Consider the following 71,927-nt stretch of genomic DNA (forward strand, 5'->3'; position numbering starts at 1 on the left):
GCCTAACCCTGTGCTCTGGTTAACCAGAAATTGCAGCACAGAATCGAATTGCAAAGTCAAACAAAAAGCGTAAATAATTATTCAACAAGAAAACAAGTTTCCGTGACGTGATTGGCTTCGCGTGGTCGCAATTCCCAAGTTCACCAAAATGTTGCCGAACTGGGACCAGTGAACAGGTTGGTACAAATTGCACTAGCTTTGGTGGTGGTGAAAAATTGCGCAGGTTTTTGGAACTTTACAGATCCGGCGCTGGGGAGGTGGGGGGGAGAAAGGGAAGTTGTACATGTTCCGCTTTGCAAAGTTTTTGTGTGCTGGCAAAAACCGCAATCATAAAGCTGGCGAAAAAATCAAGGTTCAGGTTTGTGTCATGCCTGTGGGCATGACACAAACCAGGGTGTTGATAACAGCGGAATGTGTTTCCTTAGCATTAGCGACTAGCTCTGAGTTGCAGACTTAGGCAACTACAAGAGATGTCAATTTGCCAAAACTCCTCGTGACACGAACGATAGACTTCTGCCAAACGTAGCGCATTCTTTATTAAGAGACAGCTGATGATTGCACTAAAAATTAAACAGAAACATATGTCGCAGATGTAATTTTTATAGAAGTGCTCCTACTGAAGTGTGGGAAGTTTAACATTGGCTTCATTAAGTGCTTTAAAGGTTTTTCATGTACTCTCATGAGGGGACTTATGCTTCCTACTTTTCGTGTGGTTTGTTCATTTAGCTTCAACGAACCTCTCATCCGGTACTTGCCTGATTCCACAGATCGCGTCTCTTAGAGAAGGGAACTTTTCCCGTCAAATTTGCCTTATTCAGGAAAGCAAACGAAGTGCTCAATGGCTAGACCCCTTCTACCTCCTTTTTAAATAGCCGTTCGTAGTTATGAATGTTGGTTTAATTGTACCAACAACATGGGCAAGTAATTGTTTCGTGAACCCAAAGCTGTGTATTTTTAGCATTTACATGCTTCAAGGTACACAATTTTGTAATAAATAAATAATTTACGAAAAGTTATTAGTGATTTTGAAAGCCATCAAAATATTCACTAAGTAGGCCCTGAGTTCTTAATACTAAAGAGTGCCCGTACCGGAAGAGGTAAGTGGCATCCAAGTCATAGTATCCGGAGACTTCCCTGAAGACGAAAGTAGTCATGATACTCGGACAAAATGTGTATTGTCGACGTAGATAAGGAGTTTGGGGCTACTGGGATGGGTCTAAGGCCAGGCCGCAAGACGGACGTACAATGGGGAAGACCTTCAGTGGACCGTTACCGAAACCGATAGGTAAACAAACAATTAAAGCATTGCACAAATATCTTGACACTGGAGAATATTTTGATGCGTCGAGAATCTGGTGCTTCGAATTTTTCAGCTGGAATTTACTTTATTTTATGCCATTTTAACATTGTAGTGCAAGTAGATGAAATGATCCTTTCGCTATTAGGCTTGAAATTTAAGCTGATCAATCACAATACGCCGAATCTCAACCATTACAGATAGAAATTATCTATGTAATTTCATCCTCCCGTGCCCACATCTCCCATTTGACATCGAATTACACGAAGCCACACCACCAGCTCTGCCCAATTTTAGCCTCTAAGGTGGCACAAAAAGTATTTGTCATTAGTCATGGAAAAAATGATGATCTCGTAGTGCAAGGATTAAATTACTCACGATTATTTGACCTACTGGCCCTAGAGGAGGCTTTTTTAAAGGCGCCTAATTACCCAGGTCTCTGCTGCAGTTTGAGGGAAGGTCATGTAATCCTAATGCCGAATAGGGAGGCGGCTCTTAAAGGAAAGAAACGTCCATTTGAAGGAGGAGAGTGGTATGGTGTTTGTCTGTCTAATTCAGTTGTCTAACCTCACGTCCCTGACTGTTTTAAGGAAATAATGAAGTCTGTTTTGTAATGCCCTAGTTGTTTCTTTAAATCTATGCCCCCTCCATTGTACCTTATCGGGAGACCTGGCCTCTGGCCCTTACCAGTAGCCCTCCGAGCCTTGTGTACTTTGGCAATGCATATTATGCCTTCCTTCGTCTTCAATCTTTCTGATTCTGAATAAATCCAATTTGTTACACTGTTAAAGTTTAGGTGGTTAACCATTCTTGAAACCGATTCTATCAGTATCACATGCTACAATTTTCCCAATCGTGTTCGGAGTCATCATTGTGTGACATGTGTTTCGTACCTGATTATAATAACCACTTCCACTAAAGTGCATCCAAAACAGAGGGGTCAGGATTAAAACAACAAATCTTAATGCAGAATTCTCTTGGTTTGGATATATTTGTATTCACTTAAGTTTTAGAGCAGCAGTTGAAACAGGTAAAACTAATCGGTATTGGAATAGAACAGGACACCAACTAGCTGACTGTGGTGTCCAAATTCCCTTGACACCCTGGTAACACTAGTGTTAGGCGCTAATGTTATGGAGAGAGATTTAATGAGCACAAACATATTTTGTGCTTTTGTGGGAAAAATAACTTATTGTAATTGATAGGGGAATAATGATGGCATAAGAGTGCGATAACCAATCCATTGAAGCAGTTAAAAGGCGGATAAATGAGTGAGAAGTTTCAGAATCATAAATAACAGACTGAAAAGGATCTCTTTGAGTATTGCCAGTCACTACCAGTTACTTTTGCCTGTTTTCATTAAAGCCAGCATAAGCCACTCGTAAAGTGGATAATGCACTCTGATACATGTGTCCTCGTCCCATAGTAGACCTGGTACGATCGTACTCTAATATTTGAGAGGCCTGGAATAAAATTTTACTTGAGACAGCACCGATCTCTGAGAACCGCACTCTTCCTTATTACAATCGCTTCTTCACAAATGTATTAAAAATAAAGTTTGCTTTATTCAATTTGTTACTATTGTGTTGCACAGGCTTTGCCAGTTACGTAGATTGATTGGCGCTGCAATCAACTCCAGTGTTAAGCCATGCGCTTATTTACGGTTAGAGCCTCCCATCTGTCAAAACGAAAGACTTTAACACAGATATGGCCCAGGGAAGGGAATGGAAGCATCACATCGCTGAGGTCACATCACCACATTTGCCACGACATGACAACTTTTCGCTGAAACAATTCACTACTTCCCCACAGATAAGTGGAACCGAAACGTAATTCAAAATTTTAATTCTTTATTGGTTTTGCCTCCTCTATGCCCTTCAGCTGTCCTCTTCGTCAATCTCCTCTTCTTACGGTGATGATGGCGGCAAGTGAGATGATAATCGACAGAAAGAAATGTAGTGAATAGAAGGTGGAAGTGAAGAATGAAGGCGAGAGGGAAGAGAGGGAGAGGAAAACACAAGAAAGGAAAACTATTCATGGACTGACTGATGGGAAATGAGATGTGTGTGTGTGTACGTGTATGGCCGGACTTTAAGTTAATTAGGTAATAAATACAGGTAGTGAGAAAGCGCGCACACAGGGACGTACAGTAAAATCTGCAATCGGACGAGTGGGTGGGGTAATAATCTGTACAAAAGACGCCGTAGATCTAGGGTCAGGGGAGGCGAGGTGTCGCGCTGTCAGGTTTGTAATTTGTGGACGAAGGTGTTGGATTGTTTACTACCATAATGTTTTAGCGCTGGCCATTCAACGCTCTGTACTAAACTGGAGCTCCCTCAGCAAATTTGCCGTTCTCCTTACCTCGGCTGTTGTTTCCATATTGCTGAAGCGGAGGCTCTTCTATTACATTTCTACAAAAACGTGGGTAACTGAGTTTGGGAGCTATAGTATGCTTTCGATACAGATTAAATTAACTTTTCTTGCTAGAAAGTATATAAAATTACACAATAAGCCATGTAGGTGTTGAGGCTGCTTACACGTATCTCTTGTTCTGATGCGTCCTGCTAGTTCTCTCCTCTCTATTCTTCTTCTCCGGGTAGAGACGACATTTATAAATAATGATGAAGACAATGAAAGCCACAACGAGCGCACCGACCACCGTGCCCCCAATGATCACCTCGGTTCTCATTGCGCTACTCCTCGCCCTACCGTCTTCCGCCTGGTGTCCACTAGATGGCCCGAGGTCAGCTGGGCTACTGTCACTGCCACTTCCGCTCTTATCGCCGCCGTCCTCGCTGGTGCTGCTTGAGGCCTTTAATGAGTCCTCACCGCCTCCCTGCTTCATATCCGGTTCTCCCTCTGGGCAGAGGTCCTTATCCGTAAGCTCGGACAACTGCTTTCCGGCGAGGTTTGGTGGGCTCGCACACTTCAGCCTTTGCAGCTCACTGAAACCCAACACACACGGTTAAGTAGCTCTTAGTGAAAAATAGCGGTATAGCAAAGGTCTGATGCTTAATATAATGCCAAAGTAGTGAGACTTCAATGCCGCGCGGGGCTCTAAGTAAATAGCAGCGCTTAAAATCACAGAGGACGGTGTTATGCAACAGTACTGATTATAAGATCGGAAAAGAACTTCCAGCCAGAGACCTTGATGATTGCAAGCAGCGCATTCAGTTAGATGAATGTTTTCTAGTAAATTATTGTGCATTTGTAAGTTCTCAACTTATATAATTTAATCCAAAACTACACAAAAGCACACACAAGTATCTCGAGGTAAAACCGCATCTTTCTCATAGTGCTCCACTGAGACGATGATAACGATGATTACGTGGAGGTGGCGTTAATTTAATTTATCAAAATATATACCGGAGTTTGAACTTTAACCAATTTTTTTCTTCTCATAAATTCAAGGTTTCTCACACAAACGGAGAGGTTGCAATCAAAACATCATGATGCCAGAAATATGGAAATGGAAGTCGGCAAAATCTGTGCGATCTTAGTCGGTGGATCAATTTATCAATCATACTACCAGTTGGCGGTGAATGGAATTTTAAATTTATTTGACAGCAAGTTTGGATCAAAATCGCAAAAATTTGAGAGCGCGTGATGGATTGATCCCTCTGATTAATTGTTTTGATTTGTGGATAGGATTTGGAGTGCGCCCCTAGAGCAACCACCAAATTAATGTGATCTGCGTAGTAGACTTGTGATCTTGGCATAATCCTGAGGTCAATAATGCCTTCGTAAGTTGACGGATTGTGATGGCAGTACAGATGGGGGTGTTGTTAAATGCTAATCTGTGCGAGTTTTGTGGCTCCGCTGCATGATGCAAACGACTGGTGCAAAAGTCCCCATTTTTATAGGCGTCGAACAAGGCTGCTTCTTCGTTTTGGTGTTTGTCACACCATGTTGATGTATACAAGTATCGCAACCCGCATTTTGACGCGATTACTAGGTTCACAATGCCATCCTCTGTCATACTAGTCAGGCATGTAATGCCCTTAGTTCCCATTGAAGTGGTTCGGTTTTGCTTCAGTGCAACATCGTAACTTGGATTTTGGCATTTTGCTGCATTAGTCTATTTTTGAAATCGTAGTCAGGCTCACATGCGGCGGAGTCGTCAAGCCACTTCTAAGCCGTGCTTCTTCAAAATTAACAAAATGCTAAACGCTGTAAGGGGGGCGACATCATCGAGGTATGTGCAGTCTAAATTACTAGGTAATGCTTTGTAGTGGCCTCGGAATGAGGGAGAAGGTTAGGTCAGTTAAATTAGAATGAAGATCTTTTTATTGACGTACAGCTCCATCCAAGTGAGTATCCGTGCTGTGACTTGCGCACTGTTTAAATTGATTTTCAACGCATTTATTACCCAAACAAGCATTTGTGTTTGTACAACTACTCTCACTTTCCAAATGTCAATATGCAGATAGACAGGGACTAGCTGTGAATACAAAAACGGAAATGGTTCTTTATCTTTTCACTACTCTAGTAGTTGTTTTGTCATCTGCCGAAGGTAGCACGCCCTATGATAGCGCGGTTAACGCCCAAAATCGTCGTAGAGATTTGCAATACCACTGGGTCTCTATTTACACACTTCTCCGCATTGTAGCCATTACACTCAAGCGTAATCCGTGACTCACCGGCCAAGTTAGGCAACGCCTTCAACATGTCAACTGTTGACGTTCCTGGACTATGGGAACAAAATCGCCTTTCAATGGGCACCTGCATTGAAGCATTTGACGTGATTGAAAAAGTACAGAAAACCACATTTATCAAAAGTGGACAACTCTGGTGATGGACATGACTGCATTCAAATTGCTTGGAAGGGTTGGCAGCATGCTTCCTTAGGGGTACGGGTTGATGACATGAAACTGTACTGGTTTGGGCTTAATTGAAATCATATCGAACGGGTAAAAAAGCATTAAAGTATAAAATTCCACCACCGTCAGGGCCACCAGCAGAATCGCGGTGTGGAGCAAGGTCACCTCGACATTTCATGCGCATGCGAACGCATCTCAGTGAGATCGCTCGTCCTCTCTCGCATAATCGTGACCTCAGGGGACAGTCAAACATAAACACACACCCAGACAGAGATCGCACAATACTGAGAGAAACCGAACGAGAGAGTGAGAGAGAGAGGGTGGATGCGAAACGTGTACGAAGACGAGATAAATGAAGTATGGATAACACTGTTGATGCTAGGGTTAAAAGTGCAGTTGGTAACAGTTAGACATAGAGAGAAATCTCCTGCCTTGTCAAATACCTGGGGTTATCTGCGGGTAAGAAGTAGGCGGTAATTGCGAATGCTCACACATCGAATAAAGAAACCGCCCAATTTAGGTCGATTTATGAGTCGTGAAAATACTCAACGCATTTAACGCCCGTAGGTGTCTTTTGAGGTAGGCATTTCCCCTTGCGTACTTTTTACAGCTTAACTGAGAGGCTAGTTCCCATTGCTTAGCACTGCCCAATCACGAGTGCTTTAGCGCCTGACTCCATTTTTGGGTCTAAAACAGCACCAAAAAGGCGATGAAAATGTCCTTGTTAAGAAAAAAATACAAAAAATAGACGAATTATGACAAACTGGACTTGTAGTCATATTTGAAGCGTTACAAATACATCTAGTTGTTAAATAATATGTATTGGGCATCCACGCCTCTGGGTTACCAACTGCTGTGAATTCGTCAAGGAACGTGCAATTCAAAGTGCCAAAAGGCCGACATTAAAGTGTTGTTTTCGTTTCACCAATGAAGGGAAGTTGGCAAAAATGTTAACAGGAAACACTTTAGTTATTTCCAAAAGCAAATAGTTAAGTGAGACCTTGGTGCCAGTTGATAGCGAGTAGCCATTGGTTTATTCATATTCGTGAGTAAAAGCGATTGGTAGAAGCAGGCGATCACAAAACCCCCTACTTTTTTACCAAATAGAGAAAATTTAATAGCAAAATGAAGAAGGTGACTATACCGATTACTAAAAAGACGTGTATTATAGCCTTGTTAGCAAGTCTAGGCACTTAGAAAATAGAAGGGAAGTAGTGCGCTGAAAAGTGGCGGAAGAGTTGCCATTACGGTTCGAGTGGTTAGTTCTCCTGCATTAGCAGAGGCTTTGACTTTATTTTACGAAATGGGCAAAAGACGTGGGAAGATGTGACACAGACTTTGAAAATTACCTCATAGCATTGGGAGTCCTCGAATTACTATAGGAATAAATCAGATATGAAAGATTTTTTGGAGCTATGACAAGTGAAACGCAGTGATAAATCAGTAACTAGCAGTTTGTTTGCGATATCTCTATTTTTATTTGGATCCCACATTTGTAAATACGTGAACAAAGAGTATAAATGCGCCTGCATTAGAGCTAAAAAAGATATGCAAGTTGACTCGATTTATTGATATGTGAGACACAACTGGAGTCATTTCCTTTCTTCCCTTCGTGAAATAACTGCCAACTTTTACCTATCTTGGTTCTAATTTCGCAAGCTATTAGGCAACGGACATGTTCTGGAAATTGTCAAAACACTTCCTCATCTCATACTAATGTTAGTGTTTAGGAGACGTGAAACATGAGCGCTTACGGAGCGTAGTATCCAAAGTCTCCTTGCTTCCTCTTAAAACCGCAATTGGGATAAGCTATTTATTTTGAAATGAAGATTTCTACTTTTAACGAGCTACAAAACTATTTGGTCATATACTTACTTTGATGAGATTGCAAGATATGAATGCGGAATCTGGAAAACCCACTTCCTTATGAAAGCAACTGCATTTCAACAGCAGATTTTAAAAACTAGAGTAGATTTTGTCAAGTAGCTTCAAATTAGGATGAATCCGAAACCTCGTAGCTTTATTAAATGCGTATATATATGGAAGTGACAGACAAAAGCAGACTCACTTTTCCACAACACCTGGGTGTAGGTGTTTCAGTTTCACCATTGAGCAATCGCAATTCCAGTCGTTGTCATTAATTTTCAGACGCCTGGAATCGCTCTCCGTCAACCATTTGGCCAATGCCTCCCATGGCAACTGGAGGAGATGGCACTTCTTTATTTCCAGCGAGCGCAGCCGGGGTAGGAGTTTCTCAAAATCTGCCGGAGTTCCAACTATCTTGGTGCTCATCAATCCCAGATCTGTTAGGTACTCCATTTCCGTAAGATCAGCGATGTTGACCGTAAGACCGTTGGCTACCACCAGGTAGTTCAAAGACTTCTCCAATCCCTGAAGCATGTTTTTGTCCACCACTGCTGAGCCTTGGACATTCCTTAGTGTCAAACGCTTCAGTTTATTCTTTCCCCCGACTTTGGCGAAGTAGCCAGTCTCCACCTTGTCAATGAAGGATCGCTGAACCTCAATCTTCTGAATTCCACTGCTGGCTAATTGTGGCTCCTCCAGAGAGAGCCATGTCCCCTCCGGCAGTTGGGACATTACTAGGGTCTGGATCTCTGGACTTTGCAGATCCTCTCCATGAGGTACCTCTTCCCTGCAAATAAGGATTAACTGATGAAGGAAACAGCCTTTCTTGGGCATGCCTTGGGCACTGCCCGTGTGAGAAAAGATAATCGAAAGGATGAAAAGACTGAGAAGGAGCTTCATGAGATTTGGAGGTTGAAGCGAAGGAAGTTATGATGTGTGTGTGTGTATGTGGAGATAACGGCGAAACGGTAGTAGAGGGAGCCTGACGGATGAATGCCTGATCGAGATACAGGTGAGTGTGTGTGTATGTGTGTGCGTAAACGTTGGGATGTTTTGAGTGTGGCGAGTTGAAGCAAAGTGAAACTGACTCACCGCAGCAGTTGCCGCAGCAACAGCCAATGCATGGAGCCCAGCCTCGTAATTGGTTGCGCAATGCCGTTTACGCAAGCACGCGCGCATGCACGCACGCACTCGAGCTAGCGCGCACGCACGCCAAGTAGCACGCACGAGGTCGTGCACCAGGCAATGCATTCCAAAAGCAACGGCATTGTCTCCCCTTCTAAAAACCGCCGGCTGAGCACCCGTCCACCAATTGTGTGAGTGGCATCAATGACGCATGAAACCCCATTTCTGTTTAGTGAAAGGACAAGATATTTCGATATTTGCAACATTGGAAAAAACAACGGCCAAAATAGTCTTTTTTGGCAATATTTTATTTAACTCAATTAGCTTTATTTAATTCAACATGTGACTAACTCAGGCAGGTATTTGGATTAAGTGTACAACGGTTGAGTGAAACCTAAAATACTTGTTTAGTTAAATTGCCGTTGATTTAAAAAGTTTGCCGGTTTGAAGGGGACTTTAATGTTGACATAACACTCCAAAGGTCAATTTTAAGTAATTTTTTCACTTTGGGACCTGCAGTACCTCCAGCACGCTATAAAAAGGAAAGCATAAAATAGCAACCCTCACCATTTGGTGTTTGCGGAGTGTTTTGACAAGTGAATTTTCTAGTCTGCCGTCGTACCTCAAACTGCAATGACAGAGGAACAGATCGAACTCCTCGAGCAAAACTTCGGCCTGCATACACTCGACCCTTAGAGCTGGGAGGAGAGTCCACTGTTCAAGAGGACGCTGACTTCCATTAACTTTTTGGACCAATTTAACAGCTGTTCAAGAACCAAAAAATGTAATTCTCCCACAAATAAAAGTAATTGTCATTCCTTTCGCCAATTTCCACCAAACTCATTCATGTATGCCAGAATTTGGTGCAACCAATTTTCCTCAATTGATGAATATTGCATGTCACACATTTGCGACGCTGGAATCAAGTATGAAAATGGTGGCATCACATGTTACGCTGATGCCAAAGTTGTTAGTATTGCGTAAATATAGAAGCAAAATTCACTACTCAATAATTTATTAGAAATAGAAAAGTTAACGGTGGACTGTGTCACCTTAGCTAATTGGACTGCTTAAAGCCTGCATCGTTGATCTTTGACTGAATCCGCGCAACACTTGAGCCAACTTCTATTTGCTCTGCTGCAGTCTTACGTAATGACGACATTTTGCGGAAGTTCCTTGCAGCAAACCAATGACGTCTGATTCAAGCACAACTTGAGCACCCATTGCTGCAGCATTCATCCAATTGGTTGCTAGTCGTTACAGCCGAAAATGACCCCCAAATCTTCTTGACGCCAGTTTCATTTAACATCAGCACACAATGTCTTGGGTCCAATTTTAAACTCGGTTTTATGCATCAAAACGGCTATTTTTAGCAGTAGCACTTTATTTGTTTGGTGACGGTCCACTTAAGGGCTCCGCCATTGCACCCTTGCTGGGCAGCCCAGCCCTCGGATCATGCCAGTATACTCCAAGCCCCTCTGTACATCGACAATACGTATTCTACCCTAGTAATATGCTTTTCTTTGTCTTCAGAGGAGTCTTGAGACGCTGTAGTAGTGTTTCTAAGATTGCAATCCCTCTAGAAAATTCCAAGCAGGATCACTTGAACACAATGGAGTTAATGAGCTTTTCCAGAACTAGCAGCACTTGTAATTTACGCTTCAAGAAATCCGCATCAAGCATGTATTCACCAGCATTTCAAACTACAAAAAGTGCCGGTTTTTTAGTCCTCTTCTCGCAGCTAATAATTCCTATCTAACCGAATGTGACCTTGGCCCTTATGCAATGACTTTACCAAGTCATGGGGTGGGTGATAACCTATTTGGCCGAGGATATTGGCGGTGCAGTTGCTCCGTCCGTCCCAAATTACCGCTCCGCGCGCATTGCTGATGTCTAAGGGTCTAATTCCATTTGGACAACTACTTGGCGTCTATTTGCACAGATCGGGTTGATTGCGTAGGAGGGAGAACGTTGACCCCGATTGACGTTGAGGATTTATTACGGTAATAAGCTAATTAACATTATACCCACCTACCGCCACTACTTAGGCAGTAACATCATGCACATCCTGCCACCTTTGAGCATAACGATCTGTGATTTGGTAGGCAATGCTCGACGTAAAGTCGGGTACACGCACAACTTAAGATCGGGATGCCTTTAAATCCACTGAAAGCACCCGCCTTCCTGTTTTGTTTCAGACATCCTGCGATGCACCCTAACAACTGTTTAAAAAGAGCCCACATTAACAGAGCAAGCTCACACCTTGGGGTATTTCACAAGCACAGTACACTCTGAAAAGTAGGGGAAAATGCAGCAGACCATTAAATGTTTACGTTGATCGCACTCACCACGTCCGTAGAATTAGCAACTGTTTGATGGATAACGCTCAAATAACGTCAAGGCAACAAATCGTAACATTAAGTCGAGCTAGATGACAGATCTTAAGGCTGGCGCATTCTTTCAGATTTACACACGAGCGCTAGACACGCAACATCGTGACCTCAAGGGAGAATGATCATACTTTGGAGTACCTTCGAGGAAAAAAATTCACGAGAATTAGTAACTATTGGGAAGTCCCAGGAGCTGAGATTTGAAACTTCCTGCGCAAGAACTCCTCCTTTGCAGGAGTTCAAACACCAATGGCGTAGGAATTTTATACCGTAGAATGAGGACAGTCGATGACCCTCAGACCAAATAGTTTTGATCGCATTGCCATTCATGTAATTTGAGTAGCAATAACACTTTGTGCTTTAAAGTCCTACACCAAAACACCACATGAGCCACTAAGACTCTTCAAAGGCAAACTACATCCGCCCAAGCTAATCTTCCGCCATTGTACAACTATTCCAGAAATTTAAGGGCAAAATATCACAAGCTTAAACATGGATAATAAAAAATACAAGATTAGTCAGAAGTCAACATCCCAACCCTCATTATTTCCCACATCATCAACTTTAGCTTCATCTGGGCTCTTGGAAGAGTCCTCGAAGTTATCATTGACCGCTTTCGACTGATCAGCATCTACAGCTTGAACTTCCGAAGGTTCTGGGTGAACGGAACTCGACTCAAGGATAATGCGAGGTGTCGAAGCCACAGTACCCCCCACCGCCAACTGCTTCTCCTGGCGATCTACAACGGTTCGTGAGAAATAGGCAGTCTTTGATTGGGATATGTATGCGTTGCTGAAGGGAGGAGCAGATGGAATATTAGTGGTTGGTAAGTCTTCCTTTTCGCAATAAGTGTTCCCTGGTAAAGCACTGTCAGACCTGAATCGCCGAAGGTCATGGTGTTCTTGTGTCACATTAACCGAGATATCTGCATCTTCGGCCCAGGTGGTTTCATCCTCACCCAAATCGGCATTGTTTGCTGGTTTTGCCGAAAGAGGCGACTGCCCTTCTTCAAGAAGTTTCTCAGCAGAAGTACCAGCGTTAATAGCTTGTTCTTCAAAAAGAGGTTCGTTTCCTTCAACCCTTTCCACCTCTGTCTTCCACTCATTTGAGGAAGTAGGTGTTTGAGCTTTGATTTCTTCTTCTAAACCTTCAGAATCAATTTTTTTGGTCGGTGGCGAATTTCCATACAAATCCCAATCGCGGGGTTCGTTCGCGGACACATTGGCATCAATTTCCGATGATCTAGCAGTCTCCAGCTCACCTTCGGCATTTCGTTGAATCAAATTAGAATCTGGTTCGACCGGCTTGTCATCTGTATGAAGATTTGGCTTTTCTTCATCATTAATATTGGTATCCGCATCTCCACCCCATGCATTGTCACCTTCACTCCAGTCAGCATTAAATGAAGCCAATTTCTCAGGACTGGTTTCAGATCTACCAGTCTCATCCAAATCAGTTGCTCTGGTAGTATGAGATGCAATAGTACCGGAAGGTAGGAGCACTTCAGTATCAGGATTAGTTGGTGTTCCATCAGGATTTGCCACATCAGATGACTCTTCTTTACTATTATTAGCAGGAGAATCAGTTTTAGCCATACTCTGTACATCAATTTCGAGATTTTGAAGACTGGCAAAATCGGAAGGATCTGTATCTGCTTCCCACCCACCTTTCCAATTCGCAAATTCATCCCCAACAGTACCGACAGCCTCAACCTTTTGGTCCACAATTGCCGACTCTCCGAGATCTCCAATCCCGGCGACATCGACATTTTCATTCACTGACAATTTGGCATTAACTTCAAACCCCGAATCAGCAGACAACTCTTTTCCATTATTATCTTCAATCAACCTAGACTGCGGTGAAGTGTCTAGATCGGATGAATAAAGAGCAATTGGTCTTCCCACATCACGGGCACCGATGTTTACAGCTTCAACCAGTTCTTCTCCGGAGCCTTTGTTTACTGCCTGTTCTACAACAGGCGACTGCATGTCGGTCGCTACTGTTCCATCCATTTCCCTTTCCTCAGGTTTATTCACAATAGAGTCATCAATGTTCGTAAGAACTTTGTCATCTTTGTTTATGGCAAATTCTTCTTCCAAATACTCAGCTTTCTGGTTGTTGACATCGACGGGTTCAGCGTTTCTGCTATCACTCGCTTCTCCCCCCACATCTCCGTCAATCCAATTAGCAAGCCCATTGTCAGCATCTGGACGTCCTAGTGTGGAAGTAGGACAGCTCGTCACCATCGCTGGAACAGAAATCTCTGCTGACGCGCTCAGCTCACCAGCATCATCACCGCCTAGATCGCTTAATGAGATGGAATCGTCTTTACTAGCACTTTCTTCTTTAACGGAGAGTACGGTGGTGACTTCTTGATTTGAAAAGTTGGTTTGATCGCTTGTAGGGAATAAGAACTCATGATTCGCCTGAATATCTATATCTTGTTCATTGGAAGCCGCTGAAACACACACCTTTTTGTTCGTCGTTGAATGGCCAATTAAGTTTCCGTCATCGCCATCATTTTTTTCATCATTCCAGTCAGCAGGTTCGTTGAGAGTTTCCGAAACTCTTGACACAGAAGTAGGACAGGTCGTTATCATCGGTGGAACAGAGACCGTTGCTGGTGTCTTTAATTCATTAGCATTATCATCTAAAACGGAAAGAATGCTAGAGTTATTGTCGTCGTTTTCTGACTTTTTGACAGAGGGCGGACTGATAAGCTCGTGACTTGGGGAGATGCCGTTATCCTTCATGGAAGGCTGGGGTTCCCGATTATCCAGAATATCAAAACCCTGCTGCAACCCCCCAAAAACACCTTCCTTTTCCGTTGGTGGATCAGTTAAACCTAATTTGGGCTGCTCCAAAAATGCACCTTTTAAAGAAGGGCTTTTAGGAACACTAGGTAGGCCCTCGCCCTTGCTGTCGGTTGGGAAAGAATCCCCCTCTTCGACGAATGAAGGAGTCTTTTGAACACTCAAAAAGTGTTTATCACCAGGAATGTCATTAGGTAACGTCAGTTCCAATTTAACCATGCTAGCTTCAGAAGAATTTGCGGCTGAATTATGAGACGTTGAGCTTGACTGCACACACTTTTTTCCGTCCTCCATGCTTGGTTGATTTTTCCTCAGAAGAGAATAGGGGTGATAGGGTTGGAGGGCTGTATCGTTGTCAGATTGATCACCTATTTCTAACAAAGTACTATAGTGATTATTAAATCGGTTTTCGGCTGTGGTATTACCGTCTATTGTCATGGTTTCTGCAGATCTATAAGCATCCAAGCTAAGTCTATCAATGCTCTCAATTTCTGCACGCGTTTCGACATCTTGTTGCCCTGATTCCTCAATTGCAGTAGATGCTACTTTTGAAGATAAAACAGCTGCAGATTCCTCATTTACTTCCTTCCCTTCCTTATCTTCCTGTGAATCTTTGACAGTAGCCTTGGTAACTGGAGGTACAGTCAATTCCGGTGCGGTAAAATTCTTCATCCTTGGCTCGTGAGTTGACAGAGAAACAGGACTTTTAGGAGGTGCTTCCACGTCGTCATGCGAGACTTCCTCTTGATTCGGTTCAGTCATTTGACAAGGAGCGGCTTCCTCCCTAGCTTCTTCATGAGGCCAAATTCCCAAGTGACTGTTCCATCCTTCAACTTCAGTTGGTAGCAGAGTTGACGAAACTGCCTCTGGTTTGGATTTCTGCATTGATGCCAAATGTGCGTCTGTGCCACGGATGGTACATTTCTCCGTAGAAGACAGTGAAGGTTCAACTAATTCCAGAGCAGAGGAATCGAGACGAGCAGTCTTTAAATCCTCTGGAACAACAGAAGGCCCATCGTTTTCAGGATGAGATGAAGCAACTTCCCAACCAACCTCATTCTTGGCTAAAATAGAAGGATTAGGTTTCTCCAAAACTTCACTCTCGTTTTTTTCCACTTCAAAGACAGGAGCAAATCCAGCCGAATGAGCAGCGATAGCTTTTGATTCGAATTCCACTTCCTCCTTTTGCAGAAGACTTAATTCAAGAGAATGCGGTGCTCCCTTAGCGATGGATAAATCGTTGGATTCTTCAGTCAAAGATGCAAGAGCCTTCGGCTCCCCATGTTGAAATTGTGAGGGTTGACGTTTTTCGAGAGCCGTAGTCAGAAGAGACGCGTGTGCATCTGAAGTAGGTCTCACTTCATCAGTGTCTGGGATAACTGACTGCTTGACGGTGTCACCTGCTCGCAGTGGACCGGTACTCAGCTGCCCCCATACCACGAAAATAGGCGCACAGACCCGTCGGGCGAGGAGAGAGACAGTTTGAGAAGTAGAAGGGACCTCCTCTTCGCCCTCCAGACGCAGCTGCCAGAGATGTGCTACCGCATCGCCTCCGAAGATATATTCCAGCAGACAGGAGAGAAGGTGGGGTACGGCCACATGGGCGAATACCGAGGCAAGATTAGAACTCTGTGCGCGTGCAGCTGCGCTGTCCAATTGGCGCGATCTGTGCGCTGCTACGATCGCCTCGGCTGCGCCGCTCAGTATTCGAATGCTTGCTGATAGCACTCTGAGTGTTGAAATGAATAAAATAAGTTAGTTCTGGGCTTGGGGTTTCGGTCAGTTGGAGTCTACGCTAAAAAAATAATGCCAATAGAATCCTAGAATGAACTTGTAGAGGAAGGGAATATATATAGCCAGTCGAAGCTCGGTAAATAAGCAATGCGTTACTAAGCTCTATTTATCGCAAAGAATGAATAATTCGTAGCTTCCAAAGGCATAGTGATATTTTACAAATACGATTAGGTCCTGGGAAAAAAGTGCCACCTATTTGCGTTGCAGAGAACGAAGATCTCGAGAGAGTTTTACAAAATCGACAGAAAAAACAGCAAGTTAAATAGTTCACAACAGTTTAGCTAACATAAGAGTGGGAAGAGATACTCCAGTCGTCTCCACCCTCAAAAATAGTAAAAGATTAGAAATAGGTAGGTAGTAACAGCTGTGATAGTACGCTATGAGTAAGCCCAGTTACCGAGGGAAGATTCTCCAGGACAAGGATTACAGTCGACCGAGAATGTTCTTAGGTTTCAGTTTGAGGCTTCAGCTATTCAGAGCCCAAAGATAAATTAGTACAGCAGTAAAGCCTCGAGAAGATACAACGCTCAAATGCCTACAATGAAACTATCGCTTTGTATTTGAAACGAATCGTGCTGTTCGTTTTGACGGTAACAAAGCAAAGCACGGAGGCGATTTATGAATGGTCTTAAGTATTGAAAACAAGGCCACAAACTTCTCAACGGAAGGGATTGCAGTTTGCAAATATCGCAAACTAGCACTTCTTCAAGATTAAAAATGAAATGTGAAGAAGCTCTAGTTGCCATAAGGAATAAGCGTTTCGCGATTTATTTAAAGGCCAAATTAATAAATAGCAGTAGATTACGAATAACTTCAAGTAGTAAGGAAAAAATTACAAAATACAGCCGTTTTAGCTACAGGACATGAGATTTGCAATGGGGCATGCCAGTAGTCGCAATGCATTCAAACAATGAACTATAAAAAAGAGAATTCCCTAGCGATTGCAACGGCTGAAGTTCACCAAATCCAGCCATCCTCAATAAGAGACCTAATTGTACTAATACAGAATAAAAAACAAAGAAAGGTGTTCAATTAATCACATTCAAGGCTGACATACCCATCCCTGAGTCCAACGGAACAGCAAATACAGAGGCCATTAAAGGCAGTAAGCAGGCGATTACAAAAGAAAGCGATTGGAGGGTGAAGCGCGATAGCCATGGGAGCCGAGAACTCATCAGGACTTGTGCTTTCTGGTTGATTAGTCATAAAGGGCAGTTCTGATAACTCCCAAGGCCATAGTTCCAACGTGGCACTCAATTCTATCAGTGCATTTGTCAGTAGAGCCTAGCAGACACACATGCCTGAGTAAAAACGCAAACTCACCTCAAAGTAATTCAAAGTCGCACGAGAAAAAATTGCTCCTAAGTGAGCTCGAAAATCGCAACCAATTCGAGCAAACGACCGACCAAAATAGAGTGCCTGAGTCATGACTGAGTGGATCTGTTGGAAGGTTGTAGGTGCATCCACGCTATCAAGGGTAATCGAGTCATTGGCCATGGCTAGCCTAATCCTGTCACTAATCTCAGAGGGTGTGAAGTGAGGAAGGCTGAGGAGAGTGTTGAGATCTCCGTTCAAGCCATCCAGAAAGATACCAACCTGATGCACAAGCCAAGAGTGGAAAAGACTCGCCTCGGTGGAGGGACCGAGATAATCAATACCGTTTGTTGCTAGGCCCCGTAGTGTCAGAGCAGTTTCGTCTATGTGGAGTGGAGAGATATCCGCAAGGACTGGTTGTTGATGTGGATCAGTCAATTTAGACGAGTAGGCCTCTTCATCAGCGAACACGGCACTAAAGGGAAAGCTTGCTTAGAACTAAGCTATTTCAAAGCCATTTGACGCAAATAGAACGACCAAATCTCACCGATACTGCGTGATACTGTCGAAAAGCTGAACTCGAGTTACTTCAATTCGCCTCATGGCTCGAATAAAGGCCCTGTATTCAGCTTGCTGATGCCCAGAAATGTGTGCCGATTTGGTTGCTGAAGAGGAATCAAAACTGGACAAACCTATCGGTTTTGTGAGGGCAAATTCCAGCTGATCTTTTATGCAAATAGCTCGTGCTTGAAGGAAATTCAAGCGTAATTCCTGTTCAGTAAAAGCTTCGAACTGTCGCAAGTATATAACCACCTGGAGTATATAAAGCCGAATATGATAAAGCAGTTCTTATAGACGCTTTTACCTTCAGGCAGACGGGCAGTGTAACTGGTTCTCTGAGCTGTTTGCAAAGCTGACTGAAAAGTTGACCACTTATCTCTTGAGCCTGAAGACCCACCATCCGAACTATGGGCACTGTCCGACCGTATTTTTTCGTCATGCGCTTGGTATGGCTTAAGATATTGAGGGCATCCTGACAATAGCCGTTTCGAATGCAAGTATCCATGAGTTGTGGTAGCTCCAGAAAATCTAAAATCTGATGAAAAGCAACGACATAGGTAGGAAACACAAAAGGTGGTACCAACTTGGGTGTATTTCTGAACGAACTTAGCAGAGACGCGAAAAGCAGAAGCATTTTTTCCGATGTTATCGAAAATAGTTTGAGCAGCACTGGAAACACCAGCAATACTTGCAAGTAAATTCACATTCGATTCAGATATGGACAAGAACTCTCGGTGAACATCACGACTTGTGTTTGCATTAGCAAGAAAAATCGGGTAGTTTTCGACAGCAAGCTGTTCCGTTTTGTATCTGATACTGTCTTCTTCCATTTGAATACGCTTTGGGGTGGCAGCTAATTCGTCAAGACGAAGGTGTGAAAGTTTGCTAATACAATCCGCAAACTGAGGGTCTGCAGAAACAGAACTCTCCACCTCCGAAGATAGCAAGAGCATTTGAATAAGTTTCTCAACCTCGACTTTTGCATCAAAGTTTGATAAATCAGTCACAGAGTCCTCACCCATTGTCTAAAACGGCAATTAATAAGGTAAAGGAAAGACCATGTTTCCCGTACTAAACAAGAACAAAGGGTCTTCTTGGTAAGAATTTATATTTGGGATAGATTTAGCGGGAAAATAAAAGATAGCAAGCCATCGAAAAACAAGACAGAGAGACTAAAATATGCAATCGGATTCCAATAACGGCCGATTTGTACAAGATGCCCCAAAATCCTTTATTTTCTGAGAATAGCCAGTTTCGCAGTCTCGTCACCCTTTTCATGTACGCACAAGTACATACTAACAGCAATCCAATGGTCAGTACTCCATCCAAACTATACGCACTGACCATTAGAAGATACTACTTCCCAACGCGGAGGCGACCCAAAGCACACCAACTTATGCTTCGCGCTGTATCTGCAGCATCTGAAATAATTGCATTACTGCTTTATAGCCTTATAATTTACACCACTCAGAAATTTTAGGTTAAGCGAAATAAGAAGTCTAGGATTGCGTAACACCGTAGGATTAAAAACAGGGGATTTTCAGAAAGCATTCAAATTTGCGTGTCAGTGTTTTGGAAGGATAATACATCTAACTTCCAAAAAATTTGTGTATAAATACATTTTAAAAAGTTTTAGGAATTTTGCAGTCATTGCCATTTTTGTTCTGGCAATTTCATTTATTACTCCCAGGAATAACCCATCATTGCTCATAACGGCAACCTTTTGAATGATTGTTTTGTTGTCTTAACTGAGAACCGAGCACATTTTTTTTGTATGTTTTGGTTATGCTTATCTACAAATGCTAAAGGTATTATTGATTTCTGGGTGAAGTATTTGCCGGTTTCTTTGCGCTATTTTTACGATGTCTGTCACTAAACGGGTTTTATTTTCATTAAGTATTTTTAAGACAAATTTACTGACTATCCACTTTAATGCACTGATCTGTTTCCTGTACACCCACTGAAGACAGTTTCGGAATGCCAGTCGCTTTCCTCTCCATCGTCAAAAACTATTTGAATATTTATTTTAAACTCGTGTGCAACTGGAGATTTTACGTGTAAAACTTATCCACAATCTTCACTTTTCCTAGTGGTAGACCTCACTGCGTTATCTCAATTTTCTTGTATGTTGCCCGATTGGGTTATCCCATCCCATCGCTTAAGTTTTGAGTGATTATGTTTTTATTTTGTAAAAATTTATCAAAGTCAAAAATGCATAATCTTTAGTAAGTCATACTGACATATATGACAGGCATTTAAAAGAAATTTAACAAAATCCACAAAAACATGGTTGAGATTGCGTTCACAAAATCTACAAAGAATCACGCGTTGAGTAAGAGCTCCCACTTGTTACGCAGTTTTACTCCAAATGCACATAGCTCGGTGTACACGGAGACAAATGAAGGACAATTTCCCAATTTTGATGTGCTGCCTCATCTCTTCCTTGACTGTACAAAAACACGACACGTTCATATCTCACTCTCGTTGATTTCGTCAGGATCCTCTGAATCCACTAAATTGATTGTAAAACCCAGAGGTGAGGGGCCCGGTTTTCGAGGGTGTCCGTCTCGATCTTCACAGTCCTCCGGAAAGTCCCTTAACTCTTCGTTCCTCTCGCCAACAGTATCGACATCATTGAAATCGTCGTCACCAACATCACAATAGAGCCGTGCTCGAAGGTCGTTAACGGCTGCGGCGAGGCCCGCGAGAGCCTCAGGCACCCGTGCTGACAAATCGTTGAAGTCATTATCTTCTAGACCCTCCTGACGATCCACTGTGCTGTTAACGAACTTAGAGAAGATGCTTATGGCGTTCTCCACCTGGTTCAGCAGTATTACGTGGCTAAAGGATGAGAAGTAAGTTAGATTTTATGGACGCTTCTGGGCTTCTGTGTCTCTGTAATTTTATTTTCTGTTTTGAGCATTGATATGCAGATTTATTTATAAGTAGAGTTTGATTTAAAATAAGGTTTGATTTTGCAGGTTATAAAAGGTATGCTTCGGTGGTGGTACGCTGCAAATGTGTCTTGTCATCATTAGTAATAACCTGTGCGTTTGTCATGTAAGCCTCTCCAATTCAGTCACTGTTATTCAATACGCCAGACAACTGTGAGAGTGTGGGTACCACTTTAGAAACGTGAACTAAGTTATTCGTCAACTACAGCGTAGAAACCGAACCCACGGTTACCTCACACCACCTGAGGGCTTTCTGGGCGGCGCAATGGAAACTGGGACTTTTAACCACTCACTGGCAAATCATTTTAATGGTGAAAACGCTTCGAAGATGACCGGCTTTTCGTCAATGACGGCCCCTGCCTTAAATGATTTGCTGGTAGTGCATGGACAGCCGTAATTTCAGTGGACATAAAACGCATTGACCTTTTGATCTCTGGCAACAGATGCCTAACCAATCGCTGTGGGGAGACAACGCAACCACACATGAAAGCAAACATTTGCAATTCCAAGAAGTTAGTGCACGCTGAATACCAGGCCTGCGTTCCGCTTTTGCTCAGTACGAGGGGAGTCGAACACTGCGATGAGTTGAATGAACTTCAAGGTAAGATAGATAAAGATTTTCAAAATGAGCATCAGAATCGTAAGGATTCACCAATGATACTAAAAAATCTCCTGATGTTGAGGCTTTCCAGCTTTAAACATAAGATTGGACTATGCACGTACATCTATCAGGTGAATGTATGGGGCAAGAACTTTATTTTAACTCATTTAAATTCTTCCTCATTTGATCTCTATGTTACTTGAGGGTAATTGGTAGGTAGTGATTGTGGCACTCCAATGTGTTGTTTCCACATCTCGTCTTCAAAGTCATTCCACTACCGTCTTGAGTGAAAAAAGAAAATTTGGTACATTTAATGAAATTTCCTTCAAATCCATTTAACAAACATCTTGAGGGGCATATCTAGGAGTATTAGTGGTGCAGAATTATGTAGTCCTAACAATGACCTTCACAATGCTAGCTTGGGCTAGTTCTTGCAATACCATGGGTGGATTAGTTGGTAACCTTAGTGTTCAACTCTACGTTAGCTCAACTTTAACACGCATTGTTTTCCACTGAAAGAGGAGCATAAAATTTTCTTTGACTAGTCATGATTGTGTAAGAGGATATCCCCTCCGGATCTGTGATTTTGGCTTTTGGAATTAACTTGTGGTCTAGGAAAGAATGCCTGGATGATTAGATATGTAGTCAAACAGTATCTGCTAGTAAACAAACTAGTAATGATGCTTTGGAAGTTTCGGGATGCGGAAAATGATGCAGAAAATACTTAAGCTCAATGAATATAGTAGAAGAATAACCTATGCGTACACTTCGTAGTTAGGTCAAGACATTGCACTTTTATGCGGTTAATTCCGAATAGATCCCTTCTCATGCAGTTCAGTAACAAAAATGTTGCTGAAAACCTGTCAAGTTTTATTACAAATAAAAGATAACATCTCGAAACTAGCCTTTGAGGTTTATTCTAATACGTTAGTTTTGGGTGTTTATGATTTGCGTGCGAATTTAAATAATCAGCCTGATAAGAACACTGGAGGTTAGGGTAATTTGAAAAGTTATCTACGAAGTCAAACACACCAAATCCAATGAGGTGGTTAAATCACTTTTCTCACTACATTCGTCTACGTGAATATGTAATAAGAAAAATCAAAATGAAGTGCTTCAGATTTTGTGGTCAAACCTTAGAACGAAGTGACTTACATTAAAAAGTGGTAGCAGCACAAAGATGCAGAAATAAAAGACCGCATTCGATTTGGTTGAAATTTTGACAGTTGCATACTTATACCAGGGCAATCTCTGGCATAGTACGCATATAAGGACACATGAACACTCGTTGTTATCAAACAGCTTGGTCAGGCTTAAGTATAGCCATGCACACTCTTGTATTCCTGTGCTATGACATTTGCAAGTCTAAACAAAAGAAACAACCTCAAGTTTTCACTAACATTACGGGGATACACGCAGCTAGGTAGTGCACGGTCCATACCCGTATTCTAAGGTAAATAGTTTTGGAAGCATTGTTGCTTCGCTAAAACTTAGAGCCTAAAAAGTTGTGTGCATAAGATAAATGTAAAGAGTGTTCTTGCCTATCACGAATTATTTTCTGAGCTTTGGCTAGTCTAGCGGCCGCAGATCCCAAGTCCTTTCCACGATCCGTGTTTGACACGGTAGTAGCGCAAAGCCGATTTAGCTGCGAATGCAGACTCTTCAGATGAAGCCTTCGAATAAAAAAAGTGGTTGAAGTTGCTCATTTAGATTATGTCTCTATCATCGACACATTACCTTTTGACTTATGCTTTACAAAGACCTATCATACAGAGTCATGTCAAGCCCAAACATCGGTCAAACTTCTACTTCAATTGAAATAATTCGTCTTAGGCAAGAGGCCAGAAAGCCGCCCCACTCACTCTGATTCAACTGTATAGGCGTCGTAATAGTCTCGATGGAACCAATTCTGATTGATATCTTGCAGAAGACGTTGTTTCTCTTCTTCATACTCCCGTCGCAGAGCTGAGATCACATTGGCGTAGTCTTCGATATCTTGATCAGCCCCCTGTGAAACTCTCGCAGCCTCTTTATTTTGAGCTCTCTCGTAGAAGGCACGTCGGCTTTGCAGAAGGTGGTCCGACAGGCCTTTCAACTCGTTCAGGGCATCGTTTACGTCAGGAGACAAAGCTGACTGCTTTCTGGGTTGGAAATAAAGAGGGTACAAGTCAGACCAAATTGATGATAATCGGGTAGATACAGTTTGATGCACGAGGCTCTACTTATGCCACCTGGGCTACTAGTCCCCTATCCCTTTTTATGTTCTGTTGAACTGAAGGTAAACATAAACTACACACAGCGATATTTCCGGTCTCCAAAGCTTCGTTCTCTACGCCGGTAGCACGGAGTCCCACTCTCATTATCTGTGCTATTGTTCTTCTACTCATTCATTGTATGCATAATGAAGTTACTCCCAGCCTCCTGTCTTGTAGAATCTTCGGAAGTTACTTGGGGGCTGTATTGGTGACTATTGACTAGCGTAAGCCTGCCATGTGGTAAAATGTCAATGCGTTCTAATAATAACCACCTCATGGATAATGATGGTGACGGCGCTAGGCTAACTCTTGAATGTAAAGTGTGAAAAGTCTAATTACCTCGGTGATATCAAAGGGAAACAGGGTTATAAAATGCATGCTGACATCGCTACTGAGTGATAGTTGCATTCTTGCTGTACTGCAAGCTCTATATTATTCGGATCACCCGGGCTTTCTCGAAAAAGGGGTTTCAAACATTATTTCCAACGCACAGAAAGGACAAGGCATTAGCGTGGCTTGGGGCTACTTGTCGATATGATCTACGTTTAGAAAGTAAATTGTGCAATAAATAGAGATAAAGGTGAACAACTTGAACCGCTCTGCGAAAGCAGATATGCTGCCGCCATCCTCTAAATCCCTAAATTATAAGATGTTTTGACAAGTGACGTGGGGACTAAAGGAGAAACATTTGATCCCAGAGCGCCTATTATACAGCAAAAATGTCAATATTTCTTAACGATTACAGCCTTTAATAACTAAACCGCGTAATATTTTGCAATAAAACCCCAAGCAGATGATGATAGACTTTTCAGTGGTGATGAAATTTTTGGAACCTTTAAGGCAGTACATAACTGTAAAAGTAAAGTCGAGTAAAGGAGAGTGTATAGAGTGTTATTCACTAGTGCTTTCATTCGCTTTACATTCAATGCCTTTATTGGTGTTGCGGAGTTCGCTCCTTGCTGGGTACTTCAACGGTCTTCTATCTATTCTGTAGGTTAGTAATAAAGCTGCTTTCTGATGCTTGTGTCCCATTCCCGCCTAGAGAGTAACTCAAGATGTGAACTTGCCATAAACTAATTGCGCCTTTAGTAGCTAGACTGAATTAAAAATACGTAAGGTTAATTAATTACTCCTGTAGACGACCATGAAGCGTTCATTAAAATTAGAATGTCGATCGGAGACGCAATGGAGCCCTTAGCTGAGACTCGACCTTTACGCTGGAGGCATCGAGTTCTCCACACGCAGCCCATATCCGTGGAAAATCTACTTCTAGACCTGGAGGATAACTGTGGCACATATTGACTCGAACCTTTAATGATCATTGAACGGCATCGATAAGGAACCTCGCCTCAAAAGTGATCTCTCCCACTGAGCACGCATGCACGGAAAGGGATTGAAATCAAGTTCAAAGCACACTTTTACATGATTTTAGGACTTTGAAATGAAAATCGTCAACTTTCACTAGACTGTACCGAAGTCACCTTTTTCAGCGCTACGCTTCAGGAGTAGAAGCGGCTTTGAGTGGGCTAATGCAAACATTGGATCAATCGACTGCTACGCAAATGGGGTAACTTTTCAATTCGCAATTCTGGTGTATGAGTGCAGCCAAAAAAGCAACATTTGGACACATTTACAAACAAACGAAGAGATGGGTGTAATCCTTTTGGCAAAGCTAATCACAGTGTACAGAATGGTTTGACGAGGCGCATTGATCATACCTGTGCGTGTATAAGCGCCTGCCTGTGTGTGTGTGATGTGTAGTAAAAAAGCTACTAAGCACCTAAAATCTTTCCAAGTGGTGTGCACAGCTCGAGTGTATTGAAAGTGATTGTGCCAAAACATACGCTAGTCGAATTCGCGATCCCTTAAGCAGTAGCCTGTAAGGAGAGATAAAGGGAACCCCAAGCAGCCTTATTGCTTCCCTCTTTTGCTTCAAAAACAAAAAAACGGGATTTGCGTCAGGGCTGTCATGTAAATCGGTGACACTGGAGACGTGAGATCCCCTATGTCAACGCAAGTTACGCACTAGCCAATCAAACATCAATCAAGTTGATTTAAAGGTCCGGTAGTTAAGTTGAGTCGATTAGGAATGTGCATTTAGGCCACAAAGTCCTTGTCCAGCAGTAAATGGAAAAGTGTGAGGTCATTGCGAAAGGGTCAGAGCTAAGTGAATGAGGCATAAGATCGTGTGCCAACGTGTTCATTTTGAAAGGGGGGATAAAAACTCCCTTTAGGCAAACAGTTGCGATTAATATTACGAGCCCTAAGGCTTAGGTTCATGCAGGAAGCGACTGATAAGTGCAATTAAGTGTCTCAGTTTGATTTCTCAGAATCAAACAGCACCTATTGCTAACATGACACAGAGATTAGTCAGGCCTCATGCATATTCCTTGATTAAATAGAAAATTAGTTAACGGATTGTAACTGTACATTCGCATATTCTTCTTTTTTAAATAAAGGGAGTATTTTATGAGGTGTATTATGCAATCTTTTTGGAGGTCAGTGACTTTCTTTGAGAAAAAGAGTGGTTTTCCATCGATTGTCATTCCAACCAAAACATAGGGGACTCACGAGTTACCCAATCGAGCTGTCTGTTAGCCTAAACAGAATGCCTTTGGCTAGGGGGCATGATCACATCAAAGTGGAATTTAGACTGGGCATCTTGAAGACACCGAATACGATGGAATAAGGGCATTATAGAAACCAATAATGTGAGCAAATTTCACTACTTTAAGCTAATTAACCAGCAGATCATTCAAAACTGTCAAACAAGGACTTTTTAGTTTGGGAAGACCTTGTGGAATGTTGCGACACTCAGGTGAGTATTTGGACAAGTGATGGCATTGTGTCATTTGCATTCCAAAAAACTTACTGGAATGCACGGTCATTCAAGTCGTCATGTGCAAAGGCAGAGCGCCTCTCATCCGGGATCAACTAAAAGGTCATTTGATGACCTCATTAGAGGTGGGGCAAATAAATGTGCTTCAACCGGGGATCAGAGTGTACTTACTATGTCGTCTGGACGCTGCACTTTGCTGGAGAATAATCTGAAAATCATAAGCCAATGAGAAGATAATTTTCTTCTTCATGGTGCAACTACTTAAGGATGATGATACTCCTGAATCCCTACAAGAATTTAGTGCATAGCTTCAGCATACTTCATCACTTGACCAATCACTATCGTTGAACTCCTTCCTTCGTTCAAAATCTATGCCTACAAATTAGCAGTACTTCCTGCTTCAACTTGAAGCAAGGCTTGAAATGAGGGGGGGGGGGTATGGCCTTGACAAAACGAATAATCGACCGTACGAGGCCCTCAATCCCCCGGGATCCATCAACATATTTGGTGGCGTGGCTCCTCTTCCATCTCTATGGCCTTTTAGTCTTTTAGGGATTAATAATACATGTTATCATTGCTTTAATGGATGATTTAAAATGCCAAGTAGTAAATTGAAGCGATTTTGATGGACCCTGTTCATTATTTGTAGACTTCCATTCGAAATGACCGCTGGTATATTCAAGTACTGATAGTGAAAAAATGGCCTTACAAATGAAGGTCAGCATTACTCACTTATCCGAGTTGGCATTTCGTGAATCCACTGTCTCGGGGAGAATGACCTCCAAGGCCCCCTTACCATACTCCCGCATAAGCAGTTCAAAGAACACCGACTCGAACTCTACTCCTAGTTGAAGGTAGGAATCACTGAAAAAAGGAAAACACTTCAAGTTAGTACCTCCCCTATTTATTCAGTGATCATTTTGACATCAAATTACACCTAGCTCTGTATATTTTGGTAAATCTCTTGCGCCAAATATGGCGTTCTGATATCACTATATTGCCATACAACATCTACATGGAATTACCCAAAAAATCCGCTTATTATGGGTGACATTGAGACCCAAAAGCGTAATCAAGGCCGCGGATTACATGAAGATGGTCCCACAATCTTGACGCAGAATTTCACATAAAATTTCAATTGAATTTAAGAATTTAATTAATTTTGGGGTTTCAATACGATTCCAGTTAGAGATCACGGCATTAATTGGGGAGTAAAACAGCAGTCCTCGAATGACAAGTTGAAGGCTTCCAAGGCGTTCACGCGGACCAGATGGGCCAAAATGAAAATAGCATGTATGTGTGCGGTCTAGCCGATGCAGTTAAAGTAAGATTTTAAAACCTTCTTAGGGAAGCATCTGCACTCTAGGTTCTAGCAGTTTCCTGTTTGCCTTCTCATCTCGTCGCTTTATCGCGTTTGGATTAGAAATGCATTTCCTTACTTGGTACACAGAAGTTGACAAGGCAAAATATATTCGTAAGAGGCTGAAACTAAAGTGCAAAGCTTAACACTGATTGGCTTAGAGCTCCAAATACGTGCTATCATGGGAGCTGTTGAATGAGACGCATTTGTGAAGAAAAGGAATGAAAAGGTGGGATTACACCAATTGGCGGTGGAAAGTCATGCGGAATCGTGCGAAATTTTGGCAGTTTTCCTACGTCTACGAACTCCCGTCACATCGTCATAAATCTCACTGCACGATTCACACGATTTCACTTCTCCGGATTTATAATAGATTTTATTTTGTTTGCATACAGGAGTAAATGGAGAATTACTTGTAAAATCAATTCTAGCAGTCCATATAATTGGGAAACAAATGTTTACTGTTAATCTACTTACTTCGGGGAAGGGTATTCATACTTCTCATGACAGATAGAGCGACTGAGAGTAGTCGAAAGAGCCTCTAGCACATCCTGAACCTGAGTATCATGCAAATTCCCGTTCGTCAATGATGGATCCATTAGCTTCTCATGGTTCTTGATTATCTTAACTCCTGAATCTGATAGCCGATGGAGCATGAGACAAGTAGCGATGTAGCCGGGAAGCATCCACTTTAGATCCTGCTTCTCAGGAATGGCATTAAACCAATCCATGGATAGTCCATTGATCAGGTGAGCTGCGGCTGCACCTTTTGTCTTCTCCTTCCCCATCTCCTCTAAAATCTGCCCACACACCTCTGCCGCTACGCTCTCAACCAATGTCTGAACCATTGGAGGAGCGTTTGGGTCATTTAGAGCGAGCTTTGCCAGCCCAGTAACTAGGATATCATTAGGAAAGTTTGTTCGATTGCGGATGGCTGCAATGTGACCCGAGAGATAGGAATGGAGACAGGAAGCAAGAGCACAAACTCGTCGTATTGTTTGGGGACTGGGCGAAGTATGAGATGTGATGAGATTCATGGAGATTTCCAGGATTCCCGCTGAAAGTATTTTAAGACAGTGAGAGCAGACTACACCCACAGAATGGCTGTCACTGTAGACGGGACCATCGGTAGGGGCGGGTGCTACAAGGGTTTGTGTAGAACTGGTTCCTGTGCTAAAAGTGTCAGGACCTGGGCTTAAGAAGGATTGATCTTCAAACACCACCAGGGAGGCTGTCTGTCCAGGTTGACGAACCTGGTATCTTTGACGTCGGATCACGGATGAGGTGTCTGCGGAGCGGCAGGACTTCGACGCATTCGGAATATCTTGGAGTGAGGAGCTGAAAGATTAAACCCTGCACATAAATTGACCTTCCTTATACTTAATCTTTCTTTAGGTAAAGGATATGCAAGGGACCCTTGCAATTATATCAACTTCCGTCACAATTAGTGATATATTGACGTAAAGATGTGTGAAATGCCACGTATAACAATTATTCATAGAGTACTTGCAGTAATTAGAGGATTGATTGCGCCATAACTTCTACATTAAATGTGGAGGTGCCAAATTTTAATTACCTTGAGGAGTTATGCAGCTTCATTGCTAGACGTTACATACTGAAGTACAACTTACCCTCCCTTTGAAGGTTGGCGGTTGGAGGGTGTGGGAGCTGTAAAAAAGAATAGACAAACTATGAATTGCACGAATACACTATTGGCTGTGTATTTTGTCACATTGCCATTGTCATTTTATCTAGTATGACACCTTTTTCACCTCTGCAACACTTACGATTGAGTGGACAGGGCGGAGGGCTGCACAAGTAACTGCACAATGAAGCATAGTTTAGGATGCTCGAATTGAGAGGTTTTAGTGATTACCTTGGGAAAAAGAAAGCTCCACTTCAATGCCTCCTAAGCGCAATCGTTCGGAGAGCATCTTCAGCGTTTCTTTTAAATTAGAGCAGCTATCTGTCAGTACCGAATTCACCGCCTCCTGGGAAATGAGCTAAGAAAGGAATGGATCACCATCACCGTGCAATCAAAAGACATTCATTTCCATCTAATTCAGCCAAAAACGCAAAAGTTAAATGACAACTTTAAAATAAACGACAATAGCGATCATGGAAACGATTACTCACTATTTTGCTGAGAGATTGAAAATTTTTAAGTATGGTCTCCGCTTCACTCATCGACTTGGCTGTTTTCTCTGGCGGATCCTTGGCATAACCATTTACGACCGCTTTCTAAAAACGGAAGAAAATTTAAAACTCTAAATCTCTGTTACTAGTACTCTACCTGCGTGGACCATTCAACGCCTACCACCAATTCAGTAAGCATGAGTGTAGCTTTTTAGGAGGCAGAGTAACCAAATGTCATGAGACCGAGGCTTTTCAGGACTTCTGGACATTTATTTGTTAATTCATGGTAAGGTCAATGCACCTTCAGCGGATATCCTTGTTGAGGCTGCTGGTGCTCCTCTTTCTCGCAATCAAAAAGGATGGGATGTATTTTGGATAGTGTGTCGTTCACCTCATCGAGACAGCCTTTCTGACAGCACCTGACATCTTCGACTGGTGAGGCTTCAATAGGTGATTTAAGCAGTGGAGAATCAATTAACTTGAGGGGAGGGCAAGAGAAGGTGACCCTATCCTCCGACTGCTTGGACTCTGTTAGTTGGACCACTTGGGACGAAGGCGAGGACATGGTGAGTTGATCTAGACTGCTGTGATTACTGCCACCGTTACCACTTCTCTCGTCTGCCTTGGCAACCACAGATGGGATTTCTTGACGTTCTTGAAGTGTGTCAATCAATTCGCGAAGTTCTGCTGACATCACTTCCGTATCCATCGCCTCGTTTATCACTTCCATCCATTCCCGACGCTTGATGGCGGTTGAAAAACCCAGCAGACTCACTTCTCCGGGAACTATCTAAAAGCCATTGAAATTGATGATTGGATGTCCCTTTTTAAGGATATTCAGGCTGCTCTATCATTCAAAATAATAGGCACATAGGAATTATAAGTGCATCTTATTAGATTTATTGTGAATGCTGCAAAATAAGTTTATTCCTGCCTATCTAATAGCAATTTACCAATCACTTTTTTAATTCAATCAAACCGCGGTAAACGTGCCATGATCCAAAAAGGAATTTGAGGTCACTTGAGGGCTAGTGGTGTTTACATTCAATTGCGATGGACGCACCATCAACATGATCCCGAAGAAGTCCGGATACTGATTAGTGGGCTGGACAGCAAAACATTGTTGGAGATCGAAAAACCTCAAGGGTTTGGTCCTATTAAAACTGGACTCCTCCTCGTTGGAGTATATTAATAGTAACTGGGGTTGCAGCACACCATAGGTCCTTTGCACCACAGTCTACATTAAGGAGGTCACAATTACTAGCGCAAATACAAACAGATGGGCACACTTCACAATTTGACTGGTATCACCGATGCAAGAGGGAAAAGATAAAAAGAATGGAATAAGCAAGAGGGGGAGGGAGATAGGGGTCACATACAGCGTCCTTGTCAAGAGCCCAGAGGAGAGGCCCTTCCTTGATCGCCATCATTGCCTTGTTGTTCGTGTAGGTCTGTCTATTCGAAGCGCACACACACAAAAGTGGCAAGTGGTGCAGTAAGGGCGAGCATGCGTGCGTGTGTGTGGGTTTGGTGATGAAGTCGTGCTCCTCTGAGGCAATTGGCTCTGCGGTGTATTTGCCGGAGGCAACACGCATGCACGTAGGAAACTGTGTGTGTGTGAATGAGCATCATCCTCAATACCACCATTGCCACTGCCACCGCCACTGCCATTTCTTGGCACTCAGTGTCAGTGTCTGCTCTATGCAGCCGTGCGCAGACCCATTTATATCCCTTTTAAAAGACAATGGGAGTACGCGATCAATCTACGGTGATTTTTTTCAAGCTACGTCCTCGATATAATTCAAGTATCCGTTCTGTGACCATAGCAACCGATCACCAGGTTAGAATGAGGTATCTATGCTTCATTTCTTCTTATACAAAGTACTTCAATTATTAATTGGCAAATTTGTCTTTGGCTCACGGGTTGGATGATCGAAATCTCATAAGTCAAAGGGGTTACCAGTGTCTAATGCTATTTTTCTATTTCTATGCTATTCAACTAATTTAACACCAATTATTTCGTCCCATATCAAGCATCCCAGGACAGCGAAATAAAAAGTACCATTTTTAGCTGTAAAACAATACTCAAGCTACTTTTTTGTGAGGCCTCCTCCAAGATGCCATTTTATGATCCGAGGGAAGTAGGTTTGAAGTCGTCACGATCTTCATCGCACTTGCATTACTGCTCTTTTTTTACCCAGTAAAGTAGCGTGCTTCATCCTTGGCTCCGAGCCGAGGAGGCAAAACCTCTGAACTGGGACAACTTTGTTACGGTTTTGCAAGATGGTTTAGCCTCTGTCACAAGCTTTGATGATTTTTTGTTAAGTAGACGAAATCCTAAAATACTCCAATAACCCCCACAATTTGCATAACTTTCTCCTACAACTTCGAAGTGATTGCATTCAATTTGCAGAGGTGAAAAATTGCTGCACTCAGCATCACCGGCCAGTTTCGCGATTTTCATATACCCAGCCAACTACATTTATCACACGATTAATAATCTTGACAGTGACAACTTTTAGCATATCAGGGACCACTTCACAATTCGTGTTGCACTCACGGTAAAATGTCAGGGTGATTGCTAAATTAATTGAATTAACACAATAATTATTTTCCAGCGATTTTATCCAATGGTGTGTTTTAGTGGGAAAAACCATACTTCCCGCCACACCTATACGTTACAACCTTTAAAAGCTCGTAGTCTTATCAACTGGAATGGATAACAGCAATCCTGTCGCCAAGTGATCGCTTTCAATATGGGTATTGAACTCTCAATGACAGGTGGGAAAACTAATCGGAGTCAGCTTTCACTAGGAGAACTCAAGTAAAACTGGGTTTGGGGAGGATTAGCGGTAAGGCACTATAGCATCCTTTGTAGTAGCTTGCTTTGTACACCCACCATGTGATCACTACAGTGGTGTGGGGTATTCACCCGGTCTCTGCTGCTTACAGCATGCGGCTTGATGATTTGATGCTGGCTTGAAGCGGCGGTTTAAAAGTCACGTCTTGTATTTCCTTGTGTCAATTAAAGATGTTTCCCTAAGATGCCCTCGTAGTTCGGTCTCCAAAGTGTGGGAGATGCTACATAAGATTCACTTTCATCGAATAGGTTTAAACGAAAATTGCGATTAAGGTGCCACCGAAAAATACCATCAAATGTCTAAACAATCAGAGATGTCCAAATCAAGAGGTAATCAATCTGATGATACCTTCCTTTTCATTACGTTCAAGAAGCCTTATGGAACCATGACAGGCGGGATGCGCCTTAAATAATCCAAACTCATTATTGATAAGAAATGGGTTATTTTTTAAGACGAATAGTGTTTGCTTAAATCGCGGTTTTGGTGACGGCCTCCTGGAGCTCCACAATTGCACATCCAAGCAATGTCAGTAGCTCCCCGTACTTCCGTGCATCGGCAATGAGCATTCCTCGCATATACTGTCATCATTCCTCCTTAAGCAAATTATGGGATGCTACATTATAATAAAGTTGTGGATTTCTTCGTCGATTTTCCTTCAGATCAGCCATTGCGCATCACTGTAGGGAGCATTAAACTTCGAATGCTCTGCTTATAGAAGGCCTTTTTGGTACAACAAACAAAAGGGACGAAGTTAAAATCTAAGATGCTTCAGAGGGTCTATCATAGAGAACAGCCGTGCAAAGGATTCGCGGAATCAAGGTATAGTTGATTTGTTTTCATTAAGTGGGTTATATATGACTTTAATGCACCAGCACCATTGGAATCCGAAATTCCCTACCAAATTGCAAGGGTGCTTTAAGTGGTTCTTTACAGTAGGCGCACGTTGGAGAGTCTAAATGAAACTTGTGGACTCAAAGGTCGTAGGTTTATAATTCGACCACATTTGTTTGAAATAGAATGCTAGGCTAAACTGCAAAAATTTGAAAAGAATGAAGAAGAATATTGTAGCGTCCCGAGACTCCCTGAAGACGAAAGAAGACAGAGTACTCGGGCAGAATATGTATTCAGTGCAGAGAAGGTGTCTGGGCTAGTGGCATGGCCCGAAAGGCCAGTCCACCCAGCGAGGTATAAGGGGGCTAATTCAAAGCACAAAAGTGGCGCCTCACCAGAACCGAGGGATAGACCACTATCGTATTGCAATATGCATGCGCTTTTCCAACATTTTTCTTTGACTTCCAAAGAGGCTTAAAAAGCATAAACAGATCATTAATCCTAAAAAAATTGTGGATGCAATTAGTATTAGTCAAGAATCAAACGTCATTTATAATTGATGATTTCGCATTCGCAGAGTTAGGTTTGGTACATTATACCGTTAAGTAAACTCCCAAAACATAATCGATAAATTTATACAAAACAGTTCCATTAAAGTCAAAATTTTGGTAAATGAAGATAATTATGATATGTCGCCCTAATACACATTTCTCTAAACCCCAACATTGGCGCGCTTTCTCGATGTCAGGTCGGCGTGTGGTTTGTTTGTGCTGACGCGTGTAGGCCACACCGTTACATTGTTCAGTGCTTGTACCATGCGCAACATGCTATCCTTTTTTGGTATATGACAATTATGCTGATTTGTCATTTTGAAGTGGTTGTTTAGAGTGTAATCAACTTCTTAACTCCCAACTTCCCTGCGCTTCTTTTGTTCGTTTTTTACTCTATGGTCGTCTTCTAACACTAGGTCATTTTGGTTCATAAATCTGCGTAGATATTTGTAGGACCATCGTGAGATAAATATCGTGTCCACACAGTTCGTAAAATCTTGGTTTATTTACTGACGGCGATATCTTATAATGCTCGATTAGTCTCCTTTATGATGCGCCACTAGTGTTGGCTTAAACCCTTCAGTTTTACTAATTGGTACATCGTTTCTAACCTTGATATACTGTTTCGCATTCTGTGTCTATCTTCCATTGCTGTTTTTTCCATGTACTTCTCCATTATACGGAAGTGTTTTACTGCAGTTCAAAGCTTATCACTTTGCAGATCACAGGTGAATAAATCTGTGTGCATACTTCGTCATCCTCTCCACACAGCTCTGCCTTCAAGCCTTTCGACTTAAAGTACTTTTAAGAAATAATGTGCAAAGTGGAGGGTTAGTATTTGTGCCAAATGATGAATAGATGCTCAGTAGAATTCGGGGCCCTATTCCATGGGGCCGGGTGATATGATGAAAAATGGGAGACGCTTTATACTGATGCGGTCTATCTCAATTGTAACAAAGTATTGGATCATCTCATACTGACTTTAACTCTTTTACTTTTAAATGACTGAGAGTCCAAATTTGTGTTTACCTACTTTCAGCTGGACCAATCCACCTTTATTAACAGCATCCCATTTACCGTAAGCACTTCAGTAGGTAATTTAAGTGTATATTCGTGACGTCTCCCCTAATTAAACATCACGACCGTATTGCTCACAAATCCGTGTTGTGGCGTTGTTATTATTCCTCTTCGTTGCATTACTGTTTACTTTGATGCACTACATAGTTATTATTGTGTTTATAATGCAAATTTTGGCTTTCTACACATTTTACAATCAAATTGGCATTTTCAAATCTGTTGGTTCTTCATTATCAAGTCCATACCGGTTTTTGAATCTAAGTTCCCTGCTAAATTCGTCACTATTTTATTAGTTAGAGGCGGAAATAGGTCATTTACGGCGGCAATCCTTTATTGTAAATAAACCCTTTCTGTTTTATAAACCAGCGTATGCGTAAAGCATCGTTTGCCGAATCCTGTAGCCTAGAATTCCAAATCCTATTTTATTTTGTTCGTTTTCAGTGTGTGATAATGAACTCCGTAATGCAAGGGTGGTTTTCCGAAGTGTCTTCTGATTTCCCCGGTCAGGCCTTCAGCCTGCAGATTAATGAGGTTTTGTTCGAGGGCAAATCCGAGTTTCAGGATATCCTCATCTTCAAAAGGTTCATTTCCCACTCATTATTGCTGCTAAAGTTGAATAAGTAGGACTAATTGTCACCACTTTACTTTTAGTGCCACCTTCGGACGCGTCCTGGTACTTGACGGACGTATACAGCTGACCGAAAAGGATGAGGCTTTTTACCAAGAAATGATTGCCCACATTCCCCTGAGTGTGCATCCCAACCCACGCCGCGTCCTAATCATCGGTGGTGGCGATGGTGGCGTCGCAAGGGAGGTCATCCGACATCAATGCGTAGAACACGTTGACCTTGTAGAGATCGATGATATGGTGCTCAAACTGTCTTGCAAGTATCTCCCCTTTACTGCATCGAGTTTAGACCACCCCAAGGTCTCCGTTCATGTTGCTGATGGTTTCGCTTTCCTGAAGGAACATGCGGCCAAGGGAGAGAAGTATGATGTTATTATTACGGATTCCACCGACCCCGGCGGTAGGTAGTTGTCTTGTTTTAGTTAGTTTTATACATTATCAGTGTTAAAGCTTGTTTTAAAATGTCATTCCAGTTATCCGGGTCGGCCACTTTTTAATAAGTCTTCTATCAATCTTAAAAGTCCTATCTCACCAGACTGGAAAACATTTTAGGATTTTTCCAGCATTTATTCAATAGTAATGCTTTAAGAGAATATTTGTATGACAGTTGCCCATGCTTTTTCGCTTCAAATTCAACTGATTGAGTTGCTGTAAAGCCCCGTCTCCTTGTTTCGCTGCCCGCGTAATGTCTTATTAACGCCCATCGTACGGTTTCCTGTAGTGTTAATGAGGCGGCACTTACACGAACCTGACTTATTTCATGGCTTTGCTAGATACATATTTATCGAATCTCTTTTCCTAAATCACATAGAAGTAATTTCATTATACTCCTAAGACTATCTGATTTTAAACACAAAGGACCCGACGTCATTTAAAAGGACTACATTTGGAGAATTACCGCGGTTTAATCCGCCTTTACGTCGTGTGTCGGATTCAAAACTTTGTTGCTGGCCTCACAAAAGACGATAAGCTTTAATTAAAACCTTGACATCCAATGTTTCGTAGTGTTCATAGAACACTAAGAGCGTTTGACTATAACTTAATGTGTGCTTTCTCGGGAGTATGGAGATCATTAACCTGGCAGGTCTGACCCTATCGTAATGGTTATGTGGTCAGCGTGCGGCTGGATTTCTTTGTATTGCCATAACTGACAACTTTTGTGCACGATTGCGTTATTGTTCAGTAATCACCATTATCTTCTGAGCCATCGCGATGAACTTCACAATCCTCAGGCACTTGGGGAGCGACACGAAGTTAATTTCACAATCTGATGATGGGAACATAAATGTACCGAAAAATAACGATAGCAACGGGTCCTGGATTACACGTCTCCTTAATAGACAATTCTCTTCCCACCCGTTTTTACTGAGTAGAAAGTTAATGCGACGTGGGCTTCGTCAACTTTTTGAATTTTAATTTTTATTATATTTCGGGGACCGCTATTTGCTTTTTTCCCATCTCAAAGAGAAGTCTGACATCTTTCGAAGATAAATATTTACCGTAGAGCTCTTGTGATGGTCCAACTGCCACGGAGTTTCGAAATTATGGGAATTCGTGTTTGTTTACCAGTGTTGTAAAATTACAAATAACTGAAGTGTATTAATAGCCCCTATCCGTACTGAGGTATAAAAGCTGGAAGACTGAAGATGTTGATGGAAAACTTGATTAGGAGAAGTAGGCTAGATGTTGGTTCGGCTTTTTATAGCACAGTCCTTCTTGTTTTTTTGATATTTTGCTAAAATGGGTTTGGCGGGAAAAAAGTGGCGGTAATAGGTGTCAACCTAAAAAATCAGAGCTGGTCAATTCGCCTTTGAGATCCTGATGCTGAATGCGTTGTCAGATGAATTGATGGGTTCCTCTTGTTTTCCAACAGGTCCTTCTACTCCACTCTTCAACAAGGAGTACTTCCAACTGCTGAGTCAAGCGCTTACGGACGATGGAATCATTTGCAATCAGGGTGAGTTTGTAACCGCCATCCGTCAACATGTTTAAAAACGAAGTTGCATATGCCCTTCTTCCGTCGTTTCTTCAAAACCGTTTTTGGATTTCGAGCGGACCATTATGCAAGCGATCTGCCAGATTTTTTAATATGAAATTGCTTCTTTTACATTTGGTACGAAGAGAGTAAACAGGAGCGTTTGTTACTTTAAGTAGTTGGCCAAAGAGATGTGTTTTGATTAATCAAATTTTGGAGTCTTCCTTTCGACCATGCGCAGTTGCTTGCCATTTAAATAGCATGAAAGGCAGCATGCATCCCGCCTTTTCACAGTTTCTCCTGAATTTTGATAGGTGCGACAAATGGTCCCTTGAATACTTGAAAATGTAGCTAATATTGCCTACAATCATATTTAGCTGACTTTTTGAGGGGTGGATAATATTTTCTTCTCCAATCGTCTATTTGTCCAAAATCCCATCCTAAACCTGTTGACGTTTTTGAGCAAAGCGCTTCCACTCTTCGTGATACATCAAAAGTGTTTTCTCGTTCATTGTTCCCAGGCGTTTGGTGATATGCGGATGCCACATGCGTCCGAGCTGGGGTGTGAGTTGTGACCCGACTATTTTTGCACATCGATTTCATTCTTTTACCACATTGAGTGTTTGAATCCAAAGTATTTCCAAGTCATTTGGGATTTAACATCAGTAGTCTAATTCTTTCTAAGGTGCGACTGTTTCCGAAACTGGTGAAAAATAGGCTTTAGCTAAGAAATACAAGAGAAGTGATGAAGTCAACTTTGCCATAAGGGGTACTGTCGCGGCGGTACTGCGTGCGGTGGCAAGTGGGGAATGTGTCCACTCCAGTCCAGACGTCGCTAATCAATATGACAAGCACTGGTGGTAGCGACTACATGTGTGCAGGCATGCAACATCCTATGGTGTAGGACCAAGTGCCTTGTCAATGTTGACGCAAAATCGGAATTCACGTCTACAGAAGGTTTCAAGTACAGTACATTACGATGATGGGACGCTCAGTCACTGGGTAGCAGGATGCTGGGATTGCACTAACATTTCAAATATAGTCGGGGCGTGGTGACGTTGGTTCTCAGCATTGAGCACGATCATTCGCGTCACCGCCTGGAATACCTGGACTTAAAGGTCTGATTGCTGTGGTAGCGGTCGTCGTAAAGTCGCACAATGGACGAATCTTTCGGTGGGAAGGCTGAACACAGTGTAGTCATTAATGAAGACAAATGTGTGCGAATTCGAAAAGCTATTGCACACTTGGTACAAGGGCAGACGCATTGACAAATCTTTCTGTGCCGAAGCTGGTTGTAAGGTTGCTAAATGCTGAAGTACTTTTATGTACAAGTGGAGGAGGGGGTTATTTTGGAAACAAAGGGACTTCCCAGTCCTTTTGGTGTTGTTTTTGTGAAAATTCGAAAGCCTCAGCTTGATTTGAATATTTCCTTAGTTGCGTCAGTCATTTCCCTGACGCCGGTTGCATTGTTATGCTATTTTTAAATGGACCTGAACTAATTATTTTGCCACCCAGAGTTGCCAAATCGTTGGTTCAGCAGGTCTGGAGATTTCGTGTGTGCGAATTATATGCGGCACTTTGAGCCATATGTTTCAATTCCCATTCGACTTTGTTTTTTCTTCCTAATTTGCTTTGATCTTCTGAGCCTCCGTGATGAGAAGTCTGCCTCATAAAGACGTCTAAACGGGGTTTTTTCCTCCCGTTCAGTCAATATTTTGGCGGTAGTAACATCGAACGCCCTGGTGATTGTTTCTAGGCTGTAGCTATGCCTTTTAATTCCATAACATAACTTGCTTCATGTGGCTCATACTTGCTCCAACTAGGTGAATGTCTGTTTCTGGATCTGTCCACTATTAAGGGAATGGCCGGTTTCTGCAGGGACGTGTTCCCGAATGTGAGGTATGCCTACAACATCATTCCAACCTACACTTGCGGTCATATTGGCTATATTATCGCGTGCAAAAATGCGGTAAGCAATTGGAACCGTATTTTCCGTTGTCTGAATTCAGAGGGAACATATTCAGGTACGAGTTTATCGCTGCTTTGTGAATGTAGAACATTGATCTTTGCGAAGCGGGTCGCGAGCCGCCGGTTGACTGCAAATTCTACACCAAGGCGGTGCATAGAGCTGCTTTTGCATTGCCAAAGTGCTATGAGGATGTGAGTTCTTCTTTCCTGTTACTATCAACTTTCATTTTGGGTAAGAAAAATGTAGTTCAACAAGTACTTGAGTCCTGGTGCACCTTTTAATTCGCCTTGCATTCGCTTGCCCATTTTATTAAAAAGTCAACGAAAATATCCATCCATCTAACAATAGATGCAAGCCCTTGACCATACCTTCACCTATGCGTCTACCATTAAACGAAATCCTGGGAATTTAGCCGAAATTACTCAGCGCACCTTTTCATTCACTCTTTACCTCTTCTCCAATGCCAACCTACGTTTAAAAATCAGGCACTCTATTCTAACCCTCTCCACTCGCTTGCACACCATTCCCTTCTATAATTTCATTGAATCCTGCGCTGCCACACTGGCAACGCATTCTTTTTCATTTAATTTTATTTTAATTCACTCTATTTCTTGCTAACATTACATTTGAGTGCATCTTCTTCGGTCATGCGACTCAATTCAATATCCTTCAGTCATCGTTCCCTCACTGACTGGTCTGGATCGTATTGGATTGGAGGTTGCTTGCCACCTCATAGTCCATCTGTTCGCTTTCAACGTTACACAGGAACCTAGTTCATTCATCCCACGTTCATCCAGTTGTCTATCCTTTATTTCATGCTAAATTTTTTTATCCAGACGAGTTCCGTCCCTCAGTTGATTGAGTACTTCTCAGTGTGTACATTCCATGCTGGATATTTTATAAGCTAGATCCAACTTCTTCCCGTTCATCTCAGTCTCAGCGTCTCATTTGGGGCTCTTTCAACTTTTCATAGTCCTGTATTCACGCTTCTAGCCTCCCTTGGAATTGAGGTGATTCACTCTTGGCTCCCTACATCTTTTCCGATTCGATGATTTAGGATGAAATACTGAAGTCTATTTGGATTCGTTGTTCCAGCATTTCCTGGCTCATCTCCATAAGCCGGATTAAAATCAAATTGCTGTAAAGATATATCGTGGTTTATAGTGTTCAAGAAGACAACTATCTGGTAGTAGGTGGACAAAGTCTCCATGAGATACTGTCCTATTAATCTCTCGACTTTCTATCAATGCGATGTCATCAAGAATAACTGCGAACTGATTAGTTGAATGCAAGTTGATGATGCCGTGCGTCTCCTTTCGTCTCTTCTCCATTCGTCTATCATCCCATCATTCCCTCCCACCCACCTCTACTTCGCTTTCGCTGGCCTACCACTGCGTTTTATTCTCTTTCAAGGAAGGCGGTTCGACTAATAAGTCGGTTTCATATTGGGTATTTGGTCCAACGTCAATTTAATCCTTCTACTTTTTATTTACCGGGCAAACTTCGGTATTCTTTTCAAAAACTCTTCCTTCTATCCACTTACTATAGAAACACTACTGCTTTTATTTATGCGTTGGCTGAGTGTCCTTTAGGGACATGTTTTTCTGTTTAACCCAAAATCTTTTGTTTTTGGTATGCCTGATTCAGGACCACTAGCCTTTGATGAATAGAGGCTACTGATTAAGATGATCTCCCGGAATTATATCCACTGTTTTCTTTTTTGTACGAGTTGACTTGCTCCACTTATTCCCTACTTCGCTCTGTTTAGGCTCTTCGTCCGTTTCTGAACGCGTAAGATGCGACAATCGAATCGCTCACCCATTCCTTGGGAGGAACTGATGACTTTTGTGTGATTATTATGCTACTTTTGTAGAAGAAATTCTCGATCCATTATGCATATTTTTCATCGAACGGGAACGTCAAACTCGTGCTGGTGTTATGGGAAATGGGGTGGTTCTTCGTTTGTTATAGGTCACTTGCCTACATCTTTTTTAAGGAAGAGCGTGATTAAAACCCATTCTATTTATGAAAGGTACTAATTTCCCCACAGATCTTTTCTGTTTTGCGAAAATGTGAGAGCCAAATGGCGTTGAAATGGCCGTTTTCACCTTTCACTGGGCTCTGGGTATTTAGTGACCCAGGGTCTATCTTCTTACCTCCCCCCCTATGCAGTTTGAAGTCATGACCTTTTAGTCACAACCCTGGCAAATGCTGTTGAAATTTTTTTTTTTTCATTTGGGTTAAGGCAACCACCCACGAGCCTAGCAGGAGCAGCAGTAGCAGTCGTGACCAAACGCTTTTGGCTGACATTTAAAATTCACTGGGTGAGAGTTGCACCACTCTCATTGGTGCTGGCAGTGGTGAGTCTTTTGGTAATCTAGTAAGTAATCCTGCCACCTATTATTGCAAGTAGTGCATTAGTTACCCAACAAGCTTGTAACGACGCCTCGGTAGACATCCAGCCGGAATTGTAAGTACATAAAGGGGGGGGGGCGGGGGAACAATGCTCAGCAGCTGAAATGTGCTCCTACATAGCGAATAAGGTCAATTACGCAGAACAGTCTCGATTGCTTGCCCAGTGCCTGCATTTAGTCTCACTGTTGCTATCCATGGATTAGGACCATCTTAATGCTAAACTCTGTGAGGCTGTGCTGAATTCTAGTTAACGAGGTTGGTTTATTCGTGGTTTTCATTTCAATCAAGAGATTACCAGCAACACAATGGCATTCCCTAGAATTAGAGTAAGCAGATCATTTAAAGTGATTCACTTTAAAGTTTTAGCATCGTCGGGCTGTCTCAGGATTCAGCACTGAGTTGCGACTCCCAAGTTACTTCTATAGACGCTATCATGGAAGACGTCTGACATTAACCGTCATTAGACGGGCTGATGGACTGTTGACAATAATGACATGAGTGCAATCCCTTGGCGTCATGGTAGTGGCCAAAAGTCGTAGAAATTGAAGGGACCGTTTGAATAAGTAAAAATTCTGAAAATTGTTTTCTCTCATATCGCACTTATCAAAGCAGACTTTGATATCTCGCTCGCCTCCGGTTTCTCATCTGGTTCATTTACACGATACACGTCTCATCTTCCATTCAAAATTATGTCGTGTTAGAGGATTACCGTCACTATCTTGGCGTCATGACATTCTGTTCATGCCATTTCTGTGCAAAATCGTCAGCTATGCCGTACAGCTATAGTCAAGTTCGGCGGAAGAGCTTCAAAGCCCTCGCTTGTGTAATCGTGCTTGAGTGATCGTTGGAAGCGTGTCCTATTCAGAAGCACCATTGCTCCTTTTCTACTGGAAGTTGGTAGTGATTAAGTTACTTAAAAATTAACGGGGTTGCTAAAAAATAAGCCTGCCAGTGGTCAGGAATCATAATTAAGTATTTGAGAGAGGAGTGACAAACCATCATTTAAGTCGGGCATTACATTTTCCAAGGAATCCGTTTCCTTATTTGGAAGCAATTCGTTTTCTTTTCTTGGAACCGTTACCTCACGAAATAGATGCGGAACCTATTTTCACTTCCGGCTTAATTGGTGCTGCAACCTCGTAGGATCCTATGTTCAGAAATGTGACTTATCGCAATAATTTACAATTGACGGAGCATAAAGTTATGACAAAGTGTTTTTGTCCTCCCTTGAGATGAATAAGAGTACAACCCTCAAAGCTACTGCAAATTCCATTCAATTCAGTTTATTTCCACATACTTAAAAATCCATCATGCCAGTCGACTCCCTGCCCACATCGGTACGTGCTAGTAACTCGACAGTTTAAAACCATTCATTTACTTTATTTTTCTAAGATGACAGCAATTACCAAGGTTTTTCCATTTTTATGCTATAATGAACTAGGAAAGAGCGTACGTCACATATGTGTGACGCTGGACTCGAGTGAAACAATCATGATAATACATATTTGCAGTGCTCGTAGTGAATGTGCTAATTTTGCACTTCTAATAACGTGGTAATTCTTTAATAAAATATAAATGCGTGGATTTTGGACGGAGGTTGCTTCGGTGATTTTGGACAGAGAACGAACCGCGAAGTTTCCCGTCTTGAAACGGGAAATTTAATCATGAAAAACGGCATATTAGAAATCACTTGATGTAGCGATGATTTTGCACTTCCCATGCCTGACTGTCAGTAAAAAAGGTTGGAATTAAAGCAGCGGTGAAGGGCGATTACTCGTCTCTGCTCCCTATTTTTATGTCCTATTTGGGGTTCATGTCCAACGGTCGTCCTGGATGTTGCGTGGGAAGGCCAAACCATCTAATGGCCTCACCACAACCATTCAAACTAACGTTGCAAGATGATAGAAGTGTTAAGGTACAGCATTCAGTGGACAATCCCTAACAGACCCCTACGTACCTTCGTCGTAGCGCTTAGTGAATGGCTTGGCCGATCTACCAAGTGGTGAAAAAGTCCCATTTGGTTCTTGGTGTGTCTCGCTGCAATAAACTGATGCGGTATGCAGAGACTTGCAAAGCGGGGACAAGCATATCCGTCTGTCAGTAGCCTTGATTGGCTTCTAATCAAATTTTCCCCTTATTTTGGAGTCTGTCTGCTTCACTAGTCGCGTTGTACTCGATTCCAAAGCTTCAGAACCTTCTTGTAGCATTTTTGGGTAGCCTTTGGAGATGGTTCGGTGTGTGGCAACGGACCGTACCACCTAGAAATGGTTTGTAAGCCTTGTGAAGTAACCTACAACCGTATTTGGTTACCTTATACTTTACAAGGACAGTATTATTCACCACGGGACATAAATGGGCTAAATTCTCGGGCTACCTTCTGTTTCACTCAAACAAATCTAGGATTGAATCCTTGAAAGGTAATTTTACTTACAAACATGGTTGCCTGTTCCTCTAACTTATACAGAAGAAGTTTAAATCAAACTGACATCTTCGAATTTATAAAAGGTTGGAAAGACTACATTTTGGGGACTGGAGCTTGCACTTCTTTTCCTCCACAAGGTCTCCTCCTGTTATATCTTCACGTACGTGCATACCAATGCCGATCAAATAATGTCCCCAAAAATAGCTTCGGCACAGAAAGATTTATTCTCTGTACTTAAAAGTGTCCTGGTGTCAAATTTATGAAATTGGGTGTGTTCCTCCTCATGAATAATTGTACCGTGTTCAGGGTTCTTAAAGAAAAGCTAGTCTATTGTACGCTTTCACAACAGACCGTCTTTGAGGCGCTGACAACACTTAAATGTCGCATTTCTGACTGGCTGAGTGTCCCATCACCGTAACGCGCTGTGCTTGAAGTTTTCTGTTGATGAGAGTCTGATGTCAGTGACGAAATGAAACTTGTTTTAACGCCGTCTGTCCCCAGGCATGCAACCACCACCACTGTTGCCTGCCCGTATTAACCAACAGTGTCCAGCCCGCGTGACACGTGCACCAGGCCACATTAACCCCTTACTTCTGCATGCATTGCGACCTTCTTGTAGATCTTTGATTTGGACGCCCTTTATATTTACCAAAATGGATTTCTGCAACGGACAATATTCTTGCGTTTTCTAGTAAACTTAGAGATGGATTATCATTTATAACTGGACCGAAGAGAGGAGAGAGTAGACGGCTGTTTTTCCGTACCACTTATTTTAAAAATATTTATCGGGTACTTTTGAATATTTGTGAATATTCTCTCCCTGCTTTACCAGGAAGCGTTTTCATCAAAGTAATATCAAAAAGTGGACAAAGCAAGAGCCAGAATAGGCATGGAAGGGGAGCCCTTTCTGACTGAGGAAATGGGACTAGAAAAAAGTCATTGTAGCATTGGAGGGAGAGATGGCTTCTGCGTTCATTCGATAGACACGGGGCTCACAGTTCCATCAATATCCATCCACACGTCGAGATCACAATCGGCGGAAGGCAACGCACTGGTGGAAGGACTCATCTGGTGGACTTTTTTACAAAGGAAGATTGGGCTATCCTCCGTAGAGGGTAGGCAGTGAGGTGCATAGGCAGCGCCACGACAAAATGCCAGAGACTTGGTGAGTCGGCATAACTTTCTTTTTTTACGCCGTTGCTTGAATCGTCGTCGCACCCACATATTCCAGAAACGGCCGCACGACTCAAGGAGTTCAAATATCACGAGGCAAGAGAAACCGAAGAAAAATGAACTCAACCCACCAACCTCGGAGAAGAGCTTTGCCAGCCCGAACAGCTCTTCCTCTGTCTTCTGGGTAATGGCATCATCCTGTACGAAGTTCACTTCGATACTGTCTAGACTGGTGGCGTTAGAAAAGCGCACCTCATTATGCTTCTGATACGTCGCTGTGTTACAGGCGTAGGGGCAGACGTTTGTATCCACCAGCATTATCTGCTGCTCGTAGAAACAGCTGTGGACGCAATGCTCTTCTATTTCCGGATAGAATGTCCGGAAGTCCTTCGGCCCGTTTTTATTTCTTCGACCCCATGCCCGTAGTATTTCCAACGGACAGTAGCAATGGCACTCATTGTGAAGGTATTCACACGTCTTTTTCCACTGGCAAGCAGCCTAAAATGTTGCCACATACTTCACCTTTAATTATTTTTCATTGTACTGTAGCGGAAAGACATTTATCTTAGTTATAGGCACGATTACACGAATGGGTTACTTCTAGCGTCGTACGGCTCATAAATTACTTGGAGGTGATTCGTGCCCTACATTTATGGGATTTAATCTCCCCGCGAAGTATAGGACCACTGCCTGACATTTCAGAGGAAGTTTGCTTTAAAATAGGTCGTTTGATTGCTGCTGGGAGAATATTTGCCATAGATTGCGAAGGCAAAGGGCTAAATGCGTGAAGTAGCGAGTGATAGAATGAGAATTGCTCGGAAAGAGTCTTTCACAAAAGGATGTGTCTGCAACATCCCAACAAAAACAGAATGGTAAGTGAAATCTAGGGAAGGGACATTGCTCTGTGTTTCAAGGACCTAATGCTTGCCCAAGTGGACTATAAAGCCATAGTGGAATGGAATTAAAAAGAAAAGTAGTAATGGACTTGAATTTTCCTTTTGAGAATATTTAATGAACGGTGGTTGACATGCAAAATGAGCCCGATGGAGAGCCCTGATCATTTTGATTTAATATTGCTTTAACAAATCTCTCCAAAACAGTTTACTAAGAAAGGATGTAACCAGTGAGTTACACAACCACCTTTAAGCCCTCTTACTGTTGTCAGTTCAGCAATTCCTCCTGAAGTGATGAAAGTTTCGCCTGTAATGCCGATGTTCTAAACAAGGCTTAGGTTGTACAGTATTCGTCATCAGAGTGGCAATAAGCGTTGGATTACGTTCAAAACTTGTGCAATTCATGCTAGAGAAGCCGATAATTCATGACCACTGGGATTTGTTCAATCGGTTATAACTATTGCCTGAACCCGAACCGGAGTCCGCCTCAAATCACGGTACGTGAATTCAGCGTTCACAAAGTGTCAACCCCTTTATTGCTTTGCGAAGCGATTTGGCACTTTGAAAAGCATTGTCTTCGAAGCAGAAATCAGCAGTACACTTTTTTAACCTCGATTTAAATTATTTTTTCAGTTACTAAGCAGTGAATAGCAAAAGTTATGCTGTGAATCGTTCTTCAAAAAACTCACTATGCAAGTGCCTTAGAGGCCTAGACGTCTTTTCGGAAGAAAGTGGGCCATTGACGTAGGATAAAGTAGCAATAATTCCCAGGGATCAGAAAATGCCAAGCGATTATTCTGCTAGTTGGGAAGACTCGAAGTTGGCGAACTCTTGTCCATGGGTCAAGCTGTTTCATTCAAAGCGGGCAACATCAAAACAATTTTATTATAATTTTATTCTCAACAGCGACGCTGGCACTCCTTCTGATGACGCCCCCTCAAAAGTAATCGCACATTTCCTTTTTAGAACCTGCTAAGCATCTGGTTCTTGTAAAATGCTCTTGCCAACTGTTCATACTTTATTCTTCCTTCAAAAGGAGGTAAAGATCAGTAGAAAGGTTTTTTACTTATTTTGAAGGGGAGAAATTATCAGGTCAACGAGGAAATCCTACATACGTTTCGAGCTTATTTATGCAATGCTCAAAATGCACTAAACGTCCAAACGGGAGCTCTTTGGTGACCCCACATTAACACCCAGGTCGCATTTTATTTTCTCCGCAAAAATTGCGGACGAAGTAGCTGAATAATAACTTGCGAAATAAATACATTTCATTTAAAAATATCCATATAACCGTCAAGGCTATCTATTGGTGAGTTGTTGTTATGGTAAATGGCCGTGTACAGTTCACGATAATGGATGATTGGCTATTGAAGCGGAGCTTCCTTCTAAGCTGAGCATAAATACATTTATAAAACCACGCAGTTTCAGTGCCATGGGTTTTATGGAATGAATACGACAAACATGCCCAAAGAATGTAGACAGGTGTGACATGACTTAAGCCACTTGTGCAGGCAAGGCACCCACACGCACACGCAGTATATTCACTGCCAGGACTTGGAAATATGCCTCATCCTCCCTCCTTCGAAGAATATTGTGAACCAAATCTCAATTATGTATGATTTGGAAATAGCTATGCCTTTGGGCTCATGTCAAGTAGTCGTTCGCCTCATTTGCAGTGAATAGACATTTTCAAATGAAATGGAAGGAGTTAAGTAAACTTATGATTGAGGCAGATAAAAGACTGACTTTTGCGCAGCTAAGAGGGTGTGTTTATTAAAATGGAATAACTTTTGAGCCATTTAAGTGCCATATATACCTCTAAAGAACAAGGCAGTTATGGTGTACGGTTTTGGAATAATCAGCAACCTTTTCTCGCAGCAAGGCTGTAAATTTGAAATAAACAAGCTATTTTTTTACTGTCAAGTAACTGCGGTGGAAGTTAGTCACTAATATTATTCAAGAAGTGACAACTCGTCACACAATTATTTAAACAATGGCAACAGCGATTACATTTTTCTATAAAGACGATGAGATGTTCAAAAGTTGGCAATGTGTTCAATCAATAAAGAACATTTAATTCAAAACTTGGAATGTTCTGCCCATTGTATGAGGCAGTCATTCGTATTTGCTTAATCCAAAGCAATTAATTGGTTGATGTGATCGCGATCGCATTCATTGTTAACTAGTGCCATCATTGCAGTATGTCTTGGTGGAATTTATTTATTTATTTCCATGGGGTCATTTCATTAATCTCATCAGTATCACCGCAGATGTTCCAGGATCCGAGACTTTATGACGCTCGGGTAGGCTACATTTGATAGAGGCAATTAGGCACACAGTGTTCCAGCAGTTAATTCATGGCATGATGGACTGCTTTTCCGGATTGTGGCTTTGTGGAAATGCAGAGGTAGAAGTTGGCATGATTTAAACCAATAAACCCCTAGACATTATATTTACATTTCAGTTAAAGTCCACTTCATAGGAAATCGTACTTTGGTAATGCTTGTGCTTTAGCACTTATCCCGTTAGCGAATTCGTTGGGTAGGTAGTAAGCCAAGAGTCGTGGATTTGCCCCAGCTCAAAAGCTAACCAATGGTGAAGATATTGAGTTGGTAAAGAGAACTTTGGTTTTTCAGTTAAGTCTGTCCCGATCTAGACATGTCATCTACATTTCTGGCATTGAGCTAGGGTTAATTGAATTAGTTGTAAGTTTTTGGGATATATTTCGAATTTATTTTTGAATCAATTGGGATTTTTGGATTTGGTAATGCCAAAATCATTCTATAGCAGACTGATTGCATTGTAAATAAGCCAAGGAAGGCGGTTGTAGGCCTATTGGAAATCAAGCACTTTACTTTCATATTTTGGTGTCCCAAGACGGAAGTTTGCCAAAATGAAAGATATCAAATCAATCCAAGGAGTAGTCTGATCTCCCTAATAGCAACATTCTTACATGATAAAGGAGCCCTATATTGGTAAGATTGTACCATTATTGTCAGGTATCCCTATTGTAACCATATTTCAGTAATTGAATGGAACAGGCGAGGCGTACTTGATCGTAGTCGTATGTCTGACCCAGCACCTCTATTGGGCCGACTTGGCAGCGTCGGTTGCGATTGGTGTAACTGTGTTGGAGGTTTTTGGAATAGAAGGTGTGTACCTGTGTACCGGGCACAATGTGATCGTAGAGGTAGCGGCCATAATTGTCTAACGGAAATCCCTTGGCCTCATGAGCTATCACCTTGGGACGACCGGACATCTGGCGACCCGCGTCCTCCAGCTTAATTCTCACTGTCAACTGCCGACAAAATGAAAATAAACTCCTTTTATTTTTCTTGCCAGTTTTGAGCATTTTAGTCTTTATCAAGCACTTAAAGCTTTAAACGAAAAGCCGGTGATGGAGCGTAGTTTACAGCTATCGTCGAGGTACAAGAGAAAAGACGCCAGTAGATTTGTTAATGATGACCTTTAGGTAAGTAAGCGGTACTGGAACGGTGATAGAGGCCTTGGACCCAACTCCATGTACGCTTGCCTTGAAGAAGATAGTTATGCCATTTCTCTTGTTGGGAACTGAGTAATATGAATTAAGGCAGTGACTTCTTTTTTTAGTATTTGGTGCTGCATGTCATCAAAATATTGCATCAAAGTGTCTGCCAATCGTCAAAGATAATAAAAATTAAATCTTGTAGATGGTTTAGGAGTCCAAAATTCATTTTGAATTCCATAGGGACACTTGGGGCATTTGTATGTTGCTGTGCGTGGATGTAATTTTGGCGCCCTCAAAACCTGTAACAACGCCACCCATAACGGCGTATAAATACCATAACATCGAATAGCCATTTCAAGATTACTAAGTGTCGTCGGTCCCTAGATTTCGCTCTCTCTACTAAAAAGCAGGAAATTGAGGACATTTTGTTTCATTAATACACTTTCTGCAATTGTGTAGTCTTATTTGCGGTCCAAAGATGCACTGCATCCAAGCTCCACAATTATGGATGCTTTTGTTTTTGCTTGTGAATCAACAAATTTTTGATGCTAAATTTGGATTTTAGTATCCACGATATGGCAATAGATACCTTTAACTTATGCCTTCACATATTAAACCAACTTACTCTTTGATATTTTGAAGAGACATTCCAAAGAAATATTGTGGCCGCGGTTTAGACTCCGATTCGAAAATATGTGTGCTTTGTAGATTTAACCTTAAAGGCTTTTTGTATGTTTGAAGTTGCTGAGGTCGTCATTGAGGGTGTAGAGTGACCTCAAATGCCGCTTTTCGAAACACGTCACGCATCTACCATTCACAATGTCGTTGCCCTCGTGGCTAATATGCAACCGCATGGTTTTAGTGCCAAAACGCGAGAGAACTTGGAATCTTACCTTTACAAGTATTGTTAATTTATGACAATTTAAACTACATATTAAGAGGGATGGGCGTCGCCCCACTTCAAACTTTATTAGATTTAAGAATTCAACCTTAAATCCTCTTAAGACGCCCAAAAATGTTTGAAAAACTTAACATTTGTTAATATTTAACTAACTTGTCATGGTAACTTCCAAATATTTGCAATTAACAGTGCATATTCTTATTAAAGAAGTAATGTCTACATATTTGAAGCTAGACGCAGTTAGGTGGTCTAAACTATTCAAATCACTGATTGCACAAGCGCGGTAAGAGTACCTCAATGTACTGATACTTCGAGTTTATGGTTTCATTGAACCCAAAATTCAAATCGTGGATTGAAATTTCCAGAATTCCCGAGTCCAGTTTATCTCCAACACGCAAATGATGTTAAAGCGCTCAAAATAATTCAGTTCCATTGATTGCAGGCCATTATATCAAACGCTTACTGAACTGCTATAAACTGCGCACGAATTGCTCCCAAGGGGTAAGGGCATAAATGTCCGCTTTCCAATCAACTAATTGCGATAGGATATGTGAATAGAGGCAGATCATCCACCACTTTACGCCAACCTTGCTCCTGAGCCCACGCCAGCACTGTAAATACTTCCCATCTGGTACATTAACCGAAATAGTTGTGTACGAATTTAATTTCCGCCACTGGAGCGACCGAAGAGTACATCTGTTGACAGTCTCCACCATCTATCATGTGGGCAATCACGAAATCAAACTTTTTTGCATGTTTGACAAAAAAGCTAACACAAAGGTTCCATACTGTTGGCTAAAGGCGACCAAAATGTTGCCGTTTCCGATAACCACATCCCAAAAGATTTATGTTCTAGTTAAATTCATACTGCTTGAAGTCCAAAAGTGTAATCCTCTGCAAATTAAGAATATCTCACGGCTACCTGCCTTGGTGTATGATAAAAATTGCAACACTACATGGATGCAACGCTGTTAGCAAAGAGGTTAAAATGTATTTTGCAGTGCCAAATGTTGCATTTACTTGGACAAGGACATTATTCATAAGAATACTTCACTTGTTTAGTCCAAAATAGAACTTTCCTTTTAGGAAGGCATAGGGGCTTGAAAGAAGCCACATTACTCAAGTAATTCATGAAATTCTTCCCTAATGTGGAAGATAAGATTCGGTTATTCTTGAATTTTCACTGCTAAGTGACCTAAGACTACTGGATTTTGCTACAGAGAAGCCATTGGGAGACTCTGTTCACATCGACGAATTGTAAGTGACACTGTTGCTAAAACTTTGACCAATCTTAATGATATGCATAAAAGCCAACAACAATGATTTTGTGGGATATCCTGTTTCAATTTGATGTAGCCAGTCATATAATATTTTTTTGTATAAGTATCTAACGCAGAATCAATGTTTGCCCCTCTAAAAAATGGAATTTTACACACGAATTTAGTCCGCAAAGGTACTTAACCATTTCAAAACAAACTTTCGATGCAAAGGCTCTGAAGTAATTATATTTAACGGAGGAGTATTTAGGACGTCTCCCTGGAGAACCAAGCTCGTTAGTCACAACAGGTTTCGGTCACAATTTCGGTGTCATGACGATCTATTAATGTAATTTTGTACATTCCCATTTCTAATTTGACTATTGCATTAGAGGAGAAAAGTTGTCCAATGCTATTATTTAATTTGTGTGAATATCAGATGGCCTGTTTGGTCCTCCACGTGTACATTATCAATGCATCTTCAAACAGTTAATGTCCAAATCTACCCACAAAATACCAAAATTCCCACCACGGATAAAAGTGATCACTTTCCGCATTACCATTATCCAGACGCTCATGCCGATCTACACATCATAACAGATGGTCTATTTCTGAATGCCAAAGTTATTGTCTCAGTCAGCCAGCCAGTCAAATGCTTAATGCCTTTCGTGCATGAAACTCCGGTAACCTGGTCAAGGTGGACCATAGCTAAGAAGTGATTTAGCTGGTAAACAATGAACACACTAAGTTGGCATTCAAAAGTCTTGTTATGAAACTAGAGCCTCAAACTTTTGCCGCTTGTTCTTTTGCTTCACCAGTGCAGATAATTAATGGAATCAAAAGGGGATTGGGATCCGTTTTCAGCGCACGTGGCAATTTATTGTTGTTTGAAGCCTACCCTATCCATAGATCTGCCTAAAGAAAAGGAAATCACACTTTCACTTAACAGCAAAATGTTAAAGTCTCTCCAGTCACAAAATGGGCCAAGCTGGAATGTGAGCTCGGGATAGCTTCGAAAAAGTAAAACCCAAAGGCCTTAGATATTAGGAGAAGTGCGACGGAAAGCGCAAACTGATGTTAAAGCAGGATCATTTGCACCGTCCTGCTGGGGAAGCAAAGAGAGATGCTATTAAGACGGAGTTATGAAATTTTATGGGCATTCGAAAGACATGACCTTGTCATCATTGGCTTTAAGGTCATAGCATGTGGTCACATCACCTACGATCAAGGCTCCTGGGGTCACAACCATCATTGTTTTTATCAGATCTTCTCATCCCACCCGCGCAAATTGTTTTGACTTGCCGAGGCTCTACGTGTCTCAGATTAGATCGTTCAGTAGAAACCCTATCCGTGATCCAGAGATAGGGTCACCTTAGTTGTTTTTTAGCCTTTTCTTGAGAAAATGAAACTGTTTACACCACGTAGTGATTATTTAGTGGTTTAGTGGTTTCCGGATATTGTATGGATAACAAAAATTTGGAATCATAAGAGGAATAGCAAAGCGAGTTTATTTTTAGATTGTCTGTGATGATAGACTTGGTTTATGAATGAATTTGGGGCGCATGTTCTACTTCTATTAATGAACAAAGTCAAAATACTTCACTCCAACTTTTCTTCGGACAAAACAAAGGGTGTCTGGACTACTGCCATGTTCCCTTTCGTGGGCATTGGTCCCGAGGCGAGCTGAAAAGTTGGCACAAGTTACCTCACCAAAGCCGATATAAGGCAGTTGCAATCGGATTGTGATGGAGGCTATCGGCTGCCTTTTCAATGAAACGCATCCGCGATGTCGCATTCCCACATGCTTGGGCTCATACCTCCACTCATTAGCGGATTATAACTAATGGGAGTGAAATGATTTCTAAATTGTATTAAAAGCTATTCGAAAAGGCTACCCTAGCTATCTCTATCTTGTTTACCTTTGCCATTTGCAAATCTTGCATTTCTAATGAATATTGGCCTAACGATAATAAACAGGTCGTGGTTAAGCAGCTTCATTGCTTGAAAATTCTTTCACGAGATAATCCAAAAACAAAAGGCAGTGCTTAAATTTAAGGCACATAGTGTACAAATATCCCGCTTTTGTAAAGAATGGCTAAGATCAGCACAACTTTTATAACCCCATATTTTAGTAAGTCCTGAGGCTTATAAAATCGGCTGACAGCGGTTCCCTTCGTGTGCTGCGCCAAATTCCAGCTTAAGAACTTTGTGATCTCCCACGTCGTTCATTAAATTGGGAGGAAAAGGAGGAACAGCAGAAAGTGGTACTCCCTAATGTTCTAGGTGCCTGCATTTTCGTCGTCCATAACATTTTGATTCGTATGACGGAATAGTTGCTTCACTTCGTGCACGCCCCAAGAAGGATGATGCATCAGCACATCCAGACAACAATAATCGTACCTTTGGCCAGACCATTGTTGGAGGCATTGTATTTGTGAATAAAATGCTATTACATGGCGAGGAGTCCAAAGAAGGCCACATAACTCCATTTGATTGCCCACCTTTGATGCACATAATATTGGCCCATAAAAAGGTAACTAAATACCCTTTGTACTTTAAAGGAGTGATCAGACATGGTCATCATTAAGGTTTGACGCTTATGAAAAAAGTATAGTTCCAAGTTTTTATAATCTTAAAAGAAGAATTGCTAGACTGGCAGTTTGATTGTAAGAGATAATCATGAAACCAGTTCGTCTGCTTACTAGGTTCACTGAACAGGAAAAAAGGGAACCAGAAGTAAGATTGAATTGTTTAAAGAGTTTGTCACCAATGTAGGGGTGCAGATTTGCAGCACTTGATTCACTTCCAGTGCATCTTATATAATATTCTTTTGATATAAAAGGACGACTTTTATAGTGTCACAAGTGAGGCTCAGAAATCATGGTGGATCACTGTTTCCATGGACGAATGAATTCACGGGACGTTAGACGCTTTGGTTTGAAACGAAACCACAATTTTGGAATGGATTTTATCAACAATAAACTTTTTCCATTTTTATCTGCACTTAGTGCTCACCTCAATATCTATCGATAACCACGACTATCAGGTCTAAGACTCTACTGAGGAGCCAGGCGTTCACATCTGACCTCGGCGTCACAAACACAGGAGGCGCTTTCACAAGCTCCGAATTGTAGCGCCTACATATTGGGCTAATGGCAACAGTTGGATTGTTAAAAATTTAGTGATAACTGATGTCACTTTAAAGAAGTAAATTATCGGAATTGTGGTGGCCAAAGGTCCCTCAGGATTTTGGTAGCAGTCGCATCAGGAGAATAGCAAAACGCCATTAGAAAATGAGAGTATTTTCTGTCAGTTAAAGGGCTACAAAATCTACTGTTGCCCTGTCAAATACAGCAAGACCCGTCTACACAAAGTTATTGGGTAAATAAAAGGTAAAAAACATATCCCTTAGGAGGAAGAGCCTGAATTAGATCTAATTCGCAAAGGAAACAGATGGGATGGCTAAGAATTCAGTGGGAATGACTCGCTTTGATACAATGCTTCAATGTATCCCACAGGCAGAAAAGTGGAATTTCACTTCAAGAATTTTCAGGACTAACTGTAAAATGATACATTTTTGTGGGCTCAGTAAACCTCTGAACGTTACCTTTCATGCTTTTCAATTTGCTGTAAACGAATACTGAAAGGGATGAGGATAGCTTACAAATTAAAAATGTTTTGATGTATTTCTGCTTAACCGACAACCAAAAAATCCATTAAAGCAAACAAGGAATTCCTTGGTAGGGAAGAATTCTTAACATCTTAAATCGACTTAGACGGCTGTTACTCGACTGGTATAAGCCATGCCTGTAAAACCACGAAAATCGCACTTTTAATTTATGAGTTATTTCTTTATATGCCCGATGTGGCGAAAGTAGGGAAGTCATCCTTAATTTTTAGCAAATACCGTCCACTCCTTCGCTAACATCGTTAAGCAAATGACGAAGAAGCAGCAATTAAAAGTCATCAACTCATTTCATTTCAGGAATTTGCAGCCATTGACGGCGTTTAAAAGACTATATTTTATTTAAAACAGCGACCACTCAAGGCCGTTTGACTGAAAACATGTTTCCTATAAATTCGGCCGGTTGGGTTACCTATTAAACCACTACAAAAACCTAGATCTGGTTTTTTGGAGAATTAAAGCACTAAATTGTGGGCAACATTTACTTTCCCAAACGATAAACCATGAACGCCGACAAAAATTTGTGTCGGTAGATGTGCACTCGCGAGTCTTTGGAAGTAATGAGTGGCACCGCAGCGAGCAGTACTTGTCGTTGGCATTACATGGTCTAATCAAGCTGCCATTCTATCACTGACAATTGGTCTAAGACGGTAGCGTGCGAAAAGTTTGGACCCGAAAACTGTTCAAACAAAGGCGACACTTAACGTCAACTGGCATTGTTTAAATAAACATGGAAAAAGTGGCGGAACAGTTCTACATGTTAGATGTTTACCAAATGAAAAAAGACAGTTGGAAATAAAGTGTGAAGAACATTGTTTTTGTAAAACACAATGTGGTTACTCAATTAAATGCGTGTTGAAACCGTTTTGCTTACTTCATATTGAATTTTAAAAGGTAGAAATTTTCTAATTCACTTCACCATCTAAAAATTACCCCACAGAAAGGATTTATTCTCGTAAAGCTTATTCTATCTATGCTGCGAAAATGAAGTTAATTTTCATTACAGCCGCTCAAGGAGGTCGCAAAAGTTATTTACCCGCGAGCGCATAGAATCCGAGCTGTGGGTAGCATTGGATGCGCAGTAATTTACTGCTTTCTGAGGCTCGCTTTAAAATGGTCAATACTTAAAATGTCATACAACGAAATCCGTTACACGTCTTCTTGCATGACAAGAAGTATTTCCATTTTTTAGGTGTTTTCATCCAAAACTATGAAAAGTACTGTGCACTGTGAGGATAATAAGAGCATATAGATATCAACCTCATTTGGTAGAAAAAGGACCCGCTTTTGGGAATGCAAAGCTATGGTTCATCAAATATGCGCTAGTTGATTGGGGTGAGGGGTGCAAGGACATTCTACTTCCAAGACGTCGTGCCCTTATCGAGAGGCGTTTAATAATGTCGAATACCGTTGGAGTGACACTGTGGTACAAAATGTACCCACGTGATTGGCAATTACTAAACACAAGTAAAGTCCTTCCTCTGATTATGTAAATGGGACTGAAATACACTAAATGAATTCCCAGCAAAATTAACTTGCAAGTAGGACAAGTGAATTCTCGAAGTAAAAATGGACTGTGTACTACTAATTTCATGGGATTGAACTCTTAAATACCGCGCTAACCGGAAACCAACCAACTTTCAGAAGTCGTATTCTTTAAAGCATTTAGTTTTGATTAAAAAAATCAAATTACCGTTGTCAATTATTGCTAGAATACACGGTGCAAAAGCAGAATGAAAGGGCTGGGAGTTTTGCAGCTTCCGTACTCATAAATTGGATAAAACCAGCTTTCTGTGGATAACCTAACCCTTTATATTACGGCTGTAAATTATTGAAACATTGAGTGTAAAGAGGGCAATTAATTGAAACCTGAAAGGCGCAACTTTATAAAGTAGGATGAGTACCTGAGCACGCACGACAATAAATCGCTAACGCAATCTGATCTGCAGGTGACGACGGATTTTTCATCTTTAGCCATGCGATCCAGTAGGAAAATAGACTAGGAAGACGAAAACTCACTACGTCCCGGATCCTTTACCCAAGGCGCGTTTAATCTGGCCGAAGTCGTGACGATAAGAATCAGCATTACTACGAGTAAAAGTGCAGTCGCTTGATGTTCGCCACCTACTCAAAGCATCGTCTGGAAAAAGTGCGTCTCTTCTAAGACATGCCATTTTAAATAAGCATTGTATAAACGAGCATGTTTAAAGTAGTAGCTATGTATGGATCACAACCTAGTGAGAAGAAGGCTAGTATCAGGAAAAAGGCACTTTATGGTTGATGTATAGATGGGGACGAAGGGGTGAGTACTTGATAGTTCTTGTTTGAATGTACATTTAGCCGCCACTGCGCGAGGAGCTGTCTCCTTCCTGTAGCACAATGATAAGTCATTCTTCCTCATTTATCTGCCACATCAAAGACCAACGATGACTTAGGCAATACAGAGGCATTCAAATCTCCAAGGGAAATGTGGAGTAAAATTCCTCCTGTTGATAATTTGTATGAGTTTTGACTGGGGCGCTTTTCCGAAATGAAAATCTTGGGAAGACCCAGTGGTTTTATTCTGATTCAAGTGAGAAGAACTTAGCTTTTTAATCAAGGAATATCCAGCCTTATTCCATTAATAAAGAGCAGACAATCAAGGTCATGTTAAATTTACATAAACTGACATGAAATGGGGAGAACTTACTACCTCTCAAAATGCTACAGTATGGAGACGGAATAATGTACTGAGGCTGAATGCAAAAAGCACAGGCTGAGGACCTACAAATTGCCCCAACAAATGCCCATAGAAGCACCTAGCTCAGCTAATTTCATAAGGCTTGAACTTGGCATGAATGTGACTAAAAATACTCTCATTTGCCTCACCAACTAAAAGATGGTACTTAGAACATGGCGAGGGCATGTTAAAATCAAACTTCTAAGGATTGTGTGTATTTACAATAGCGCGAACGTGTAAATACTAAATAGTAAAAAAAAATATTTCAATGCCTTGATATTTATGGGTCAAACAGTATCAAGCATCCTCGAAGCCGACGCTTCTTCAAAAAAGGTGGTACAGAAATTATGCAGATGCATTACCAACAGAATTAAATTGTAAAGAAGCAGCGAAAAACAATATTTACAATAGGAGATAACCATGACAGGCCTAAAAATCCACAAAAAAGAAACAATATAAAGCCATATTTGATGAAGTATATGGACGGAAAACGCACTATTTTCCAGAACTCATTTCTGTGGAGACAGGAGTGGTTGAGTTTGAATGTGGTGCAGACTTCATCGGGTGGAATAGGCACTTGTTCGGTGACAGAGAGGGAGAGGGAGCCAGGAGGCGAGGTGTCAAAGGTTACATTGAAGTTTGCCGCTCCGATAATGTAGGTGGAGACGGAGTGGAGCCGCGAGCTCCACGTCATCTCACCTTTGGCCTGACAAGGCAGATCAACTCCCTTGAGGATACTCCAATTCACTAGTGGCGGAATGCTCAGGCGTCTGGCGAGGACCTGATCCGTTCTGTGCTCATTTAGGCAGATGGTGATGGAAGGTGGTTGGATGCCCTCAGTGAGACCAATTTGATCGACTCGGAAGACGGTTTTGTGGGAGAGGTAATTGGTAATGGTTATGGTGAACATACAGATGATGCAGATGAGCATCAGAATGCAGCACACCGCGTAGATGAGACGCACTTTGCGCCGGGGATGGAAGAACATCTTGACCACAGGGATGAAGGGCGTGGCTACGCCAACACAGGACTCGGAATTGGTGCGGCGTCTTTGGATGTGCTCCCACCACCGCTGGAAATGCGAGGTAGTTGAAGTGAACATGCTCTCAGTCTTGCATCGTCGGGGTTGCTCTGTTAGTCTGGGGGTTTAATGGGCTGTAGATCGGGATTAGCTACTGTGTCAGTGGCAGCGGTGGTGATAGCGGGGGCTAAACGATATTCCCACTTGCACGCACATTTCCTTCGGCCTTTCCGAAGCGGCTGTCACCCGTAGTAGTTAGGAGGAAGAGGGGAGACCAATCAGAGGTGGATGAAGCTCATGCACTCCTCTGATTGGCTTTTCGCTCCATCAAAAATTTCTGTACTTCCATATAAACTGTATGTGCCGCTGAGTTTCTTTTGTTCAAAAGGGGAAGTCGGAGAATAACGCTGCATTTGTAGATTATCTGCACACAAAAAATATGCCTTTAATCCATCTCTGTAGAGCTTCAAAAATTTTTGAAATTAAAAACAAATTCAGGCAACTTTTGCGGATGGAACCGAGCTGTGAAAATTGACTTCCATTCTTCCAAAAGAATGTGGCGATTTTGTTTACATTTATTTTGGTAAGACTTACTTATGAATCTCATCATAACTTAGAGCTTTTTGTTTCCAACTTCAACTTTTAGTTTAGAAGGGAAAATAAAATTGAATTATTATAAAAAAGCATGTGTGGAACAGGGTTGGATTTGAGCAATTCGATGGCGCTCCGAGTCTTCCCTAAAGACAAAAGACGAAATAATACTAGGGCAAAATATGTATTTTCGACGTCTAGTTGAACTCGAGGCTACTGTCAGGACCCAAATGCAGTGCCACCTGGTGAAAGAACAATGGTAGGGCCCTTGAGTGGCCCGTTACCAAAACTGTAAACTAAAGGAACAATTAACGTACTAAAATTGCATCCAGGTAGCATAAAAACACTTGGATGAGTGTTTCAGCCTTTATAGTTATTCGAAATATCCGGTTGGAGGCGTTGATACTTGGCAAATTTTCTTGGGATGCCAAGGTTGAGAAAAGTTGTTGGGGCAAAACTGCGAATCGGCCTTAGGGCCGCGATAATTCAGATTACAGGAACGTCAAGAACTATGAGAACGGTAAGAAGTTTGTTGCTCCGGTTTAGTTGGCTGGGCTGATGATAATTGGTACCTGCCGTGGACCTGGTTGAGTTTCCTAAATATCACGTCTTTGGAAGGTCAACCGCCCCGGGTACGAACTTATTTGGGAAATAGTAAGAAAAGCTTGACAGTATATGTTAATGTCTTTTTTTTTAAAGTATGAGGCGAGGATGTCATTACCCTCGACTACGATGCAAATCGATGCAACTGGGGACCAGCGGCAAGCCTTTTATCTTGATTGGCTTCCATCTGTCAAAAGTTGGTCTCACTGGTATCAGCTCGACCTTACGGAAGTCGTTTCAGACCTTCTGTCCGGAGTCAACCTCTCCTTGCTGTACCATTCAGATATTCTAATCAACCAATAAAGTCATGGTAGCGCTTCACTTGGATCAAGTTTGGTTGCCACTGTCACCAAAGTAGAGCCCCAAGGCTTCTTAAAGCTTATTGCAACATACAAGTGATTGATTGCTGGTGTACGGAAAAGCTGACATTTTAGAAAGCAGACGCTTATGAGCCACTTAAAATGAGAGACAAAATAGTCCTTGCTGTCTTAGGAAGCAAAATAGGGTATGTTTATCCTCTCAAGTGGTTGGTTCGGAAAGCCGCTAAAACATTTACTTATTGTCCAAACCGTAACAAAGTGCATTATCCAGGTAGACTTAGAGCCCAACATTATAATTTTCTTTGTATTTCACACAAATATCCTACCGTTATCATCAAAACTTCTGAGTTAACATTCCCTAATATCATTACTTTTACAATGCTTCCCTCGTTAAGTGAATTTAACGGTTCATTTTTCATGGAATAGAAGATAATTGGTATAATTCCTCCGAGACTCGCAACTGTGTTATCTTGACAGTTAATGGCTTCTCATCCTGATAATTCAAGCGCATTAAACAAAGCCAAGCTAATGCTGGTAGTTTTAGATAAATGCGTATGCCGTAGCATTTGGTGCTCCCTGAAGACGCTGTATCGTGGCACATAGACAGAAAGGCTGGTGGATATCCAACGGAAGGCCATGACGCCATGATGGTGATTGAATCCTGTGGAATATGAGGAGGCCGTGTAGCTAAATATGCAAGTGACAAGTGACTTTCCATTACAATGGATTGGTACGTGAATTATGCGAGACAGAGCCCCGACCCATTAATTCAGATGCGCACTTGGCTTGTCACCACCAAGTCCACCTGTTTTTGACGTTAAATAACGTAAGTACAGGAATCCTACAAAGCCAAAACGCGATTGAGTCACTGGACTTAAAATCTCGATAAGTGGCCAACACTTCCAACGACTGAGGGAAAACTTTCTAGCACGGGAAGTCAAAGTGGAAGGAAAGGAAATCAGCAACACATTCTGTAGGAATTACAAGAGGTTACTTACATCATTTCAATCTTGAAGGAAATAACTATCACTCAAAATATCAAAGTTCGATGCATCTTTCAGCCCATTTGTTTACTTCGCTAATAAAAAAATAGACGTGGTTTGTAAAGTGGTATATTTATAATGTTCACTCTGCAGGCAAAACGCACTACTAGATGGACGGAAAGATAATAGTCGTCTCAATTGTCTGGAAATATTCTGCCATAAAATAGGCTTCTACGGCCAACACTGCAACCGCAATAAATTGATCAGCAGGAAAGTTTTATTTGATCCCTTCATCAAAGAATGCTGTGGTGTTTAAATAAAGTAGATTAGGTTTCGATTTAAGGGTTGAGGAACAGTTCGAGAAAGTGCTGGCTTCAAAACAATGCCTCAAAATTTTCCTTAATGTTAAATCCATGTATTTTTGGAACTTTTCAGTCCTACTTTGGAGTTCTTCTTTAAGACTTTTATGGTTTAAGGTGGACCTTCCTCAACGGTGATTGCGAATTCGGAGATTAAGACGAATAACGAAGCTACTCGCAATTAATATGCTAACCAATTTGCCTACACAAATTAGGTAATCCATATTACTTGTTTAAAATAAGGAGATTTCAGTCCAAAGGAACGCCTTAGAAATGAACAGCCATCTAACGCATTTGGGGTAACCCTGCATTTCACCCACCGTAGCGATATACCTTAACCCATTCACTTTCTGCGTCAAACACGCACCACGGTCTGCTTTTCTCATCTGAGGACGGAGCCGCACTTGTGTGACACGCCCCCTCCTCAGAGGGTTGCCCCGATTCGTGTGCCACGGCGTGTGAGTTGGAAGTGGTCCAACAGGATAGAGGATGGTTTTTTGGCCTGTGGATGGCCACTCTTGAGCCAGCACTTCCGATAATGTTTTCGGTGCCCGATGCATTTTTTTCAGCCAACATTGCCTCCTCACATCGATAGATCATCAAAATCATTATTTGGGGCCACAAAACATTTTAATTCCAAAGTAAGGATGGCGATTTGTTACACTCACTAATAGGTGCTGGCAAGATTAGGGGAAAAGTGGGGAATAATAAGGTTTTATGTAAATTAATAGCTCTTGTTGGATGTGACTGCTCACTTTCGATCCAATTACTACTTTCGGTGGGACTTTCGTTCTTCGCATTTATGTGCCCCAGGCAATAGTTGCCTGACTTCCTTAGAAGAAAACTTAGTTAAAGGCAAGAATTGCTGAGATTGTCTGCAGCGCCTTGAGACTTCCCTAAAGACGAAATAAGACATAATACTTGGACAGAATATTTATTGCCGACGTATAGGAGAGCTGGAGGGAAGTTATCGGCATGGCCCAGAGGCCAGGCCGTTTGGTGGAGCAGTGGTGGCGTCCCCAAGTGGCCCGTTACCGAAGCCAAGAATTAAGCAAACTATTATAGCATAACGGATTTGTACCTTAAAATTCTTTTGATAGCTCATTTGCTTTCATTTGAAACACCGTGATAAAATGATTGCTCAATGCTTTACTCACTGGATTCATGCCAAGAATTGTACGCTGGTAAAACTAACGTCTACCACCCTGACCAACATCTCCATAAAGGCGAGCCCCTTTCCCTTGCCGGGCTAACGCAGTGCCGCCGTTATGTAGTCCTCTACTTTGCAGACCGAGCGGTATCTCACGGGTAGTAAATAGTGTGGTGATATCGGGATAACTGGAGGCGCTTCAGATAGCTAATAGGGCATGCCAACCTTCCGAATGAGAGATTTCCAAGATTAATTATAGACGAGTCAACGTAAATTAGACATGAAAGGAAATAATAGTTTGATGTTGCCTTAAACACCTTTACTTGTTTGTAATACCGTTGAAAGAAAGCGAATTACGCAGCAATTCAATTAATTAGTTTGTTTTTAGTTTGAAGATTCTTGCTATTCTTGGATGGTGAATACACCCAGCTTGGAATACTTACTCTTCATCCGAAAAGGATCCCTGTGAGAATGAACCAGCTTGCTCGTTCTCTGATCCATTCATGTATCGCGGTCGAGCTCTCTGGAAAGAAAATTTGGCCCTTAAAGTTCATTTACCATTTTAAAGCATCTTCGACATTTCCAAACAACGTTTAAGCTATTTGGATTTTCTGCTTCTGTACATTCTTATGTGCAAATATAAGCGGACAGGTCACATAATAATACGGATTTCCATGCGGAAAGAATTTCGCAAAATTTTATTTGGCGGTAGCCAGGGCATTTTACAATGAAACGAATTGTACAAATAAATTACCTTATTCTACAACGCGTCCTCACCGAAACGGGACCCATACCACCTCAGGTTAAAAAAAATCTGCCTTACTTGATTTTTGCCTATGTTTCTGAGGGACGCTCAGAAATGCTAACCTTTTCTAGGCTTGACGCACAAAGAGGAAATAAAAGACAAGGCAAATTAGATTTTTCAAGTGACACAGGGCACCACGAAGTTCAGGAAGACTGAACGTGAAAAAAAGTGCGCAGTGCACCTAAAACAACCATTTGGAGTAGATTGAAAGCTGACGAGTCAACGACAGATCGTTTAACAGATTTCATCACCCATATTTCGCATACCGGTCCTACTACTGCCATTAAATGCAAGCAATGCAGGCAGACTGAGAAATGAGCAGCTAGAATCCCTAATTTTATTCTTTGGCTCCATCAAGTCGACCGCCCAAATGGCTAATTTACACAGAACTCGTAGCACCGCCAGTCTTGACAACCGCGCAACTGAAAAGAAGCGGTTGTTAAGATATCATTTGCGAGTGCATTCACAATGAAATCAGGTCTATGTATTACTAATACAATGAATTGATATGAAGCCCTGAGTGCCTCAGAAGAGCTGAGGCTACCAGCATGATCGCCGAACCTTGCCACCGAGAAGTGTAGTCTTCTAGGACTGAATGGCCCGCGTAATAAAACGCCTGGTTAAACAAACCTCCAAAGCACCACGACTAATATGTTGCTAAAATATGATGTACGACCTGCCAGGAACTAAGTTCTCATGTAAGCGGAAGCCAAATTAAGCAAACTGCCAGAGCATTATGCTTGGTTCCTTAAAAAAATTAAATAGTAATAAAATAAATCAACTTGAGTGATTAAATTAAACATTGTTCGATTAAAATATGGAAAATATTATTGGAGGTGTTGAAAATAGTTGTCCGCAAGTAAGTTAATTCATATAAAAAACATTTTTGCAAAATTTTGGTGGTAAATGGTCGCACCGATACAGCGCCCTAAATTCCTCACGAAAAATATACACTTGCAAAAAAATTATCCTGAAGTTACCAAAAATGATTAAAGTAGGAGCTTTATTACAGGGTTTAAGAGTCAAAACTAAATGGATTGCATAAATTTGCTAGCGAAAATTTAGATAATCAAAATAAACTTCTCTGTAGGGTCCCGAGACTTTCCAAAGCCGGGAGAAGACACTATACTCGGGCAGAATATGTGTTCAGCACAGAGAAGTTGTTTGGTCTATTGGCATGGCCCGAAGGCCAGCCCACCCAGCAAGGTAAAAAAAAGATAGCTCGAAGTACAAAAATGGCGCCCCACCAATCCCGAGGGATAAACCACCATTGTATTACATTTCCAGTTTATTTGCACTGAACATGCGACTTGTGCCTGTCATTAAATTTACAATTGCAATGACCGTGGTCGCTAGTTCTATTGCAATATTTTAAATGCACTAACTAATTTTACCAGAGCCTTGTTTAACTTTGCTTGCTAATCTAACACACATGTGAAATTCGTTTTACTGATCCAAAAGATACGCGTGCTTTTGAATATCGCGGGGTTGTCGTCGGCTGTGTTCGAGATGTCCAATAAGAGGAAAATTCAAATGTCAGATTCAGATCTCGAGTATCTGCGTGATCTAGCCAGGAGTTATTCAAAGAAGAATGCCTTTGATAGCAAAGGCATAATGCTTCTTTGCAAGGCCTTATTTCCAAACAACACAAAAATAAAGGTGGGTATTCATTGGAGTTAATCTTAGTTTGTCAACAGATTATGGAATATGAGATTGTTAAAAAAATGGGGAACTTTAAACTTGCATCATCAATCCTTGCTGACAATTATACGCCGCGTACTAATCGGTGGGCAGAAGAAGTAAACAATATTTTCGCAGGACTGCAGTCTACTCCGGTCAGTCAGCAGTGTCAGAGTAAGCTTGATTCAATTTTCTTACTACTAATGGATTAGAATTATTTACTGCACTTCCACATCGCATTCAGACGGATATGACCATTTCATACCTCAACTCCGTATTCAATACCGTCGAATCAAAAGCAGACTTCATACTTCAGTTTCTTACAAACAAATTGGACGTACTTGGGGAAGGCAGTGTTGTTGGAGCCTTGTTGGAGAACCTCATTGATCTGCTTATGGCAGCAGAGGAGAAGCACTGCCAAGCAATCAACAGCAAAACGCAAAATTGTAAACCTACCCCGAGCACTCCACAATCACCTGATAGGGAAGCTGCTAGCGTAACTGCCACAAGATCTTGCTTATTGAATGAGTCAAATGAGGATTTAGAAACTGATGAAGGTGAGGAAGGTGAAGTCCTGGAAGAAGCTGATGAAGATGATGACGAAGAGATGGACGATGAGGACGCTGATAATCAAGGTTCAAAGCTGCTGGTTGAGAAACAATGTATTAGTGTATTGAATTTTCATCGGATGAGACTTGTTTGCGAGGTTTTTCCTATAGTTCATCGCGTAAGTAAAATGTCGTTCCGTATTTTATCCCACCTACATTTACTTTAGATGCGTAATGGTATTAAAATCAGCAGTTCCCAGCTTCAGACGCTCGTGGTAAAGTCATTTCAGTTTCTATTTACATTTGCTGCACAAATCCCTTTTGCGGCAGATGGTTGTCCCGAGATCTTTGGCCTGTCAGGACCCCTTCCAGAACTGTTGAAAATGGAACCTGCAAAGTACTTGCGACTTTTTCTAGATATGGCTTCAGACCTCTTAAAATGGCCGGTTACCGGACCCTCCTTTCAAGTTCAGCCGCACTCTGACATCTTCGACATGCTTCGAAGGTGCTACCATATTTACAAAGACCTAGAACACGATGTTCAGCGCCAAAAAGGTGGCAGCGGTGGTGGCAGTGGTAATAACAAGAAACGTACCTCTGCCTCAGTTCACAATTTCTCTACAGTGGCCAGTCAAGTTGTTTGTATGTTTTGGGCTCTCTTTATTGAGAAAGGCATGGCATGCCTGAAAGAATTCAGCCTTCGGACTTGTGTGCCCTTTTGCATTGCCGCAGTTGCGCCGTCGATAGATGAATTTGATTTACCAGTAGATGAGCCACTTTCAGAGTCACTTCACCTGCTGCATTCACTATGGTCCCTTCGTCTTCGCTTCAAAGCTCAGGAGAAGAAATCAAAGTCTAGGTCCTCCAGGAAGGCCACATCGGTATTGGAAGGTGTGTATTCTTCTCTTCAGCCGCAAAGCGGTGTTTCCGATCTCAAATTTAGCTGTCTTCTTGAGTTTTTTGTTCGCGTTGACCTGACACTAGCCAGTTTGAACGACACAAATGCAGATTTTGAGGAGGTATTTGCAAATTTGGCTCTACTATCTGGTGCTTATAGCGAGGAGCAGTCCCGAGTGTTGCAGTGCTTACTAAGCGTTACGAAACTTCGCTTGAAGCCACCAACGCAGGTCAAACAGTTGGTAGCCGATCGACTACGACTTATTTATCGCGTGATTGAATTGAAGCTGGATGATGATACAGACAGTCGACCGTGGACGAAGCTGTCGAATCAAACGATTGTCATTTCAGTTGCGTCGTCAAGGGATACTGCTGAAGCGTGCTTGGCATATGTTGAACGGTGGTTGGTTGAAGCCGTTAAGGCGCAGTCTTCTGTTGACGCGGCATGTCTGGCGTTTGTCCTACACCAGAACCCCTTTTGGGCGCGCTTGCCTAACTTTAAGTGTGTGCACCAGGAGGAAGTCATTTCTCGCCTAAAATCGAGTTGGTCGACTGCGAGGAAATTTTTCGTCGGTTGGTTAACAGATGGATTTATTCGGAGCCCATGTTCTCTAAGTCAATTGGTGCAGGTGGAGACGTGTACAGGGGAATCGGAAAGGTAGTGTCATGATTTATTTAACAGTTCTTTTGCTTGCCAAATGTTAATCGTTATTCGTGTGTTTTAGCCATGAATCGGAGATCATAGATCAATGCACAAGTCTCATCCAAGCTCCGCCCTTTGCTGGAATATTGTCAACTTTGTTTCTTTTTATTAAGCAGGAGGGCAAACGCCTCAAAACTTGTATTAGTTGATTAATGTGAATGTAGTTTGCATTGTGTGTAAAGTGGGTGGTGGTGGGCATCTTCGCACCGAGGGGACGGCTGGTCTCTGAGTCTGGTCTCGCGGGAGCGGGTCGGGATACTTGTGGCCGCGGTGCAGTCCCGGAGCTCGAGTTGTTCGTGGGTTGGGTGGGAGCTCGGTTTGCTTCGCAGTGTGGGTGCCTTTGTTAAGATGATTTCAATATTGTCATCGTACCGAGTGCCTGGGCTTACTAACTCGACGGTGACGTAAGGGTGGAACCATTCTGCTCAGACTTGAAATCGAACGGATGGGGTGTGTGAAGTGGATACATTTTAACTTCCGAGCAAAGTACAAGCGTCACTCTTCCGAGTTTCTGCCTCACGTCTTAGGATGCGACAATTGAGCGCAATCAAACTCTTTAATTTTTTCATGGTTTTATTTGTCAGAATCGAGGTGCAATAATGCGTAAAGAACCGCATCATATGAAATAAGGTCCAGCCCAATCACGTGAAAATCAGATCAACCGATTTAATGGGTCTTGTGTGCACTCCAGTGGAAGAAATTTGGCTTCTAGGTTTTGTGTAATAGGTGGTATTTTGCTTTTGGTTTCCACACAGTTTTCTTCTAACTTTATTCGCATTTAATGGCTGCGTTTTTTGGACCCACAACGGGATCCGGTAGTTTCTCTGGTTTTCATGACAATGTTATTCTGATTTTGATGTTTTAAAGCCCGGCATTATTTGCAAACCTATGAAAACACGAAACTTCTTTCACTAGGGTCTTACGGTCTCTTGTTTGCTTTTCGGGTTTGTCTTAAACTAAGAAGTTTGATTTGGTAGGTCTCAACCAAAGCTTCTTCACATACCTATCATTAATACGATTATTAGTAAAACTTTCATAGGCTGACAAATTGTCCACTTCTTCGTGCCTTACACTCTCGGAGTATTTTTGATCTCAGAGTTAATTTTGCGTTTGCATCGCATTTTTGATGGAAATAGTCTAGATAGCTCAAAACTGCTCTTTTGGAATTTTAATTGTGATAATAATGATCCAAAAGCAGCGTCAGTCGGATCATTTCAAATCGATGAATGCTGCGAATTTTTAGGTGTTTTATTTGGATGGCAAATGTTAGAGAGATATTTAATGCACTGTTAATCAGCAGTCGGAGAGATCGAAAGGTATTTTTCTTTGTCTTTAATTACATTTCTTCACTGTCAGGTCCGTTTAAGTCAAGCTATAAACGCTCTCAAAACACCCACCGTACACAATTATTTGAATAAGAGCAGTGCCGATAAATGGTCTGGACGTCAAGCCAACAGTTTTACGTGGAAGTCTGTCTGTGATATCATTGTGCATCTCCTTCAAGACGAACTGCATGTGGCAACAGTCAGGCGAAATAATGTCAGCATTATGACGGCTGAATTCTCTGAATGTTTTCATCTTTTAAACGTCTTTCTATCTCACGGGTTGGAAAGTAGTAAAGTAATTTTGTAAACTGCTTTTTTAGCTGATTTGAAACTCCCTCTTGACGAGGTCCTCGTATTCCTCTTCGGTCTAATAAATGATTCCACCTTAGCATTCCTCCAACCCTTTGCAATTGACTCGCTCTCCTCTCTTTTATGGCATCTCCCAATAGAAACACAGGCTCTGGAAATCTGCAATCTCTCTCGTGAGTAGGCACGGAGTCTTATTTTGTGACTTACATTAAACTCAGGCCTTCAGGATTGGTGTCTCGATCAAATGAAGATTGCTCCATCCGGTCCTGTTGCCTTGCTTCTTTGTCATACTCAAAACGTGTGCTTCCATTCTCGCAGAACCCTTCATTGTAATTTTATGTCTCTTCTGGAAGGTGTTCTTGTGTGGTAGGTTTCACTGTCTAACACTCTGACGTCACAGTTTTGAGTGTGGGTGGTCGGATTCCTCGGGATTGGGGTGGTTCCTGCGTCTGCTTCGATGGACTGTGGCAGAAGTCTGTATCACTCCAGATCTTCATAGGTCCGTGTTCGGTTGCTTCCTTAAGCGTGCGCCCATTCTTTTTAAACTCTGGCCAAAATTTCGGGAGACTTGCGGTCAGTACGTGCCGCCCAACCTCCATATGCTGACTTTGGATGTCAACGATAAGTCTTCTCCTGCTCTGGCTCAGACAGTAAGTGGGAAACACTTTTCTTGTCAATCAAAGCCCCTTGCTTTTATTTTTGGATTTAATTTAATCCATTATCCATCACTTAAGCATTTAATAACCCTGGTTTCACCAACTATTTAGGTTGGTGGGTGCTTGAACGACTCCTATGCTCTAGATGCCTACTATGTAACATCTCCAGTCTTGGACGATCTCTTCATTAACTGGAAAGATTTGGCTAAATTTTCATCAGCCTGTTTGCTCTCGGATGCCTGTTTTATCGCTGAGGAAAAGCCTTTGCTGTTACCCGATCGAAGCAGTCGGCGTCCCCAGCCAAATTGCGTTGACACCGGTCGTGAATTACTGGCTTTTTGTCGGTGGATCATCAATACCAGTGTTGTCTTGAAGGCCTGTATCACGGTGGAAGAGATAAGACCGTTTTTTAGCCTACTGATGAATTTTTATACCACTGAGTGGAGTCGACATGCTGATCGAATGCGGTTTCAAGCGGAGGATTCCCTTTGTTTGCAGCTCTTTGGAATGCGTGACTTCTTTGTCACATTTGGCACGTTTATGGAAGCCTTGGAGGCCTTTAAAATGGTAGGTATTGCTTCCGGTCATTGGCACTTGTATTAGACTGAATTGCTTGATTCATTGAAAGCTCGTTCTTCTGATTGTCAACAACCGTGGATTTATGAACGTCTTTTCAACTTCGTGTCAGCTGATGATACCGTGGGCTGGTTGTGGTGGGTCATTGTCCTACATGTCTGTTGTTTTTTCGTTTTTGATGGTGAAATCGTTTAAGCTCTAGTCTGTACTTCAGGTGGCCAGTTTTTGATTGGGTGCTTCGCTTCCAGTGGCAAAGAGCTGTTGCAACGGAATCTTTCCGTAGTTTAAATTGTTTCATTGCGTTGGACGTAATTTCGAAATTACTGGGCTCTGCCAAAAGGTTTATTTTTGTACTAGGTCTTAGTGTCCCTCTTATAGTTCCCTTGCTATTGAAGCTGCAATATCAACCGCAGTGACGGCGTTGGCTATCTCT

At 41.9% G+C, this 71,927-nt stretch overlaps 5 protein-coding genes across 5 annotated transcripts in view; 2 read left to right on the forward strand and 3 right to left on the reverse strand. All coding sequences in view use genetic code 11, as the record gives it.

Moving 5' to 3' along the window:
* Positions 1-3,617: 3,617 nt before the first annotated feature.
* EGR_01156 (Conserved oligomeric Golgi complex subunit) lies at positions 3,618-19,002 on the reverse strand (the record flags this gene model as incomplete). The annotated part of the gene is made up of 10 exons (XM_024490405.1): positions 3,618-3,708; positions 3,835-4,242; positions 8,186-8,770; positions 9,731-9,872; positions 12,037-16,040; positions 17,163-17,389; positions 17,429-17,894; positions 17,967-18,232; positions 18,285-18,508; positions 18,534-19,002. The coding sequence occupies 10 exons, from the start codon at positions 19,000-19,002 to the stop codon at positions 3,618-3,620; spliced, it is 6,882 nt and encodes a 2,293-aa protein (XP_024355224.1).
* Positions 19,003-20,448: 1,446 nt separating this feature from the next.
* EGR_01157 (hypothetical protein) lies at positions 20,449-31,555 on the reverse strand (the record flags this gene model as incomplete). The annotated part of the gene is made up of 14 exons (XM_024490406.1): positions 20,449-20,821; positions 21,167-21,206; positions 23,084-23,208; positions 23,398-23,676; positions 26,663-26,724; positions 26,801-26,837; positions 27,362-27,493; positions 28,467-29,327; positions 29,621-29,657; positions 29,866-29,992; positions 30,126-30,230; positions 30,427-30,915; positions 31,189-31,362; positions 31,505-31,555. 14 exons carry the CDS (start codon positions 31,553-31,555, stop codon positions 20,449-20,451), a joined length of 2,892 nt encoding a protein of 963 aa, XP_024355225.1.
* Positions 31,556-34,558: 3,003 nt separating this feature from the next.
* On the forward strand, positions 34,559-41,812 carry EGR_01158 (Spermidine synthase; the record flags this gene model as incomplete). Its single annotated transcript, XM_024490407.1, has 9 exons — positions 34,559-34,576; positions 34,601-34,657; positions 35,408-35,446; positions 35,887-36,026; positions 36,097-36,473; positions 37,947-38,030; positions 39,872-40,017; positions 40,104-40,208; positions 41,786-41,812. 9 exons carry the CDS (start codon positions 34,559-34,561, stop codon positions 41,810-41,812), a joined length of 993 nt encoding a protein of 330 aa, XP_024355226.1.
* A 4,014-nt stretch (positions 41,813-45,826) lies between these two features.
* On the reverse strand, positions 45,827-60,070 carry EGR_01159 (hypothetical protein; the record flags this gene model as incomplete). Its single annotated transcript, XM_024490408.1, has 3 exons — positions 45,827-46,525; positions 49,973-50,218; positions 59,465-60,070. The coding sequence occupies 3 exons, from the start codon at positions 60,068-60,070 to the stop codon at positions 45,827-45,829; spliced, it is 1,551 nt and encodes a 516-aa protein (XP_024355227.1).
* Positions 60,071-66,309: 6,239 nt separating this feature from the next.
* EGR_01160 (Serine-protein kinase ATM) overlaps positions 66,310-71,927 on the forward strand; it is a gene marked incomplete at both ends in the record, with an annotated part of 29,246 nt that continues 23,628 nt past the window's right edge. Inside the window, 12 exons of the mRNA XM_024490409.1 lie at positions 66,310-66,459; positions 66,498-66,654; positions 66,693-67,207; positions 67,256-68,446; positions 68,811-68,933; positions 69,985-70,198; positions 70,274-70,435; positions 70,481-70,628; positions 70,663-70,912; positions 71,030-71,485; positions 71,522-71,631; positions 71,873-71,927. The exon at positions 71,873-71,927 is cut by the window's right edge and continues 80 nt beyond it. Coding sequence (XP_024355228.1) covers positions 66,310-66,459; positions 66,498-66,654; positions 66,693-67,207; positions 67,256-68,446; positions 68,811-68,933; positions 69,985-70,198; positions 70,274-70,435; positions 70,481-70,628; positions 70,663-70,912; positions 71,030-71,485; positions 71,522-71,631; positions 71,873-71,927 — 3,531 coding nt within the window. The remainder of the gene's footprint in view (positions 66,460-66,497; positions 66,655-66,692; positions 67,208-67,255; positions 68,447-68,810; positions 68,934-69,984; positions 70,199-70,273; positions 70,436-70,480; positions 70,629-70,662; positions 70,913-71,029; positions 71,486-71,521; positions 71,632-71,872) is intronic.

This window comes from Echinococcus granulosus (genome assembly GCF_000524195.1).
Source record: "Echinococcus granulosus chromosome Unknown EG_S00004, whole genome shotgun sequence".
Taxonomy (NCBI): Eukaryota; Metazoa; Platyhelminthes; class Cestoda; order Cyclophyllidea; family Taeniidae; genus Echinococcus; species Echinococcus granulosus.